Source organism: Urocampus carinirostris, chromosome 7, assembly GCF_059441175.1.
Source record: "Urocampus carinirostris isolate Australia breed hairy pipefish chromosome 7, RoL_Ucar_1.0, whole genome shotgun sequence".
NCBI lineage: Eukaryota > Metazoa > Chordata > Actinopteri > Syngnathiformes > Syngnathidae > Urocampus > Urocampus carinirostris.
Genome location: NC_142355.1, coordinates 4,624,542 through 4,696,630, shown reverse-complemented (window position 1 = coordinate 4,696,630; position 72,089 = coordinate 4,624,542). Strand labels below are relative to the sequence as shown.

Genomic DNA, 72,089 nt, shown 5'->3' with positions numbered 1-72,089 from the left:
CATGTTTTGGGAATTTGGGAGGAAACCCATACAGGCACAGGGAGAACATGCAAACTCCAAACGTGGCAGCTGCGGTTGCTGGACTTGAACTCTGAGCCTCTGCACCGTGGGGCTGGGTGCTAACCACCCATCCGCCGTGCTGAAGCTGTAGACTTCAATATATTGATTTCATTCAGTACTAAAAATATTTCTTATATAATATTTCTGATATTGTGTGTGTGTTTGGGTAAAGCTAGCTGGTACTCGAAGAGTTAATCAGGATGGCAGCAAATTGGTGGTTTACTAGTTCAATGCAAGGACGAGCAAAACTACGGCTTGCAGGTCACATGTTTGGCCGTCCAGGATCACAAACATTTACACACAATCAGGTAAGACACACTAAAAAAGACTGACTCAACACTTTTGTTTTTGCTGACTCAGTAGTTTTCACCAGAAAGACATTCTCCTCTTCCATGCCAGAACAACATTTAATTTTAACTCAGTCTTACTCTTTGGGTTTTCCGTTCTTTGGTGCCTATAACCTTGCCAAAAAGGGAAATCCCATCCAAAAATGGTTTTGTGTCTCAACACAATAACATTGGAGATGCCTAGGGCTCAGCTAAGGACCATTAATGGTTTTCTGAAGCAATGCCATAATTGAAAAGGCTTGATGTCACGAGCCAGGACAGGAAACAGTAATGAGAACCCAATCGCGTAGCGTTACTCGCAATTTATTGGGGAGAGGAGGAATGCGCGCACACTCAATCCAGGGATCAATGGTCGCAGAAGTGGATTGAAATCAGAACTATGGAGTGGGCAAAAATCAAACAGACCGGGCGGAAAATAAAACAGGCAAATTCACAGGACTTGGCATATCACACAGAGTCTAGCAGGAGTTTCGCAGACGCTCCGACACCAGGCAACTCGCAAGACCGCGTTTAAGTAGTTCGGCAGCAATCTGTCAACGTGTTTCAGCTGGTGTCAGTGGGCTGGGCCAATTGAGCGCTGTGGCAACCGTGACAGAACCTGGTGCCACACGACGGGGACCAATTGGGCGCCACGGCAACCATGACACTTGAAACTATTATGGTGTTTTCATGGGATGAAAAGTAATAAAATGGCCGCCTCATGAGATTGATAAAAACATGTAGATAATCGCTTCATTGTGTAAATTTAAATACTAATCAAACTGCCACACTCAGAGTAGTGGGAGGCCCATAAGACATACTGTCTTGTTAGGAAATCCTGTGTTGACTTCCGCTTTAAGCCTACTTTTTAGCTTTTTTTTGCAAGGAATGCAAAGCTTTACCGTACAGCTCTATCATCTGTCAGTAATGCTTCACTGACCCGGACCAGCAGTTGAGATGCTTTTAAAGGATTAATAGCGTTGCCACAAAGATGGCAACTGAGAAAAACAACAACAAACACAGTTGTTTAACCCTGATCAATGTCTGTACATTTACGACCCCAAACATTACACTTCTTTGTCACGAGGTGGACCGGACCAGAACGGAGGCAGGAGGCAGGAAGGGAGAACTCATTTGCGTTGACGATCAGAACTTTTATTTAGCAAAATAAAAGTCGTCCAAATCTCAGGGACAAAACAGAACAAAAACAGGCTTTTACTCAAAACATGAAAACACAGGTTTCCTCCGAATCAAACAAAACAGGACAGAGCAAAACAGAACAGAAAATGCAATGAACCAGCACCCGCAATGCCTACCACCCAACCTTAAGAAGCAAACGCGCAAATTAGGCGATCTGCTTCAGCTGGTGCCCAGGGGGCGGGGCCAGCCGGTCGCCATGGCGACCATGCTGACCATGACATTCTTAGCCAGAAGTAGGGGTGGGCGATTTTTAGTATCAAGCCGATCCAAGTAAATACAATGTAGTTTGATCCATAACGATTCGAGACAGATAGTTTTTGCTCAGAAATATCATGATCATTGAATAATTGATACTTTTTAGTTAGTTTATATTTTTTGATTGAACAATGCGTCTTATAGTCCCTTAAATAGGGGACCTTTCATTGCACAATATTTCGAAAATAAAGTCAGTAGTGCAAATGAAGTACAACCAAAATTGGATTGAATTTAAAAGTTATAATCTACTGTATGTATAATCTTATGACGCACGAACAACATTCTTATAGTCATAGTTAAAATGGGAAGACAGTATCTTAAAACAAAAGTATTGACTGATCCAAGTACTTGCTCAGCATCGATAATATTGATATTGTTAGGGAAAAAAACTATATTTCAAATGTAGCGTTTACCAAATAGTTCAAATTATCAAATATGAAGTTATCTGACTTCATTAACCAAACACAAACTTCATTCTCCTAACAATGCATGCTCGTTTCTTAATTTTAGGGAAAAATATTGACAAGAGACAGGCATTTTTACACGGGGGCAGATTTATTTTCTTAAAGTATTTAGCTAAGTTAAATACAGATAAATTTAGCCGAATTATTGTCAAATCAGTCTAATTAGTCTTCGTCGAGCCTCCCATTGCTCGTCTCTGCACTGCTCTCTTCTTCCGTCTTTTGTCTTTTTGACACGTCGGGGCATCAGGCACCCCCCATGGCTGGGCCAGGAACTCCCCATGTGGCAGACTCCTCACGTGGCCTCCACCTAGTCGCCACCTCCTCGCCGAAAGGCGCCGCCACTTCTAAAGGAAACTCATATCAGCTCAAAGCAATGCCAAACGTTTATCAAAACAAGGCCTAACTCCCTCGTCAGCGTCCCGCTTTCAAAATTCTCCAGCCAAAACACTCTACACATGGAACAGCGCAACCTGTCCTTTAACTTTAGACTCCTGTGAAAAATCTTCATTGCATTTAATTACTGTAATATGTAAAATCTCTTATAGTCAAATAAATAAAATTTAAAAAAATCCTTCTATATTTATACCAATCCGCCCTGCTTAGCCTGAAGTCAAAATTAGAAGGAATTAGGAAGGACCGACTCTTTTCTCCATAGTAGCCTAATTCACCGGAAAAATCGAGATACTATTTGACAGAGACTGCTTTGTGCAACCGTTTTTGTTTGCAATCTATGGCTTTCTTGTGTGGAGTTTTTTTTTTCACTGGTATCCTCCCACAGCAGCTAAATTGGTGATTTTTAAATAATTGTTAGTGGTAGTTTATGGTAGTTTATATCTGTATGGCCTGTAAATTTCTGGCAACCAGTTCAGAAGCATACTCTGCCTGCCGCCTGAAGACAGCTATAGCCTCCAGCCACCCTGCGGCCCTCATGAGATTCACTTAAAACATTCATGAAACATACTGTACATTCAAAACATTGTCACCTTCCAGCTAAATAAGTCGTTGAATTCTTCCCGTTCTTGTGTGTATTGTGTTGTTATGTTTTTTTTTTTCAATAACATATTTCGAAAATGAAAAAATAGTGTTTGCTAGTGAAACTAAAAATGTTTTACTACATCCCACGTTTTTCAGTTTTTTTTCTGTTCTTTATGAGATTGGTTTACGGCCAAATGTCACGGTTGCCATGGCGCCCAATTGGTCCCAGCCGTGTGGCGCGAGGTTCTGTCACAGTTGCCGTGGCGCCCGATTGGCCCCGCCCATGGACTCCAGCTGAAACGCGTTGACGGATTGCTCACTGGGAGTACTTAAAGGCGGTCCTTTGAGCTGTTAGTTGTCAGAGCGTCTGCAAGAATCCTGTTAAACTCTGTATGAAATGCCTAGTTCTGGGAATTTGCCTGCGTTTGATCCTGTTTTATTTTCGGCCTGATCTGTTTGATTTTGACCACTCTTTTGTTCGGATTTCGATCCACTTCCGTGCCCACTCGATCCGGGGATCGAAGGTCGCATTCCTCCTCTCCCTAATAAATTGTGAGTATGTTATGCGATTGGGTTCTCCATTCCTGTTTCCTGACCTAGTTCCTGACACCATACCATCCCACTCTGCAAACGCCTGATTTTGGAAGCTAGGCAGAGTTGGGCCTGGTTAGTATTTGGATGAGGGACCGCCTGGGAATTCCAGGTGCTGTAGATCAGTCATTTGGTGCACACTCCACTGTGATAGAGCTGACTGTACCGTCATATTCAGGTGGTGGAAATGAATTTTCCTAAGGGAACCAAATAAACCAAAAACAAAGATAACAGTATAATTTGAAATGAAATGATCTGCATTTATATAGCGCTTTTCAAGTCAATGAAGACTTCCCAAAGCGCTTTACAATGTGCTTCACATTTCCCAATAGCGGCCTTGTATTGCAGCCATGTAAGACGCTAACCTGCTTATTGGGGGTATTAGGGGTTCAGTGTCTTACCCAAGGACACTTCGACATGTAACACGGACGAGCCGGGATTCGAACTGGGATCCCTTGATCCCAAGACGAGCGCTCTACCTCCTGAGCTTCTTATTTTCCTTCCGTCTGCCATTGTCCTACTGGTTTCATTGTCATTGTCATTTCATTCCACCACCATGCCAGGTTTGTTTGTTACTGGTTTTATTTGTTACTTTGCTCATTGCCGTTTCCATTTAGAGTTTAGGTTGTTGTTTTATGTTTTTTTTTTTTTTTACATGTTATTTGTTTTTTGCTCACTTGTTCAATTTTTACACTTGTTATCAAATACCGTCATTGTTTTGTGCACCCTTACAGTGTCCTCGTTTGCCCGCGTCCCTGCGTCCTAGACGCATTATTTTGGCTGGGGACGCATCGTGTCAAATCAATGTGCGTCCCCGGGACGCAACTTTTTTGACACGAAATTGTGATTATCATTTTTAAAAAAAGATTTACCACACTCTTCGTCAGGCAGGTCCGCCATTGTTGTTTTGGTCTCGCGGTTCGAGTTTTCGTCTGCACACCGATCCCGAGTTCAAGTTGTGTAATGAAAGTCCGTCTCTCTTTAGAGAGCCGGCTTTTTCGGCTGAACTCATTAAAAGCCGACTCTCAAACGGCTCACTTGCTTTGATGCATTATATTACGAATGATTATGTTGTATAAAGAAGTTAAGAAAAAAAGGAAGTATAAAAGGAGAAAATGAAAAAAGACAGGTTTGTGGTGATCCCTTTTAATCAGTATATTACCAACAATAATTTAATGCAGAAAAGTAATTAATGATTTGAATAAGAAAATGTATTATTCTACTTAATTATATTTGCATGTATTTTTTCCTTCTACAGTGAACGTCCAAGCGACTTCATTTTTTAACTCTTTTTTATAATAAACCTCATTCATGTCGAGCAACTCAGTATCTCACAACAATAACAACTTGTTATTGGATAATGACTTGTTTACCTGACTGCCCATTTTGCACATCTGGTTAGCTGCTCCTCTTGCACTCTTTGCACTACTGTATAATACTATACATAGCTATAAATTATTTAGCATATTATCAGTACTTCAATACTCTAACTCAGTAAAACATTTATTTATATCTGTACATTCAAGGAAACTGTGCGGGTCAGATGTATCGACATTTCGTTCTGTATACACGTGTACAAGAATGACAATAAAGTATATCTGAATCTGAATATGTTCATTAACAATATATATGATATAACGAAACACATGTACAATATAACATGTTAAACTAAATAAATAAACATGTTTGAAAAAAAAAAGATTTTTTTGTATTTTGTAAGGAAAAATACGACAGTTTGTAAGGGCCTGGAGCACACTAAATTTTGGGGAGCCATAGATCTCCGTTGGGACCCCTAGATTTTTGAGCATGCGAGTCCCCGGGACCCATCACTTTTCACAGCTAATATGAACACTGCCCTTAGTTTCCAGTTCCTGCCCCCCTCACATGGGTCCATCACCCCCAAACTTAACAATATCATTCTATTTTTATAGTGCTACTTGTAGTCCTTTTTTAGATGAGGTCTTCGGTGCAAAAATGTTGACACTTATGCCCTACAGAGTAGTGTGAGGTCAGCACTGTCACAAACGTGCGCATACTTGTCAGACCGACGTTGATTTCATCTCCCCAGAGAGCATGCATGTGGTTGGAAGGGCTTTTCTTCTGCCCGCAAAGTTGTGATTAATCATTTTGTCCTATGTCCTCACGAAAAAGTGGATGTCAGAAGGATTAATTATTCTGGGATTACATAGTGCCTCCTTTGTAATGTCAAATAATCCATACTCCACTGCAGTGGCGTGTAGTGAGGTTTATGTCTGCTGAGGGAAACTCACATTTACAAATAAATGAAGAAAGAAAATCGATAAATATAAATCAATACATAGGTAAGTCTCCATTATGGACAATTGTATGCAACAAGTCAAGTCAAGTCATTTTTATTTGTATAGCCCTTAATCACAAAGAGTCTCAAAGGGCTGCACAGACTATTTTTCAGACTATTATTACATCATCCCCTGATCTAGAACCAACATGAGGGCAAGGAAAAACTCAAAAACCTCAACATGAGAAAAAAGAAGAAACCTTGAGAAGGGACCGCACATGTGGCATCCCCCTTTAAGGATTACCAGACAGTAAAGTATGTTGCAATCACAAATAATACAGAGATATTGTCCACGAAAAGTATGGGTTATTTATATGATATAGAGTAGAAGTGTGTTTTAAGCTTAGATTTAAACATTTCCACAGAGGTTGCAGATCGGATCTCAGGGGGAAGAGCATTCCACAGCACCGGTGCCCGGATGGAGAACGCTCTCGAACCAGCGGAACACTTCTTGGCTCTTGGGATCACCAGTAGACCGGTGCTTTCAGAACGAAGGCTTCGGACCGGAACATAGGGGGAAATCAAATCTGAAAGATATGAGGGAGCAAGTTCATGTATGATTTTGTATAATACCAAGAGAACCTTAAAATCACATCTTAGGCTAACAGGGCCAAAATCGGCGTGATGTGATCTGACTTTTTTGTCCTAGTTAAAAGCCTCGCTGCAGCATTTTGTACCAGCTGAAGACTCTTGATTCTGGACTTCGGAAGACCGGAGAGTAGTGCATTACAGTAAACGAGACGGGAGGTAACAAACGCGTGAATTATGATCTCCGCATCCGACTGAGACAGTATAGGACGAATTTTAGCAATGTTGCGAAGATGGAAGAAAGCAGTTTTAGTAATTTTCTTTACGTGTGTTTGAAAGGACAGATCGTGGTCAAATATGACACCTCAATTTTTAACTGTGTCACTATGTGTGATGTGACATTTGTCAATGTTCACAGCAGTTTTTGAGAATAAGTCGCGGCTTTTAGATGGACCAATAACTAACATTTTGGTCTTTTCAGAGTTAAGACGCAAGAAATTGAGTGACATCCACTCTTTTATCTCAGTGAGTCAGGCCTCCAAATTTCCACAATTTAGTGTGGCAGATTCCTCCAACGGAAGATATAGTTGAGTGTCATCCGGTAGCAGTGGAAACTAATATTATACTTGTGAATAATATCACCTCATGGAAGCATGTAAATGCTGAAAAGAAAGGGGCCAAGCACTGAACCCTGCGGAACACCACAGGTAACACTAAAGGGCTCAGATGTCATTTCGCCATATTTAACACAGTGCGTCCTATCTGAGAGGTAGGATCTGAACCATGAAAGGACGGTTCCTGAGAGACCAATCCATTTTTCCAACCGTTCTAGTAGGATATTATGGTCCACTGTGTCAAAAGCAGCACTAAAGTCCAGCAGCAGCAAAATTACTGGTTGGCTTGACCTGCTGTTAGTTTACCAATACTCAGACTTATTATAATGTTTTGGGCTGAGGTTGTGCCAAATCAGAATATATGGTCTGTCAGCATCTGCCATGCGGCAAATGAATTGCATGCCTCACCCTGCATTTGCAGATGCTCAGTAAAGTAATACAGTACATAAATACTCCTCCTTTTGACTATAAGCATTAATGAATAGGTAATCCTCCATTTAGAAAAAAAAAATCCATGCAATAAGAAAGTAATTACTGGTTGGCTTGACTTGCTGTTAACTTTCACTCATATTGAATTGTTTTATTGTCATTGATAACAATGTGGTGAAACATTTTAAGCAACAAGATTAGACATTGCACTACAAGGTAAACGTGTAACAGAGACTTTAAAGAGATTGGCCGAAGTTATGATAATAGTGCAATGAAAAAAATTGTGCATCGTGACAAAAGTGCAGTGTAACAATAGTGCAACGAAAAGCAGGGCTATTAGTCGCAAGATATGTATTTTTACGTGCTTGTTTAGGGTGGTTCTGGCCATGGAGAAGCCTGAACCTGTTTGTCCTTGTTTTAAGGGACATGTAGCGCCTACCAGTGGACAACAGGTTAAAAAGGTGGAAGAGTACTTGATAATGTTGAAGCTGGCAATGTCCTCAGGACTGGACTGAGAGCAGCCAATGATCTTCTGGGCGGTCTTGACTACTCTGTATGTTTTTTGTGTCTGATGCCATGCTCCGAGCATACCACACCGTGACAACATATGCCAGAATGCTCTCCAATATGGCTTTGTAGAAGGACACCAGCAGTTTTGGTTCCAGGGGTCGCTGCTGGGACTTCCCCACCGCATCCCTGTTGTTGACAGATCAGGTGATGTCAGTCTCTATTTGTGGTGAGTGGAGCTGGGTCTGCTTACCCTCCTGAAGTCAAGAATGACTTTGTTATATTTTGTGGTGTTCGGTATTAGTTTTTCGATGACAGCGTCCTCAGCATCAACTCCTACTCCCTGTATGCTGCCTCATCTCCATCAGAGATGTGTCACAGACCAGAACGGACACAGGACTCACTTCCGTGTCGGACGAAAACAGGCGGGAATAGTAAGTCGTTTGGCCGGGGCTGGAGATCAAGGGTGTTGTCGAGTTCGTAATCGGGGTCGTAGGCAGGAGGCAGGCAGGTAACGAGGCAAAACGGGTCAGGTAACAGGAGGCAGGCAGAACGGGCGTAATCAGGTCCAGAAACGGGTCAATAACGAAGATCAGGCAGGAAAAAGGTTTAGCAGAAGCGGAGTCGGACGGGAATGCTCACTGAGTGGAATACAATAGTTCGCAACGTTCTGACAATCACTGAAAGGAAGCCGGGGGTTTAAAAAGGCAGTGTACACCAATCAGCTGTCCGGGCTGTTGGCACCAATCAAGCCGCCGCAGGTGCTCCAAAATGGCAATCACGACAAGATAAGGCCGACCAAGGTGGTGTTATCGGCAAACTTCACAATCGTTTTCATGGAATGTGTTATTGAAAAGTCTAAGGTTTACCGGGTGAACAGTAGAGGGCTCAGCACACTTCCTTGAGGGCATCCGGTGCTCAACGTTAGGGTGCTAGAGATTTTCTCTACTCAGTCTCTCGCTTGAGAGATAAATCAATGGATAAATAGATGGAGGTTTGAAAGAATGGATACCAAATTAAATGGTGAGTGCAACTCCAGCCAAAATGTAATCAAAACCTGCAACATCCTTTGAGCTGTGTGTGACATTTAGAAAGCTTTTAAATGTGAAATTTAAGGATTATGTGCCTTAAGCAGCAACCTATATTGCATAAACTGGAGTCCATCTTGCTGTACAATTCATCCTTTAGTCAAAGAGAACAGAACCATCTGCTCACACACCCAAAGGCAGTCATTAAGACTAAGTCGAAAGGTTTGCCAACTGTAAAGCTCGATCAAACGTCGCGGCCTGACCAGTAATAACAGCCTGCCCCAAGTTACAACATTTGAAAAACATGTGAACTCGGAGCACATGCAAATATCGCACGCATACGTCAGAAATATCGGAATGGTGAAAAATGGGCTTTAGCTCACTCCTCTGTGCTGCACTGCATGGAACTAAACCTTTATTGACCAAGTACCATACAGGCCGCCTGGAGTTTGGCGATAAAAGAGTCGAAACTCATGTTATGAGCGATAACTTTGGTGCCTTTTTTGTCCCAGAACAACTAAAAAGGTTTTTGAGTCTTGCTCTCTCTGTATCCATATACTTTACTGGTTCTCTGGCGCTGACTCTGACCCTGAATCCTCTCCAGTACAGGGGATGATGGTGTTCAGCATAATATCACCTAGTGGAAGCATATAAATGCTGAAGAGAAGGGGGCCAAGCACTGAACCCTGCGGAACACCATCCTAAAAGAGAGGCATGTATTTTTTTTGAAGAAAGGTAACGAATGGAAAGGTTGGTGAATTGAAATAATAACAATAATAATGTACAAAAAATTTACAAAAATATCAGAGGATTAAAACTAGAAATGTAGAATTGGTTAATTTATCAGTGTTCTCGTTTGCCCGCGTCCCTGCGTCCTAGACGCATCATTTTTGCTGGGGACGCATAGCCTTAAATAGAGGTGCGTCCCCGGGACGCAACTTTTTTGACACAAAATTGTCATTATTACCCGATTACATTTTTTTAAAACAAAGATTTACCGCACTCCAAACTTTTCGTCAGGCAGATCCGGCAGATGTTGTTTTGGTCTCGCGGTTCGAGTTTTCGTCTGCACGCCGATCTCGAGTTGTGTAGTGAAAAGTACGTCTCTTTTTAGAGAACCGGCTTTCTCGGCTCAACTCATTAAAGAGAGCCGGCTCTCAAACGGCTCACTTGCTTTGATGCATTATATTACGAATTATGATGTTGTATAAAAAAGTTAAGAAAAAAGGAAGTAGAAAAGTAAAAAATGAAAAAAGACAGGTTTGTGGTTATCCCTTTAATCGGTATATTACCAACAATAATTTGATGCAGAAAATGAATTATTAATTTGGTGATTAAAACTGAATGAATATATAAATTCATATGATATATTTGTCACCGATTTATCATTTCAACCTCGATAACACTAAATTTTGGGGACCCATAGATCTCTGTTGGGACCCATAGATTTTTGAGCATGCGAGTCCCCGGGACCCATCACTTTTCACAGCTAAAATGAACATTGCTATAGCATGTGAATAATCTATATTTCATGTTGATAATATGTGTATTATTTGCCCTCATGTAGGTTTTAGATGGGGGGATGGTGTCATAACAGTCTGAAATAATAGTTTGCAATAGTCTTTGATTTGTGCAGCCCTTTGAGACTCTTTGTGATTGACATTTTCACCTGGTTACATGAGAGTGTTGATCAAGTAATTGCTGGATTTTCAGTGTGAAAATTGAAATAATTTCGACAATTTTTGTCCCTTAAAAGGCGACAATGAAATAAATACTGGCATACCGTAAATTCCGGACTATACAGTAGAGCGCACCTGATTATCGGGGCGGCAGTAGCTCAGGAGGTAGAGCGATCGTTTTAGGATTAAGGGATCCCAGTTCGAATCCCGGCTTGTCCGTGTTACATGCCGAAGTGTCCTTGGGTAAGACACTAAAACCCCAATACCCCCAATAAGCAGGTTAGCGCCTTACATGGCTGCACAGATCACGGCCGCTATTGGGAAATGTGAAGCACAATGTAAAGCGCTTTGGGAAGTCATTGACTTGAAAAGCGCTATATAAATGCAGATCATTTCAGATCATTTCATTTCATTATAAGCCGCACCCACCACATTTCGGGAGGAAAACTGATTTTGTACATACACAAGCCGCACCTGTATATTGGCAGCATGCGCCCACATTGATAAAACGCAATTCAAACACGAAATTAACCCATACCCGATACCGTCCAAAAAACACAGCCGGCAAAATGAACGGAAAATGATACCGGTATTTAAAATTTAATGCAGACCTGCAGAGTCCAGGTGCCCGTTGAAAGTAATCCAAGGAAAAAAGTGTATATTTCCAAAGGTAAGGGTTCGAAAAATATATATCCACTATTGTCGGCCGCGTCCACAAACACGTCTCACCTTTACTCCACTTCCCATCAGCGCGCGTTTGCCCCGCCCTTTCTTTCTCATTTGCTTGAACAAAACATATCAAAATAAGTTTCTAAAATAAATACATTACAAAAATATACAGTTGCAAATACATATTATACATGGTTACACATATTTACAAAGAAAGACGGCACACTGAGAGAGTTTTCAAAGCTATAATAATAATATTATAACTTTCATCCCAAACCGTGCCTGTGAAGGGTAGCAAAACGCTACTAGCAACACGTTCGCAACACAGTAAACAGCTCTGTTAAGAAAACATACCGTACTTGTAACGAGCACAAATAACCGTTCTCATTTTCCTCCTTATACTTGAGGTCATCAAAGTTGTCTTCCCTCAGAGTTGGAAAGAGACTTTTTCTTATAGACGTCATCTCACGCTCCCTTATTCAAAAACACGCTAGCATCACGCACGCAAAGTAAAGTTAACGTGCGGTAGCTCGGTTTCCTTCTATATCGGACTGCTCGATAGCATTTAGCATGAAAGTTGCGTAATGTGCCTTTCTCTTTGAAATTTGCATGATGAGGATATGTCTACGCTAAATTAGTTTGTGCACAAACTAAGAAGTTGCAGTCTTCCTCGGCGCATATATTCCACCGGTCTAAATCTTACCTTTTGTACTCGAGTGCCGCTGGCGGCCGTTAGAAAGATTACATAAATTGTCCGCATCACTGAATAAGCCGCAGGGTTGAAAGTTTGGGAAAAAAGTAGCAGCTTATAGTTCGGAATTTACGGTAAATGTGAGGGGCACTTGTACTCACTTGTGCACAATGCTGTTCTGTATATGTCATTAACAAGCTTGTGGATGGCGTCAAGATGATGTAGAAGTACGAGTGGCCATGAATGGGAAGAAACTGCTGGTCTGTGACCAGTCTCAGCGTAAGTGTCAGTGGCTAATGGACGCTGAGAACAAGTCATCAATTCACAAGTGGGGCAGGGGACGACACAGCGATGACCTCACAAACTTCATCTCGCCTGCTGCCTCTGTACATGTAATGTCCTGTACACTGTGAAAGTTTTGTGACTGAATGGCTAAGTTCATAGATAAATGCAGCACAATGGGCGTCCTGATTTGAAGGAATTTAACGGATAACAATGGATATACAGTAATCCCTCGGTTATCGCGGTTAATGGGGACCGAGACTACCCGCAAAAACTGAAAATCCGCGAAGTAGCGGCGCCCCATTAAAATGCTTGAAAAAACGTATACAGTATACCCCTCCGCCATTAAACCGAAGTGATCGTTGGCATGATGGCAAGGAGATATTGGGTGACTCATCCAGAACTCTTCACACTGGAACTGAATGTACCTAAACATGACCCACAAGTGTAGCCATGTCTTACATAATCAATTTACACGGAATAGGACTGCGGCGAAACCACTACGAACCATTCAGTAGGATTGTGTTAACCGCTCTCAACCACATGCAGCCATCGCAGCTTATTTCGCTTGTTAACACTACCGGTTACATATTGAAAATAAAAACGGTGAAAATGTGATATTTGATGAGTGTTTGTGAAGCGTTTTGGGAAACAACAGTTAAAAAAAATGGTCTGTGTTCATTTTAATGAAAGTGAAAGAGCTACCTTCTGATAATATCAACATACTTTAGCTAGCGGCATCAAACGGCTTTTACAACAAATACACGAAACCACACACAATTAGCCGTGTTTAGGTAGTGCAAACAACCGCTCGCTTTTGGTATAATAAAGTCAAACTTGAGATGAAATATGACAGAAGAGAATATACTTAAGTCGCGTCGACGAGTTCCTCCATGATAAACAGCACCACAGAAGAAGGGGGTGAGGTGGGAGGAGTTGAAGGAGGGGGGTGAGCGAAGCGGTAACTCACCATGACTAAGCATTGTGTCAGGGCCTCCCCCTCCCCTTCACAAGAAGAGTGTCCACACCGTGTCCTCAGTTGACATAAGCTCGCACTTGCTCAAGTCAATAAATGCTTTTATTGAGAAGGTAAGGTATATTTTTTAGACCCGCGAAGCTCTGAACCCACAAAAGTTGAACTGCGGACTAGCGAGGTTCCACTGTACATTAAAATTGGTTTTGCCACCGATCAATCTTTCTTGATTGGACAGGCTTTCTGGCTGTGACATTGTGAAGTATATTTTACACTTTTTGTGTGTTTATACTTTATATTAATTGTGTTCAATGACATTTATGTGTAGGCAATCTATTTAGTTATTCCTCTCATCTAATTAGCTACACCGCTTATCCTCAGTAGGGTCGCAGGGGTGCTGGAGCCCATCCCAGCAATCATTGATTATAAAACATACGAAGTTTAAACATAAAGATTACATGAATAATTGTACCAAACTGAATTATACGACTGACTGTCTACAGCAGTGACTTTCAACCACTGTGCCGCGGCACACTAGTGTGCCATGAGAGATCGTCAGGTGTGCCGTGAAAAATTATCTATTGTCACTTTTTAAAATTCAAAATTTTATAAAACATTTATGAATCATTTTCTGCAAATATGATGTCATTGGCAAGTGTCTGTCCTGTAAAAAGTGGGGGTATTGTAAATTATATTGTAATTAAACATACTGTTCAGTGTCATTTTATTGTCAGGACCAGAACGGAGCCAGGACCCACTTGCGTGCGTTTCTCTTAGTTTTATTGGGAAAAAGGGAAAGGATAGTACACACACGGGGAGCAGGATGCTCAGACGCGGAAGTGGTATTTCCGTGGCGAGCGATGGCGTTGTTGAGAACGGAAAAAACAGGTCAGTAGCCGGGATGGGAGAGCAAAAATCGTGGTCGTGATCAGAAAAAGGGTCGGAGCAGACAGGAACCAGAACAGGAGAGAGTCAGGCTCGAAAGGCTTGTCTAGCGTAAGCTGAGGTTCGCAGACGGACTGGCCACCGGTGACAGGAAGACGGAGGGTTTAAAAGTGACAGGTAGCCAATCAGCGTCTGAGCCAGTTGCTGCCAAAGGAGCAGGTTCAGGTGCCTTGCATCAGTAATCATGACATTTATAACATCTTTCCAATGTAAAGACATGCCCTGGCTCACAAAAGGTTGAAATACACAGCTCTTCAGTACTTTTGACCCAAAACAAAAACGAGAACAACAACAGCAACAACAAAAACAATAACGAAAACAACAACATAAACAACATAACGAAAACAACATGACAAAAACAACATGACGAAAACAACATGACGAAAACAACATGACGAAAACAACATGACGAAAACAACATGACGAAAACCACATAACGAAAGCCACATGACGAAAACCACATGACGAAAACAACATGACGAAAACAACAAAAACAACGAAAACAACAAAAACAACGATGGATGCAACAGACACAATGAAAACAACGGAAACAATGAAAACAACAACGACAACAATGACAACAACAAGGAAAACAACAAGGAAACAACAAGGAAAACAACAAGGAAAACAACAAGGAAAACAACAAGAAAAACAACAAGGAAAACCACAAGGAAAACAACAAGGAAATCAACAAGGAAAATCAACAAAAAACACAAAAATCACAAAAAAACACAAAAACCATCAAAAAAAACAAAAACACAAAAACACAAAAACAACAAAAACAACAAAAACAACAATGGATGCAACAGACACAATGAAAACAACGGAAACAATGAAAACAACAACGACAACAATGACAACAACAAGGGAAACAAGGAAACAACAAGGAAAACAACAAGGAAAACAACAAGGAAATCAACAAGGAAAATCACAAAAAAACACAAAAATCCCAAAAAACACAAAAAACACAAAAAACACCAAAAAAAACAAAAACACAAAAAACAACAAACACATCTGCTTCCTACCGCTAGAAGGCTTGAACCTCCCTGTCATGCTTTTCTATAACCTGCATGTCTGAATCCAAGCTGGAACTTCTTCAATTACAGGCTGCATTATCAACCTTTCAGCAGCCGCCGAATGAGTAAAAAAACATCTAAATGACAGAGAGAGGCTAACAGTAGTTTATCACATTCTCCGTTCTTCTTAATTGCTGGGTTCTCACAACGGACCTACACCCCCGTTCCAGAATAGCAAACAAAAGATCCTCATTACCATCACAATTAGTTTTTAACTCGATTCCTTAACATTCTCTGCTGTCTGCTGCCGGTTCTGAGATGTGAAATGAAAAAAATAAAGAAAATTGGCCTTGTGTATGAAAATCGAACAATGCCTCTTGCACATACCACCATATGGTGAGTGTAAACAGCAGCCGTCATCACAAAGTAGGTCGGCCGTGGGGGGCGGGTGGATGTCGTTTTAGTACGCTACAATTATGTGCAATTATCAGCATTTACTCCTTTTCCTATGGAGTCACATGCTCAACCAAGCTTCTTATTATTGCAGCTTAATGATAGAAAATCAAGTCCTCATCTGTCACACAACTAGAGTTGGGTCGGGTTACTTTAACTGGATTACTTTCAATTACTTTTGGATTACTCCAATACCAACTATGCTAACAAACGACAAAAGAAACGAAATATGAATAAAATGATGACTCACAACGCGTGGTAAGCTTTCTCTCCTGGCTTTGATCTCTTTGATCTCTGGTAAAACTAACATAAAATGCGACAGAAACAAAATGAAAATATATTCCGTTTGTCAGGAAACAGACCGGGAAGCAGGAAGTCGGAACTCATTTGCGTAGCCGATCTTTCACTTTAATTAGGAAATAAAAGTTGTCCAACACACAAACGGACCAAAGACAAAACAAAGCAGGTTTAACGGCAATCAAAATTGCAAACTAAGCATTACTCAGAACAAACAGGCATGAACAGGTTTTCCTCAAGATTAAGCAATGGTCTGGCAACGGGCAGTCCCAAAGGTACTCCACATGCAATCAGTTCAATGGGTCTCAGCCGGTGGCAAGGGGCGGGGCTAGCTGGATGCTATGACAACCGTGCAGGACATGACACCGTTACTCCCCAAGCCTGCACAAAATGTAGTAATTTTATTCATATTTAGTTTCTTTTGTCTTTTAGTAGCATATTTGGTATTGGAGCAATCCAAAAGTAATTGAAAGTAATCAAGTTAAAGTAACCCTACCCAACCCTGCACATAATTCATGTTGTATCATAAAAGACATTAATATATACTCACCAATGAAGAAACAGAATTTTGTTATTGTATTGAGTGGCGCAATGGATAACGTGTCTGACTACGGATCAGAAGATTGTAGGTTCGACTCCTGGCTGGCTCGTAGTTTTTTGGGCAACAGTGGCTCAGGAGGTAGAGCGCTCGTCTTTTGAAATGTTTATTTTCAGTCACTTCTGTTTTTGTGCTAGATAAGGTTATAACCTGTAGACAGCTGGGATAGATTCCAGGACAACTAGAACATTGTAGGGCCAGTGGGGCAAAGGATAACGCGTGTGACTACGGATCAGAAGATTCTAGGTCCGACTTCTGGCTGGCTCGTAGATTTTGGGGCGGCAGTGGCTCAGGAGGTAGAGCGCCCGTCTTTCAAAATGTTTATTTTCAGTCACTACTGTTTTTGTGCTGGATAAGGTTATAACCTGTAGACAGCTGGGATAGACTCCAGGCCAACTAGGACATTGTAGGGCTAGTGGCGCAATGGATAACGCGTCTGACTACGAATCAGAAGATTCTAGGTTTGACTCCTGGCTGGCTTGTAGTTTCTGGGGCGACAGTGGCTCAAGAGGTAGAGCGCTCGTCTTTTGAAATGTTTATTTTCAGTCACTTCTGTTTTTGTGCTAGATAAGGTTATAACCTGCAGACATCTGTGATAGATTCCAGGACAATCATAACATTGTGGGGCTAGTGGCGCAATGGATAATGCGTCTGGCTACAGATCCGAAGATTCTAGGTTCAACTCCTGGCTGGCTTGTAGTTTTTGGGGCAACAGTGGCTCAGGAGGTAGAGCGCTCGTCTTTTGAAATGTTTATTTACAGTCACTTCTGTTTTTGTGCTAGATAAGGTTATAACCTGCAGACAGCTGGGATAGATTCCAGGACAACTAGAACATTGTAGGGCCAGTGGCGCAATGGATAACGCGTCTGACTACGAATCTGAAGATTCTAGGTTCGACTCCTGGCTGGGTCGTGGTTTTTGGGGCGACAGTGGCTCAGAAGGTAGTGCGCTCGTCTTTGGAAATTTTTATGTTCAGTCACTACTGTTTTTGTGCTAGATAAGGTTATAACCTGTAGCAGGGATAGATTCCAGGCCAACTAGAACATTGTAGGGCCAGTGGGGCAATGGATAACACGTCTGACTACGGATCAGAAGATTCTAGGTTCGGCTCCTGGCTGCCTTGTAAATCTTGGGGCGACAGTGGCTCAGGAGGTAGTGCGCTTGTCTTTTGAAATGTTTATTTTCAGTCACTTCTGTGTTTCTGCTAGATAAGGTTATGACCTGTAGACAGCTGGGATAGATTCCAGAACGACTGGAATTATGTAGGGCCAGTGGCGCAATGGATAACGCGTCTGACTACGGATCAGAAGATTCTAGGTTCAACTCCTGGCTGGCTCGTACTTTTTGTGGCGGCAGTGGCTCAGGAGGTAGAGCGCTCGTCTTTTGAAATGTTTATTTTCAGTCACTACTGTTTTTGTGCTAGATAAGGTTATAACCTGTAGACAGCTGGGATAGATTCCAGAACCACTAGAACATTGTAGGGCCAGTGGCGCAATGGATAACGCGTCTGACTACAGATCAGAAGATTCTAGGTTGGACTCCTGGCTGCCTCGTAGTTTTTGAGGTGACAGTGGCTCAGGAGGTAGAGCGCTCGCCTTTTGAAATGTTTATGTTCAGGCACTACTGTTTTTGTGCTAGATAAGGTTATAACCTGCAGACAGCTGGGATAGATTCAAGAACCTGGAACATTGTAGGGCCAGTGGCGCAATGGATAACGCGTCTGACTACAAATCAGAAGATTCTAGGTTTGACTCCTGGCTGGCTTGCAGTTTTTGGGGCGACAGTGGCTCAGGAGGTAGAGCGCTCGTCTTTTGAAATGTTTATTTTCAGTCACTTCTGTTTTTGTGCTAGATAAGGTTATAACCTGCAGACATCTGGGATAGATTCCAGGACAACTAGAACATTGTAGGGCTAGTGGCGCAATGGATAACGTGTCTGGCTACAGATCCTTAGATTCTAAGTTCAACTCCTGGCTGGCTCGTAGTTTTTGTGGCGGCAGTGGCTCAGGAGGTAGAGCACTCGTCTTTTGAAATGTTTATTTTCAGTCACTACTGTTTTTGTACTGGATAAGGTTATAACCTGTAGCAGCCGGGATAGATTCCAGAACAACTAGAACATTGTAGGGCCAGTGGCGCAATGGATAACGCGTCTGACTACGTATTAGAAGATTCCAGGTTAGACTCCTGGCTGGCTTGTAGCTTTTGGGGCAACAGTGGCTCAGGAGATAGAGCGCTCGTCTTTTGCAATGTTTATTTTCAGTCACTTCTGTTTTTGTGCTAGATAAGGTTATAACCTGCAGACAGCTGGGATAGATTCCAGGACTACTGGAAAGCTGTAGGGCCAGTGGCGCAATGGATAACGCGTCTAACTACGTATCAGAAGACTCTAGATTCGACTCCTGGCTGGCTTGCAGTTTTTGGGGCGGCAGTGGCTCAGGAGGTAGAGCGCTCTCTTTTGAAATGTTTATTTTCAGTCTCTTCTGTTTTTGTGCTAGATAAGGTTATAACCTGCAGACAGTTGGGATAGATTCCAGGACCACTAGAAAACTGTAGGGCCAGTGGCGCAATGGATAACGCGTCTGACTACGGATCAGAAGATTCTAGGTTCAACTCCTGGCTGGCTCGTAGTTTTTGTGGCGGCAGTGGCTCAGGAGGTAGAGCTAGTCTGTTGAAATGTTTATTTTCAGTCACTTCTGTTTTTGTGCTAGATAAGGTTATAACCTGCAGACAGATGGGATAGATTCCGGGACAACTAGAACATTGTAGGGCCAGTGGCGCAATAGATAACGCGTCAGGCAACGGATCAGAAGATTCTAGGTTCAACTCCTGGCTGGCTCGTAGTTTTTGTGGTGACAGTGGCTCAGGAGGTAGAGCGCTCGTCTTGGGATCAAGAGATCGCAGTTCGAAGTGTCCTTGGGAAAGACACTGAACCCCTAATGCCCCCAATAAGAAGGTTAGCGCCTTACATGGCTGCACGGCCGCTGTTGCAAAATGTGAAGCACACTGTAAAGCGCTTTGGGAACTCTTGACTGAGACAGGTCGCTGGTTCAAGCCTCGGCCGAGTCATACTTACAACATTGGTACCCATTGCCTCCCTGCTTTGCAATCGGCATTAAGGGTTGGAATTGGGGGATTTGGTCACCTAATGACTCCCAACACAGCAGTCGGGTCTAAAATGGCGGCGCCCTGTTTGGCTGCGGCTGCATCGGCTCGCTATAGTTTAACTGTACGGGTCAGGTGTATCGACATTTCGTTCTGTGTGCATGGTTACAAAGAATGACAATAAAAGTAAATTCTATTCTATTCTTCCATTCTAACATTAGATAATAGATGAACTAATGAAATGCATCGCTCTTATTTATTTAAAACTGGTAAAGACTGCCTGATGTTCAATTTTATCACACGTGTAGGTCTGTAGGACAAAATCCATGCTAAGGTTTTTATATCCTCCTTTGAGTACTACCAGGGTTGGGTAGGGTTACTTTAACTGGATTACTTTCAATTACTTTTGGATTACTCTAATACCAAATATGCTAATAAAAGACAAAATAAACTTAATATGAATAAAATGATGACTCACAACACGTGGTAAGCTTTCTCTCCTGGCTTTGATCTCTTTGATCTCCGGCAAAACTAACATACAATGCGACCGAAACAAAATGAAAATAAATCCAAACAGCTTGCCAACATCATTTTTGCCGTTCCATGTCTTCCGTTACTCCCCAAGCCTGCACGAAATGTAGTCATTTTATTTATATTGAGTTTATTTTGTCTTTTATTCGCATATTTGGTATTGGAGTCATCCAAAAGTAATTGAAAGTAATCAAGTAAGCCTACCCAACCTTGGTACTACAACATGTATTGCAACTGAGCCTCATGAGAACAAATCCCGATAATAGTGTGACTTGAACCGTGAGCTGTAAATCCACCCTGTGACTTGCAGATAACCACCGTATCCTGCCCATAGCATGAAAAGGGATAAAAAAAACTAGAGACTTCCACTTGCAAGACCCCCATAGACGCATGCGTACATATGAGAAGTGTGGGAAACCCCTCAACGATAACAGAAACATCTGGCTCCAACATTTGGAGTGAGGGGCGACCAAAATCCCATCCCAGGTCATGACTTCCAGTAAGAAACCCGCCCAAAACTCAGAACCTTACTGCATGTATTGTATACTGTATACAAGTGGTACGTCGTCGGGGCCTGCAAGCCCTACTTTGCTGGCCTAAAAGGTATCTAGTCAAACCAGTCAAGTCATTGTTTCCGTACATGTCTGAGACACGTATTTGCTTCTTTGCAAGCTTTCGGAATGTTAAGGGGGTAAGAAGTTTGACTGAACTATCTGACTGTTTTGTCCACGTTCCCATTGTAGCGCCTTATAATCCAGTGCGCCTTATGTATGGAAAATATAGGACCAAAAACTATTTTTTTGGGGGTGCGCCCTATAACCCGGTGCGCCTTATAGTGCGGAAAATACGGTAATAAAATCCACACAAGAGCTTAAAAGAACCGTTTTAAAAGTGATATAAAATCTTTGAATTTTACCCTTTTTATACAAGGGACTAAATGCAGTGTTTTCATTTAAAATATATACGGAATGTTCTGTGAACTCCATCCGCCAGTATTGGTTTAACTTAATAACAGAAAAAAACAGCTGAATAAATATAATGTATTATTTTTAGGCCATCTTTTATTCTTTATCTCACTGAAAAATAATTTTCAGTGTTTGGCACCAAAGAACAATCTTCACTGTTTGTGTCATTTTTAATTAGACATCTAATAGTTTAGTTTTTGTTTTTCAGTTTATTGGCTCTTATTTTAATTAATCTTGAATTAATCAAACTCATTTTAACTGTTTAAAATTTTTCTCATTTTTAACTTTTTGTCGTGGGCCGGACTAGTAGATTAAAGGGAAAGAAAAAGAGAGACAAAGAAATAAGCGAAAGAGGGAGGGAAAAAGAGAGAGGGCGGGACAAAAAAGAAAAAGAGAGAGAGGGAGAGAGCGTGAGAAACAAAAGATAAAAAGTCGTGAGAGAGGGGGAAAACAAAGACAGAGGAAGAAAGAAATCCAAAGAGAAATAGAAAGACAGAAGGAGAGAAAAGAGAAAAGAAAGCGCGAAGGGTATGAAGAGAGAAAGAGAAAAGAGAGAAAAGGGAAATAGGAAGTTAAAGCAAAAGAGGTTAAAAGACAGAGAGAGAGAAAGAGACACCACTTCATACTACTTCATCGTGATTTACAATTGTGACTGTAGATTTACTTTTCACTGACACAGGTATCTTTGTTTCTATATTATGAAACTTGTCGACATTGCTCTCAGAGTTGAGTTTTGAGTAATCATCACCTTCAGGCACATGGAAAGCGGTATAGGGTCACCACGACGGAAACCGAGTAAATAACATAGTGGTTCTGAAAGGAATTTTGAGTATTTTATACCACTCTAAAAAGGTTCCTCGAACTAAAATTCTGGGTGTGTCTCGACCAATGTTCCCTGGTATTTTCCACGGGTCTGAGCGTTCACACAAAGTCGGTGAGCAACGCTTGAAACAACAGTGAGCAACGGCAATCCCAAGTGTGGCAACTGAGTCATTATCAAACATGTCCAAAACTTGACATCGAGTTACATTTTGCTGAGTCTCCCGGCAATGCAAAATTATTTTTCTCTTTTGAATGAATTGACTCATGTACTATTGCAAAGGTTGTACGGCCTACAAACGTCCTTTGTTCTTACAATTCTTTCACAAGATATCCATTTCTTTTTATTTCCTGATATATTTTGTCGCATAATATTAACATTTTTGGGGGCTTACTTAGTCGGTTGCAAGATACAGAACAGTACTTAATCACATTTTTTAGTGGAAGTATAACGTTGGCAACAAGATTCACTTGATATAATTGGAAATTATTTGAATGCAACACAAACTTTTTCTTATTTTTTCTGTGTTTTTTTCTACTTTTTTTTTTTAAATTCCTTTAAAAAAAATTCTCATTGTGTTTATTTTTTCCAAGCTGTTACTTTTCTCTTTTTGTTCTCTGTTTACTTTTTTCCTACATTTCTTTCTTTTTTTTCTGGCTTTTTTCTAAATTTTTCCTTCTTTTTTTCTCTTCCGTTTGTTTCTTTTTTTCTCAGCTTTTCACTACTTTTTCTTTTTGGTATTTTTTTCTTTTTGTTCTATTGCTGCGGCTGCATCGGCTCGCTACAACGGGTCAGGTGTATCGACATTTCGTTCTGTGTACATTGTTACAAAGAATGAGAATACAAAGGAAATTATTATTATTATTATTATTCCCCCCTGCTTTTAAGTCATTTTTTGCATAGTTTTACATAATATTTGGTCATGTTGGGATTAAAGTAGCAAAAACAACCTGAAGAGCCGTTTAGGACCCGAAAGAGCCGGTTCCTTTTAGTGAGACGAGCCAAAGGAGCCGGTTCTTGAAAAACTCTACTGACTTCACTCAACTTCGTTCTACTTCGACTCGACTTCAAAATACCGCATTTAGAACACAACGTCAGGGGAACCCGTGTATTTTTACCTTCATGCACTGTAACTTTGACTTAAGTCGCTTCTTAATTAGTAATTTTGAGCCCTCATTTTTGTGCGCCGGCTAGATTTTCTTGTGCGCAGAGAATATGCGAGCAGTGCGCAATTGCGCGCGCGCGCAGCTTAGAGGGAACACTGGTCTCGACATATGCTGCCTTGAACCTTGAGTCGACATCACAGCTGCTCACCAAAACAAGTACAGTATCTCTCTGTAATCATCAGAAACGGAAACTGAGGCGAGCAACCTTGGGGAACTTGCTTCATTTGAAGTATACACTTCCCGTTACACTTTTGACATTTTAACTTGTGAAAGTTAAGTTACCCATTTCTGCCTTTAACTTCAAGCTCGCATATACACTGTTCGTTTTCACACAAACATCTGTTTCCTGTAAAGTCGCTCTTTGCTATGGAGTGTCACCTCTGTCAGAAGACCTCCCCTTGAGTCATCCTATTGTTCAGCATGGTCTGCATATTAGTCACACGGTCAGAAATTTTGAAAAGGTCCTCAAGGACGCTTCACTTAAAAACAACGTCCGACCTCCGTCCGTTTTTTAGTCATTTCCCGTAATTCTTGGAAGTTTGAAGCATTTATAATACTAGAGTACCAGCAGAGGACCAGGGTGTTATTCTTCCAGGAAATAAACGGGGAAACCTACACCATGCAAATCAGGGATTCTATTGAGCCGATTTAACAGAAGGATGGTGGTTAAGTAGATACACTGATCCTTCACCGCTAAGAAGATTACTCTTTATCAGAAAGAATACTCGGGGTCTGCATCTAGCAGCTGACCGGGCCCCTGTAATTAAAGGAGAAGAGTGATCACACTGATCTACTATAATCAAAGAAGTGAATGAGGGAGGAACATTACTACAGCTAAGCATGTCAGCGACCACCGTGTTGGGAAAAAAATACAAATCATCTTACAATATCCTTAGTTTTGCACTATATGCAAAATATAACGTAAACACTATGTGTAGATGAGCTTTTATTGTCGCCGGCGACTTTCATGTTGGTTCCAGATCAGGGGATGGTGTAATAACAGTCTGAAAAAATAGTCTGTGTAATAACCTGTGAAGCCCTTTGAGACTCTTTGTGAGTAAGGGCTATACAAATAAAAATGACTTGATCTGACTTGACTTTAATCAGGCATGCTTAAGGACTGTACTTCCCAAATTCATTCAACACGTGGACTGAGCAATTAGGGAAAAAACACTGGACCGTGTGTACAGTAAGATCAAACATCTAGTTGGATCCGGCCATCTCTGTCTGTCCCTCACCCCCCTCATATACCACCCCCCGGAGAAAAACAAAGCCTATGCAACAAGGAAAGTACAAACATCTTCTTTGTTGCTGTATCTCTTTGTTTTCTTTATCCTCACTGTAAAATGTGGACCTGGAGTGCCACGGCCAATTTCGTTGTCGCCATCTATTCAACCCATGTTGTAACAATGACAATAAAGGTATATTCTATTCTATTCTAATATTCTATTAAAGTTACTGAATTTGACATGCATTAAAAGCTCTTCCCATGCAACCATTAAGTGAGTGCTGTTACGACAACATGAGCACTCGATGAAAACGCACAACGGAAGTTTTCCCAGCCACACGTCCCGAGAGGCATCACTTATCATGGAGCATCTTTTCGAGCGTTGGCTGCGTACTGTAAACAGATTCATGCCCAGTGGCCAGACAATAATATTTTGCTGCTTTTAAATTTATAGTGTTCTTTTTTTAAGTATGTTTTACCGATCTACATATATTGCTTATTCTAATGTCGAGTCGATAAATCCTCCCACACACAAAACCATCCTGTGGAGAATGTCACTGCTAACATTTCAGCATTTTCAAAAGTTTCTTAGCATAACATCAGCCAACTATGAGCATTAAGATGTCTTCCCCCACCAAGTGTTACCAGGGTTGGGTAGGGTTACTTTAACATGATTACTTTCAATTACTTTTGGATTACTCCAATACCAAATATGCTCATAAAAGACAAAAAAAACTAAATATGAATAAAATTACAAAATTTTGTGCAGGCTTGGGGAGTAACGGAATACATGGAACGGCAAAAATGATGATGGCAAGCTATTTGGATTTCTTTTCATTTTGTTTCTGTCGCATTTTATGTTAGTTTTGCTGGAGATCAAAGCCAGGAGAGAAAGCTTAGCACGTGTTGTGAGTCATCATTTTATTCATATTTAGTTTATTTTGTCTTTTATTAGCATATTTGGTATTGGAGTAATCCAAAATAATTGAAAGTAATCCAGTATAAGTAACCCTACCCAACCCTGCTCACAACATCGGACACTCTTGCAGGTGACCAAGCCGAGGTTGCTCACCCCTCGGCTTGCGTCCCAGTAGCAGTTTATGAATCTGCCCTTTAGAGCCACAGCCAGCTAGTGGCTTTCTCTCCGGCTTCACTGGCAGATTAAATAGCTTTTTTTGGCCACACCTAGGTCTCATCAGTTCATTATCTACTATCTATACATTTTATACCAAACAATTTTGGTTTCCTTCCTGTGCGGAGTTTGTATGTTCTCCCCGTGCTTGCGTGGGTTTCCTCCGGGCACTCCGGTTTCCTCCCACATTCCAAAAACATGCATTTTCAGGTGAATTGGCCGGTCCAAATTGTCCCTAGGTGTGAATGAGCGAGCGAGTTGTCTGTCCCTGTGTGCCCTGTGATTGGCTGGCAACCAGTTCAGGGTGTCCACTGCCCGATGATCGCTGGGATGGGCTCCAGCACCCCCGCGACCCTACTGAGGATAAGCGGTGCAGCTAAAGAGATGAGATGAGGATTTTGGTATTACGAAAACAACAGTATGTACCTGTTTTGGAAATCCATTGACAACACAATTGTTAAATATGCACACTGCTTCCTTCTTGTCCTTGTCTTGTTTTGTGGCCATCTGCTTTTTTGTTCAGTCACTATTCAAAAGAAATCAATATATTGAAATGCCAACTCAGAGGTCTAAATATAATGGAAGCCTGAGCTCTTGTTGGTGATAGGAATGAGTGGAGAGGTGTTGTGAAAGGAAAGTGTGATATTTGGACGCGTTCTAAGGGATGGGCAGGGCACTTGTATGACGCGGCAGGGGTAAACCAGTGAAAGCCGTTAGACCCTGCTGTTGAACAGAAGAGTGTGTTGTGTCACCTTGACCCGAGTTACATGGTCGCTTTCTTGTGTCCCGTTTCATCTGGAGGGACGAAAGCATGGCCAACTTGGATGCCGAGGTGCTTAACTGGTCACCGGCGGGAAACGATCCCATCAAGCTGAAGAGGTTTTATCCGCCACTGCTGGCCTGTGGGACTACGGAAGCAGCTGACAGGTATCGGCTGTCCAAGTGGAATGCGGCTTTGGTAGTCTCCGAGGTAAAAAACACGGGCGTGGGAAGAGTTTGGCAAAGCCATGGAAGGCGACTTCCGAACAGCAAGTCAGCCTAGTTTTCAGTTGGAAAGGTTTGGCATGCTCTTTCCGGGTCGGGGAAGAGATCCTGCCCCAAGTGGAAAAGTTCAAGTGTCTCGGGGTTTTGAGCGAGGGTAGAATGAAAAGGGAGACCGACAGATGGATCGATGCAGCGTCTGCTGTCATGCAGACCATGTAGCAGTCCGTTGTGGTGAAGAAGGAGCTAAGATGGGCTCAGCTCTCAATTTAATGATCAATCTACGTTCCTTCCCTCACCTATGGTCATGAACTGTGGGTCGGGACCGAAAGAACAATATCCCTGATACAAGTGGCTGAAATGAGTTTCCTCTGCAGGGTGGCTAGGCTCTCCCTCAGATATAGGGTGAGAAGCTCGGTCATCGGGAGGGACTGAGTGTAGGGTTCCTGCTCCTTCACATTGAGCCAGTTGAGGTGGCTCGAACATCTGACAAGGATGCATCGTGGACAGCTCCCTCGTGGGGGGGTTCCGGGCATGTGCCACGGGCAGGAGGCCCTTGGCTCGACCCAGGACACACTGAAGAGACTACGTCTCTAGGCTGGCCTGGGAACGCCTCGGGATCCTGTCAGATGAGCTGGATGAAGTGGGTGGGGATTGGGAGGTCTGGGCTGCTGCCTCCGGACCAGACCCTGGATAAGCAGAAGAAAATGGATGGACGGGTGGATAGTATGACTTTCTCAAAAAAAAAAAAAATCAAATTATTATATAATGGCTCTTTGGGTCAAAACGGTTCCCAACCCCTGCTCTAAAGACTACGTTATACAGTACAGTGGAACCTCGGTTTTCGAACGCCTCTCAGTTCGAACAAATCGGAGTCCGGACCAAAAATTTCGAGAAATTCTTGCTTCGTTGTTCGGTCAAAAAAACGGAGTTCGAACGCTGATAATGTGTGAGTGCGTACGCTAGGGTGCGATGCTGAGCGGCGTACGGGTGTAGATCGCTCTTTTCGTGACCAACTGTTATCGTGTGCGGACGTGCTTAGTTTTGCTTTCGCTTTTAATAAAGGTGTACGTAGTGTTTCAGCCCTAAATATGCCTCCGAAGAAAGTCAGTGCAAGCAGCAAAGTTGCTACAGGTGAAAAAAGAAAAGTAGTGCGTACAACTATTGCATTTAAGAAAGAAATAATAGCAAAATATGAAGGAGTTGTGCGAGTGTCTGATCTTGCCCGCGCCTTCTGCTGACCGCCACAAAGGTAAGAAATCTTATTCCTAATTCTTTTCTTTATCCTTTTTTTTTCCTTTTTTGTTTTTTACACGTACCGTACGAAAGATTACGATAACGCGAACGTACGATTAGCCTGGGTTAGCTTTATGTTTACGTTAAACATTCAAGGTAAACATTCAGGGTGCTGGAACAGAGCCCAACATTCAGGGTGTTGGAACAGAGCCCCCTTTCCAATGAACCGCTCACCACTTGTTGTGGAGACCCGGGTGCTAAATGACTTGTAAACGACCTGATTTTTTTTTATTTTACACGTTCATGTTAGCGTAATCTTTCGTACGGAAGATTACAATAACGCGAACGTACGATTAGCCTGGGTTAGCTTTATGTTTACGTTAAACATTCAAGGTAAACATTCTGGGTGTTGGAACGGATTAAAACGATTTACATTATTTTTAATGGGAAAAATGATTTCAGTGATCGAACAAATCGGTTATCGAACAGGGTTCTGGAACGGATTATGGTCAAGAACCGAGGTTCCAATGTACATATTTGTTTCTGCCTCCCATCCTGAAAGTCTTTTATTTTTTTTTTTATGTTAAAGTCTTTATTCCATGTTTACCTTGGAGTGCTATGGTCAATCTCGTTGCATACAATATTGAACAACGTTGATATCAACAGGGTTGGGTAGGGTTACTTTAACTGGATTACTTTCAATTACTTTTGGATGACTCCAATACCAAATATGCCAATAAAAGACAAAAGAAACTAAATATGAATAAAATGATGACTCACAACACGTGGTAAGCTGTCTCTCCTGGCTTTGATCTCCGGAAAAACTAACATAAAATGCCACAGAAAGAAAATGAAAATAAATCCAAACAGCTTGCCAACATCCTTTTTGCCGTTCCATGTATTCCGATACTCCCCAAGCCTGCACAAAATTTAGTCATTTTATTCATATTTAGTTTATTTCGCCTTTTATTAGCATATTTGGTATTGGAGTCATCCAAAAGTAATTGAAAGTAATCAAGTTAAAGTAACCCTACCCAACCCTGGATATTAAAGACAATATAGACAGTTCATCATTGTACAAATGTTAGTGAGGAGAAGGGGAGTCGCCTCTATGTGACGTCACTACACCCCGCCCACTACTCTGAAATGTACATATCGTGTGGTCCGCGGCTGAGTGTGCGTATGGGGCGTATGGGTTGGCAGTTTCCAAAAGAAGAATACAAACCTCAAAGCTAAGCTAAGCCGTTATCAAGAGATGCGGTTCTTTTGACTTTTTCCACTACTTTTTTTGTGCGGAATCAGGGAGAAAGAAGTCGTGTCGACGTTTGACTTTGTGGTAAGTGTTGTTCCGGGCACGTCTGGGTCTCGTGCAGTCCTGAGGTTGCGTTCATGTGCATTCTGTAACAAAAGCATTCGGGAGGGTGTTGTAAAACCGCTGGTTCTCCGTGTTTTTTGTTTTGGGTGTGTGTGTGATGGACGCTCTGTGTTCCGTTCGCATAGCGTGAACACCAAAGATGAAGAGAGGAAATTTGGTAGATTTTGAAAATACAAACTCTTTTGTTCTCCTTGTGTTCAGGCGCGACAGTCAGCCAACGGGACGGGGGTAGAACGTAAACGTTTTGTATAGTTAACACTTTCCAATTTATGCTTCAGTTTTCAACTTTTAGGTTTTTTTGTGTGACACTAGATGCACGGTGATCGTTTGGTTGACGTTCAAGAATATTTTATTGTAGCGTGCCTTTATTGCGTTGAATGTTTCGTGCATCAAACAATGACACGTGCAGCGGTTGCCCATGATGTCTTGACAGGTAACTGAGAATGAATTGATAAATATAGCTATTAAGACTGCCTTTCAAGGTAAGTCATGACGTAAATTGGAATTTGTGCTGTCAACAGTCACCCACTGTTGTGCAATTGTTCTGTATGTTGCAACAGGTTTGTTAAAGCGTGTGTAAATCCGTGCTGGGGTCAATCTTTAACCCAAATTCTATAAACCTCAAATTTCATGAAAAAAAATGAGAGGTGCAGGAGTTGGCGAAAGAGCAACATTCCCCAACTTTGTGGTTGGAGGACCATGTGTGACAGCAGTAGCCAGGGTGACAGCCGGTGTCCTGTCCTATGCTGAAGTTACTGGCTCTTTTCCTTGGAATGGTGGACAGATGCACTAGTCAAGTCATTTTTATTTGTATAGCCCTTAATTACAAAGTCTCAAAGGGCTTCACAGGTTATTACACAGACTATTTTTTTCAGACTATTATTACACCATCCCCTGATCTGGAACTAACATGAGGGCAAGGAAAAACCTCAACATTAGGAAAATGAGGAAACCTTGAGAAGGGACCGCACATGTGGCATCCCCCTTTCAGGATTACCAGACAGCAAAGGATGTTGCAATCACAAATAATACAGAGATATTGTCCATGAAAGGTATTGGTTAACATATGCTAGAGTAGAAAAGTGTGTTTTAAGCTTAGATTTAAACATTTCCACTGAGGTTGAAGATTGAATCTCAGGGGGGAGAGCACTCCTAAGCACCAGTGCCCGGATGGAGAACGCTCTCGAACCAGCGGAACACTTCTTGGCTCTTGGGATCACCAGAAGACCGGCGCTCTCAGTACAAAGGCTTCGGACCGGAACATAGGGGGAAATCAGATCTGAAAGATATGAGGGAGCAAGTCAGTGTCTGATTTTGTATAATACTAAGAGAACCTTGAAATCACATCTTAGGCTAACAGGGAGCCAATGCAGGTTGGCCAAAATCGGCGTGATGTGATCGGACTTTTTTGTCCTAGTTAAAAGCCTCGCTGCAGCATTTTGTACCAGCTGAAGACTCTTGATTCTGGACTTCGGGAGACCGGAGAGTAGTGCATTACAGTAATCGAGACGGGAGCTGTCCTAACAGGCACCAAATTGAAGGCACCCTTACATGTGTTACTCATTTGCAGTGGCGTTTGCGAAAGGATTTACATCTGTTTTCTGATCTTTGAACCCTCCCTCCTTTGTTCCCGTCTCTTGTTTCCCGCAAGTGTGGATGCTGTCGGGGCATTTTTTGTTGCAAACATTATAAATGGAATGCTCCTTACAGTATGGGTGCTCGAAGGAATTTCGGAGTGAATGAAATTCAGAAAGTTTCTATTCTCGACGGTCCTACATGTCCATTAGTGGTTCTGGGTCATCTCTCGGGGTGTATCATTACCAAGTTTCTGTGTGTGTTTTGACCTTGAAAACCCAAGTATTTGGGTAAGGATTTGGGTGTGTAGTCACGTTGATCGTATAATACAGTATGAAAACCGTGCTGTTTGTTTAAACATGTGTGAGTCAGCAGAATACAATGATCCTTTAGACTTCCAGTACTAGTTGAAATTGTTGAGTTGACTGTTCAGGCCTTGCTGTTGGTGCGTTTCAACAAATGCCACGCTAAATCTTTGAAAGTAAAGTCACTTGCTGCATTCAAGCACTCCGCTGCAAAGGTTTTTGCCTTCAAGACATGGCTGTTTTGCATATTTTATTGCAGTTTCCGCCATTTCCTAGGCTTATAGCTTTTTGTGTAGGACAGTGATCCCCAACCTTTTCTCTACCTCGGCCCGATTTAATGTCACATAATATTCCCGGAGCCCGAGTAATAACAGTAATGATAATAATCCTTAAATTGAGACGGACACTCTTTATAAGCAGGTCGGCGCCTTGCATTACTGCATGGCCGCTATTGGTGTGTGAGTTGTGTGTGAATGGGTGAGTGTGAAGCACATTGTAAATTGCTTTGCGAGGTCATTGACTTGAAAAGCACTATATAAATGCAGACCAATTACCATTTATGTTTTAGAACAAAATTCAACAAAACCTCTAAACTAGCTCTACAAACAAAAGCTTACTCTTCAGCACATTTTATTTTAATGCGTGACATTTGATGATTTGATCAAATCTATGAAATCATAATTTTACCAGAGACTGTGTTCCACATCAATAATATACCACTTAAAATTAGTCTCACGTCCTCACTTATTAAGAGTGGTGGAACAAATTTTGACCGTCATGCATGTCCCAAATAATGGTTTCAAAACATGCAAGCAAAGTTCTTTTGTAAAAATGTTAAAAAATAATGCAAACGATAAGGTTTTTGTCATATTTACCTCCAGTGCAGACTGCACTGAGCTAGGGAACGAAGGGAATGCCTTGCGCTGTGTTCAGAGATCCGCCCACCTTTACGGCTCACCCAATCTCTGAGTGGTTTACAGTTCTTTTTGTGGGCTTTAATGATAAAGTATCTCAACAGTGAACATACATAGTTTAATGAGCTTCCATTTAAACATTTCTTAATTACCTACCACCAAAACGGGGTACGTTTATGTGAAACCCTGACTGTGAACTGTAGTTGAAAAGCACTATTTAGATATTGGACTTCAGTGTTGCAATGGCTTTGGTTGTACCAAAATTGGCATCCATCACCTGACTTTGGAATGCCTCAGAGAAATGTGCTTCAGTCAAATTTCATCTCTAAGCCATATGTACTCATAAAAAGGGCTGTATATGGTTCGCGAGCCATAGGTAGAGTGGCTAGGATTTGGCACTCACCGGTCCGAGTTTAATTCCCTTTGCATCTAATATTGTGCTATATTTTTAACGGATAATAATTGCTCAAATATGGTTATATACTGCTATAAAACTTTGTGTTTAGTACGCACACAATCTTTCTGTTATTTTTTGTGTTAAAAATGCGTGTTTTATGCATCCATTATCTGCACCGCTTATCCTCAGTAGGGACGCGGGGGCGCTGGAGCCCATCCCAGCTATCATCGGGCAGTGGGCAGGGTACTCCCTGAACTGGTTGCCAGCCAATCGCAGGACACACAGAGACAGACAACTCACTCTCTCATTCAAACCCAGGGACAATTTGGATCGGCCAATTCACCTAACATGCATGTTTTTGGAAGGTGGGAGGAAACCAGAGTGCCCGGAGGAAACCCACGCAAGCACAGGAAGAACATGCAAACTCCACACAAGAGGTTCGGTGTTATATACAGTATAATCAAAATATAACTTTTTTTCGCAAAACTTTAATTTCTTTCTGTGCGGCCCTGTAACTAATGATCCTTGGCCCATTACTGGTCCACAGGCCGGTAGTTGGTGACTTTGTGCATGCAACCATTTTTTTACTATGAAGATATTGTAAGAAAACAATTCTACAACCGAACAAATACCTTTTGATATGTTTCATCCCGTATTTATACTTTGAAAAAATAAGATATTGAAGATAGTATTTGCAGATGGGGTAACAACTGTTTGCAAAAGAGGACCCAGTGTGTTATTTTTACAGTTAAAGATTACCAGTTGCGTCAAACATCCAAACGAGGCTAACCGTACTTAAACCCTATAAAGTTGTTTTCTCAAAGGTTCACCAGACTAATGCTCAAAAGTAACAATAAAGCACACTTGTCGTTGCAGTTACCATGTATCTATTTAAAACGACTACATGGTTCTAAAGCACATTTAACATTGAAAATAAATCTCCACCTCATGACGAAATATTGATTTTTGTCATCTGCTGTGCAACAAGTCCTTGGTGGCCGGTGCTTTTTACCATAAGCCAGTTGGGATGGGTTTCGGGTGACCTGTTCCTCCAAGCCACATAAATAACAATATTCGGGTAAAAACGTACCGTATTTTCCGCACTATAAGGCCCACCTAAAAGCCTTTATTTTTTTCAAAAGCTGACCATGCGCCTTATAATACAGTGCGCCTTATTTATGGATCAATATTAAGTCGCAAAGTCTTCCAACTAACTTGCAGCCGCCAACTCGATTTTCCCCCGAACGCCAAGTAGTCCGCGGTGTATGCTGGGATTTATTTACCGGCGTTTCATTGGCTAACCAATGTGTCAATCATCATTTGAATCGATCACTATTGGCTAAAGTTATTCGGAGGTCAAGAGGCGGATCTTTTTTTATCATTTACAGGCTGGCATTGGCCTGAACGGCAAAACAAAGCCTGCAATTGGCCGAAAAAGATGAATGCGTATAGCACGTGGCTGACGGAATACAGAAAGCATTTTTTTCTATTCTGTATTTGTAAATATTTTATTCTCCTAGATTTACTACCCTCACGGATATAAGAGGACATTGGCTGCACATTATTATGAACACAACGACTTCGGTGAGCTACTCCGGCTATATATTATCCCTGTATCTTGTTTCAGACTGAACTCGATGTTTCTGTGATAAGCGGTGCAGATAATGGATGGAATGGAGTGTCTATTTTTAAATTAAACTCAATTCCAAGTGTTTATTGTCATATGCACAGTAAAGTTGCGAGCGAAAAAGAAAATAGAAACTAAGGAATTGTTGGCATTTCTTGAATCCCAAGACTTTGACCTTCCGAATGATGGAACGATGCATTTGAGTGACATCGTACGGACACCGCATCCGCACGTGTTCTCGACACGTATTTGCGTCTTTGCAAGCTTTCGGAATGTTAAGGGGGTAATAAGTTTGACTGAACTATCTGACTGTTTTGTCGACGTTCCCATTGTAGCGCCTCATAATCTGGTACACCTTATGTATGGAAAATATAGGACCAAAAACTATTTTTCCGGGGTGCGCCCTATAACCCGGTGCGCCGTATAGTGCGGAAAATACGGTACTCTATAGTATTCCCTTTCAAAATGAAATGTCCATCCTTTTAAATTATAAATAATTAAATTAATGAATTTTTGGAAGTCCATCAATTACTAATTTACCATTAATGAGAATAACCAATTTGTTTGAAAATGTCATCGCTAGCTTGTGTGAAAGTGGTCTTCCTATTAAGTAAATTTGAAATCAAAGACCGACATGGCCTACTTTGCCAAAAATGAATGTTTTATGTTGTCTCGAGTGATTAAGAACAGATGTGCTTTTTATTTTGGTCGTTTAGTGCCATAGAGTATACTGTATCGGATTAACATTATGCTGCATGCTTTTATTAATATCTTCTGATGTTTTTGTGTTTTGGCCTTCTGCTGTCTTTATGAGCTGTTGATCCTATGAATGAACTATTTGGAATCCAAGGTACATGTGGCTGGCTCAATAGGACAAAAGCTCAGTTTACATCGACCTCCGGGCTTTAGATTATAATATCACGATTCAGGTATTGACTTTCCAGTGCGGTTGTGCCATGTAGAAGCCAGTCATGCAGTCTGTATATTTGCACGGCACGTATGTTGATTTACTCATAAATGAGATAAGATAAACATTCAATATTCAAACAAAGGCACAGACCTATGAGACACTTCATACAAAGAACCCTATTGATTGGGCTTTGCAATCACAAGCCTTCAATCATGATATTGGTCCATTAGCGTGCGTAGCAAGTTTTTAGAAGCCCTTGAGGACTGATGTCACTGGCCAAGCTCCGTCAAGTCATTTTTATTTGTATAGCCCTTAATCTCAAAGAGTCTCAAAGGGCTTCACAGGTTATTACACATAAGCAGTTTAGGTTATTCATATGCTATAGAGTAGAAAAGAGTTTTAAGCTTAGATTTAAACATTTCCACTGAGGTTGCAGATCGGATCTCGGGGAAGAGCATTCCACGACACCGGTGCTCGGATGGAAAATGCTCTCGAACCTGCGGAACACTTCTTGGCTCTTGGGATCACCAGAAGACCGACGTTCTCAGAACGAAGGCTTCTGGTCGGAACATAGGGGGAAATCAGATCTGAAAGATATGAGGGGGAAAGTCCATGTATGATTTTGTATACTAATAAGAGAACTTTGAAATCACATCTTAGGCTAACAGGGAGCCAATGCAGGTTAGCCAAAATTGGGGTGATGTGATCGGACATTTTGTCCTAGTTGAAAGCCTCGCTGCTGCATTTTGTACCAGCTGAAGACTCTTGAGTCTGGTCAACGGAATACCGGAGATTAGTGCATTACAGTCATCGAGACGGGAGGTAACAAACGCGTGAATTATAATCTCCGCATCCGACTGAGACAGTATAGGACGAATTTTAGCAATGTTACGAAGATGGAAGAAAGCGGTTCTAGTAATTTTCTGTGTGACGTGGCATTTGTCAATGTTTACAGCAGTTTTAGAGAATAAGTCGCGGCATTTAGATGGACCAATAACTAACATTTCGGTCTTTTAAAGTAAAAGATGATTGAGCGTTTTTCCTTCTGCAGATTTGATTAAACTGTTAGTTATCTGGTATCAAGATTTACTGTATATTTCTTGTTCAAACACAGCCTTCTTGCAGCCCAAAGTCGCATTCAGTATAGTGTTCACCTGTACAAGATTGTTGCGCAATCGTCAAGTTTGCTAAGTTAAACATTCACATCATGGCATTTTCAACATCATGGATCAAGGAGAACAATGAGTGCATGCGCTCTCGTATGGATTGTTGGGGATCACCCGGTTGCCCAAGGTAACAGTTGTTTTTGGTTTTTCCCAGCCAGCATGTAAACAAAGGAGAACCTCCCAAATCCTCCGCTGTGTGCGCTGGTGCAGCCAATGAGATGGTAGATCCCCGCCGGGCTTAGCCAGTACAAATCCAGGAGGGAGGCGGGACGCCCCCTACCAGTTTATAGGAGGGGGAAACACTCTAGTAGTGCACAAAGGTTTCAATGTGGAAGTGGAGCAGATTAACAAAGACTTGTTTTTTTCCCATCAAACCCAAGTTGACAGTGCACAGCCGGATGCAACTTGATTCATGCTTTTGGGGTACAGCGGGAACTTGGGTAGCCATTACAATTTGCTCAGATTTCCACCCATGGAACTGTATTTAATCCCCTTGTAAAACCTTTTAGAGGCTGCAGAGTTAACCACCGTGTAAGGCTAAAGTAGGGCTATGCGTTATGGCCTTTTGAAGTCCCTGTGAAACTAAAAACGATGTCTTCTAAATTCGTCTCAGTGTAAAGAACAGTTTCATAGAGATTAATCTAACTGATTAACATGTGAGTAAACAAACTCCATTAAAACTACAGTGGAACCTCGGTTCTCAACCATAATCCGTTCCAGAACCCTGTTCGAAAACCGATTTGTTCGATCACCGAAATCATTTTTCCCATTAAAAATAATGTAAATCTTTTAATCCGTTCCAACACCCTGAATGTTTACCTTGAATGTTTAACGTAAACATAAAGCTAACTCGGGCTAATCGTACTTCCGCGTTATCGTAATCTTCCGTACGAAAGATTACGCTAACATGAACGTGTAAAAATAAAAAAATCAGGTCGTCTGCAAGTCATTTAGCACCCGGGCCTCCACAACAAGTGGTGAGCGGTTCATTGGAATGGGGGCTCCGTTCCAACACCCTCAATGTTGGGCTCCGTTCCAACACCCTGAATGTTTAACGTAAACTTAAAGCTAACCCAGGCTAATCGTATGTTCGCATTATCGTAATCTTATGAATAGGATTTCTTACCTTTGTGGTGGTCAGCAGACCTCCTTCATATTTTGCTATTATTTCTTTCTGAAATGCAATAGTTGTACGCATTACTTTTCTTTTTTCACCTGTAGCAACTTTGCGCTTGCACTGACTTTCTCCGGAGGCATAATAAGGGGCTAAAACACCCGTACGCCGCTCAGCATCGCACTCTAGCGTACGCACTCATGCATTACCGGCGTTCGAACTCCGATTTTTTTGACCGAACAGCGAAGCAAGAATTTCTAAATTTTTGGTCGGACACCGATTTGTTCGAACGGAGAGGCGTTCGAAAACCGAGGTTCCACTGTATCTCTGAATATATTTCATGATGCATCCGAACTTGAAGCGTCTGTTACGATTTCATAGTAGCGTCCTTGAAGTTAATGTAAGAGGTCAAACACAGTAGTTACTTCTCCAGGAAAGAAACATTTTGAGCATTTTTTATAATCTGACTGTAGCGTTTGCCAGAAGGAAATGTATGAGACAAAATCAAAACAGGATGAGCACAGTCCTTGATGACTATTGAGGCAGAGGGAGTTGACTATTTACAGAAGTTAAATGATCCTCTATGCAGTGTTAATTTTATCTCTGAAAAGTGATGGGTCCCGGGGACTCGCATGCTCAAAAATCTATGGGTTTCAACAGAGATCTATGGGTCCCCAAAATTTTTTGTTATCAAAATTGTAAATTGGCGACAAATATATAATATAAATCTATATATTCATTCAGGTTCAATCATCACAGTTAATTTGTAATACAAAGCAGTTATCACTATAATCAGATTTTTCAGTTTATATAATCTTCGTGGTTTGCTGTCCAGCCACAGTTGTAATGCCTTCTCAAGGTCCAATCCATTATCATCATCCTCATAGCGTTACCAGGAATATAATTTAGTCCATTTTGTCAGAAAAGTCCTTTCCTTGCTAGAAGTATTCTTTTGTTTATTTTCTTACGTCGAATCGTTCGCTTCAACACATGTGTTTTCCTTGCCTCCACGATCTTCCGAAGAATTTCTCCGCCGTTTTTTCGTGCCGCAATTATTGCCGTTGTTATCACTTTCTGCATTATGTTTCGACTTATTACTGACACTGAAGAATTTACCAATTTTGCGTTGATTTTCACCTTCCCTCGGCGACAACCACCACAACAATGACGTAATCTCGTAGCAACGAGATCTCGTTTGCCGAGATCGGCGTGCAGACGAAAACTCGAACCGCGAGACCAAAACAACAATGGCGGATCTGCCTGACGAAAAGTTTGGAGTGCGGTAAATCTTTGTTAAAAATAAAAGTAATCGGGTAATAATGACAATTTTGTGTTGAAAAAGTTGCGTCCCGGGGACGCACGTTGATTGGACACTATGCGTCCCCAGCAAAATTGATGCGTCCAGGACGCAGGGACACGGGCAAACGAGAACACCGTCTATGGTCCTAAAGAACTGCAGTCTTGTTTGTTGTTGATGTGTCCTTCCTCCTTCCATATACTGCATCTATATCTAACTTCGGCAGAGCTTGCTCATGAGTTGCAGCAGTGTTGGAGGGCATAGACATTGAAAATAATCAGCACCGTGGCTCTCAACCACCAGGATTTCAATGGTCTCTATCCGTCAGCTTCAATGGAGTTTTGTATAATGCGTTTCAGAGGAAACTCAAAGCAATGCATTATAGGATAATTACAGACGACTATATGTGCGCACATGTGAGCCACCTGTTTCCAGCAGACCTCAATGCGTGCATGTTAGAAGGAACATGTGTCACTCTCAGCTGTGAGGCAGAAGAGAAGTATGGTATAGAGACATTTGTATTGACAGGTGTCTCCTCTGACCCCCCTACCTCTACTCTGGTCATGTGTTGAAAATTTGCCCTGCGTAAGCATTCGGACGTGAACCTTTTGAGAGAAAGTGCGTGCCTGTTGCTTGTAGGTGCTCCTGTCAGTCAGGAGCAGCCATGGACGTGACTGTATACGCGTATAGTTTTGTGACAATCACTTAGCAGGTTCATCACATTCCTACAGCGTGAGTTGCCGCGTCATCCCCGCTTTTTAAATCGGACCATTCATTTTGTAAGCTGCTTCAGGCTCTCTGTGCGGGTTGTGTACGTGATGTTCACGAGTGTGGAAAAAAAAACTCTGGCAGGCTGGAGCATGAGCCAACAGGACTAATTTGGATCATAGCTGGATGGTAGTTCTTTAAGCCATATGTACTCATAAAAAGGTCTATATATGGCTCGTGAGCCATAAGTTCCCGGTTGGTCTAGTGGCTAGGTTTGGCACCGCTGCGATCCAAATTCCCCCTTGTGTAATTCTTTGCTTGACTTTATATCCGAGAACAATATTTTTGAATCCATGCAATCAGGATTCAGGGCTAAGCACTCTACTGAGACAGCCCTGATTAAGGTAACCAATGATCTTCTACTGGCAATTGACTTCGGCGCTTCATCACTCTTGCTGCTGCTGGAGCTTAGTGCTGTCTTTGACAATATGGACCATAATATCTTACTAGAACAGTTGGGAAAATGGATTGGTCTCTCAGGAACAGTCGTCTTATGTTTTAGATCCTACCTCACAGATAGGACGCACTGTGTTAAATATGGTGAAATGACATCTGAGCCCTTTAGTGTTACCTGTGGTGTTCCGCAGGGTTCAGTACTTGGCCCCCCTTCCATTAGTTTATATTATTCGCAAGTATAATATCAGTTTCCATTGCTAAGCAGATGACACTCAACTATATCTTCTGATGGAGGAATCTGCCACACTAAACTGGAAATTTGGAGGCCTGCCTGACTGAGATAAAAGAATGGATGTCACTCAACTTCATGCGGCTTAACTCTGAAAAGACCGAAATGTTAGTTATTGGTCCATCTAAATGCTGTGACTTGTTCTCAAAAACTGCTCTGAACATTGACAAATGTAATATCGCCCAGTGTGACTCAGTCAAAAAATTAGGTGTTATTTCTGACCCTGATCAGTCCTTTCAAACACACGTAAAGAATATTACTAGAACAGCTTTTTTCCATCTTCGAAACTAAAATTCGCCCTAAAATTCACCCTATCATGTCTCAGTCAGATGCGGTGATTATAATTCACGCGTTTGTTACTTCCCGTCTCGATTACTGTAATGCACTACTCTCCGCTCTCACGAAGTCCAAAATCCGTATTGTGGTTTACTTATCGCAGTTTTGCTACTCCGCGGACTTTCATCATGCAATATTGTGTTCTGCATTTGATTGGCTAAAACAGAGGAAGATGCTTTCTATAGCCAACTAAGTTGGACTTTTTGACTCGCTAAACTTGCTTTAGAGCCACATGCGGGTCTTTGGTGCTTTGTAGTGGCTCCCTGGCGATTTTTGTAGAACATAACCAAAAACTATATCCAGTTTTCCATAACATCCAAAAGATGGCAACAAAGTATCATGTAAACGTGATTGTTTCCTTAATCCAGACAGTTGGGCAAAAAACCCAGGATTATTTTTAAAATTATAGTTGGACAGCACAGAAGTTTTTTGTTAATAAACGCACTGTATTTTTTTTTTTTTTTTTTTAGTGAATAAACACTATTTTGGAACGTCACCCCTCCAAAAAATGTGAGATTACTGCCCTAGAACCTTTTTAGGGGTGACAATAATGCAACAACCACTAGTTTTCACTTGGTGTAAGATCAGGCGATGGTGTAATTGTAATCCTGTGCAGTCCTTTGAGACGATTTTGTGATGAAGGGCTATACAAATAAATGTGACTTGACTTGAATGTGACTGTAGAACAAACATTTATTCAAATAACTCATTAGGAACCAATTTTCAAGTTCATTTTCTAACTATACTCTGATGATAGTTCGTCTTGTACCTCTACATTCCCAAACAATGCCCAAACACAGGGTAGTACCTCGGTTTTCGAACGCCTCTCAGTTCGAACAAATCGGAGTCCGACCAAAAATTTCGAGAAATTCTTGCTTCGCTGTTTGGTCAAAAAATCGGAGTTCGAACGCCGGTAATGCTTGAGTGCGTACGCTAAGGTGCGATGCTGAGCGGCGTACAGGTGTTTTAGCCCATTATTATGCCTCCGAAGAAAGTCAGTGCAAGCAGCAAAGTTGCTACGGGTGAAAAAAGAAAAGTAGTGCGTACAACTATTGCATTTAAGAAATAAATAATAGCCAAATATGAAGGAGGTGTGCGAGCGCCTTCCGCTGACCACCACAAAGGTAAGAAATCCTATTCATAAGATTACGATAACGCAAACGTACGATTAGCCTGGGTTAGCTTTAAGTTTACGTTAAACATTCAGGGTGTTGGAACGGAGCCCAACATAGAGGGTGTTGTAACGGAGCCCCCTTTCCAATGAACCGCTCACCACTTGTTGTGGAGACCCAGGTGCTAAATGACTTGTAAACGACCTGATTTTTTTATTTTTACACGTTCATGTTAGCGTAATCTTTCGTACGGAAGATTACGATAACGCAAACGTACGATTATCCTGGGTTAGCATATGTTTACGTTGAACATTCAGGTAAACATTCAGGGTGTTGGAACGGAGCCCAACTTTCAGGGTGTTGGAACGGAGCCCCCCATCCAATGAACCGCTCACCACTTGTTGCTAAAGACTTGTAAACAACCTGATTTTTTTATCTTTACACGTTCATGTTAGCGTAATCTTTCGTACGGAAGATTACGATAACGCAAACGTACGATTATCCTGGGTTAGCATATGTTTACGTTGAACATTCAGGTAAACATTCAGGGTTTTGGAACGAAGCCCAACATTGAGGGTGTTGGAACGGAGCCCCCTTTCCAATGAACCGCTCAGCACTTGTTGTGGAGACCCGGGTGCTAAATGACTTGTAAACGACCTGATTTTTTCATTTTTACACGTTCATGTTAGCGTTATCTTTCGTACGGAAGAATACGATAATGCGGACCTACGATTAGCCTGGTTTAGCTTTATGATTACGTTAAACGTTCAAGGTAAACGTTCAGGGTGTTGGAACGGATTAAAACGATTTACATTATTTTTAATGGGAAAAATGATTTCAAATCGGTTTTCGAACAGGGTTCTGGAACAGATTATGGTCGAGAACCGAGGTTCCACTCTATACAATATTTGGCAATTTCAATTCAACCCAACGCACATTGATGATCTATGAATTGTAGACAAGCACAGCTGCTTGAAGACTCATCCGAGGCAGGAATTAAGAAACATATAGCAAATACCAGTTGACAGAAAACTACATTAGAATTCACCGCTGCATTTCTATTTGTTTTGCTCCACACATCTTCAAGGTGATGATCATATGATGTGTCACACAGCACCAGAAGCAGTATTTTAAAAAAAAAATCTGATTACAGTAAAGCATGTTTCTTTTTTTCCTCGATTACTCAGCAGACCACAGCTATGATTCATTCTGGCCAAGATACAACTCCCAAAAATACAATCCTTGTGCCCCATGGTAAGCCTAAAAACGACCACTAGATTGGCCAGTGCCATGAGGTGCAAAAGATTATTTTAATATCACATACCAAGTTTACAAGCCTTGCCTTCTCAGCCCCTATCCTGGCCTTGTGTGCTCGCTTGGTGTCTCATCTTTATGTTTTATGACCTTGGTTGTAAATTCCCATAACCTAGTGTCTCCCTGGTGACATCACACTATGGGAGAAGAGGGGGCTGTCCCATCGGGGTCTCACTGCACAGGAAGTGCAACGTGATCAAAACAAACTACTCTTTCACCGTCTACTCAGCACAATAGGTTAAGTTAGCACAATAAAAATTGTTAAGATCTTAACAGCACATTCAAAAGATTCAGATTCAGATATACTTTATTGTCATTCTAGTACACGCGTATACGGAACGAAATGTCGATACATCTGACCCGCACAGTTTTCTTGAATGTACAGATATAAATAAATGTTGTACTGAGTTGGATAGATTAGTACTTCAATACTCTATCTGGTGAAAGGATAGTGAGATTGTGGACGCGTTAGTAAGGATGGACTGGGCACCCGTATGATGCGGCAGGGGTAAACCAGTGAAAACTGTTGGGCCCTGCTGTTGAACAAAAGAGTGTGAAGTATTAATAATATGCTAAATAATTTTAGCTATGTATAGTATTATGCAGTAGTGCAAAGAGTGCAAGAGGAGCAGCTAACCAGATGTGCAAAATGGGCAGTCAGGTAAACAAGTCAATATACAATAACAATAACACTGGAGTACGATGCAGAGAACAGATGTGCAAAGGATTGGCTAGGTATAAGAGAACTGACATTCCCCGTATTTCAACAAGCTAATGCCTGTAACGAAGGTCTTGAATGTCGACAACCTATACGAGTTCACCTAAATCAACTTTGGTTGTAAACATATTGATTTAAATCCAATGGTCTTTGTTTTGGTTGTGCTAATCAATAGAATTACCTATTCTAAAAATAATTTTCTAGCATTTTTTGCCTTGCATTGCCTTTCGACGACTTCTCGAAAGTGTCGTCAAGTCATGTTTATTTGTATAGCTCTAAATCACAAGAAGTCTGAAAGGGTTGTACAAACTACAGACCAATACAGACTATTATTACACCATCCCGTTCTAATTTTGACTGTAATTTGTCATATATTCTATCGTCTATTAGTAAAAACTGAGTATGCATGTTCTCCCTGTGTGGGCAATACGGTTTTCGCTCACATTCCAGAAACGCGCATGTCGAGTTAATTTTCAAGTCCAAATTGTCCCTAGGTGTGAATGAATGAGTGTCTGTCTGTCTCTCTGTGCAATGCGATTAGCTGGCATCCAGTTCAGGGTGTCCCCTGCCCATGGGCTCCTGCACCTTCGCAACCCTACTCAGGATAAGCGGTGCAGATATTGGATGAATGAGTCTTACCTAAAAGGAGCAGACATGATTGTCTGCCATCTTGCTGCTACGGGTACCCAGAAAAACCAAAAACCTCATGAAAGATTGAGGAAAATGTATTAAACCAAATTAATGCTCTTTCGTTGCTTTGTAATTATCCTTGTGCTTTGTATCACTTGTTTTTTAGTCACGCTACACAATAAAGCGACATCTGATGGTCGATTAGCACAAACCGTCTCTTTGGGTTATACAGTGGAACTTCGGTTCTCGACCATAATCTGTTCCAGAACCCTGTTCGAAAACCGATTTGTTCAATCACCGAAATCGTTTTTCCCATTAAAAGTAATCATTTTAATCCGCTCCAACACCCTGAAGGTTTACCATGAACGTAAACATGAAGCTAACCCAGGCTAATCGTACGTTCGGGTTAGCGTAATCTTCCGTACGAAAGATTACGCTAACATGAACGTGTAAAAATAAAAAAAGGATAAAGAAAAGAATAATGAATAGGATTTCTTACCTTTGTGGTGGACGGTGGGGATAGAAAAATCATCAAAAGTTTTTCAACCTCTTCCGAAACTTACGGCAGTTGCTTGCTAACTTCCTTAGCCGCATCACTCGATTTCACAGCCTCCTTTTTCTTTAGTATCGTACTGATCGCAGATTTAGCCATGCTGTATTCACTAGCAAGATCAGACACTCGCCCACCTCCTTCATATATAGCTATTATGTCTTTCTTAAAGGCAATAGTTGTACTAACAACTTGTCTTTTTTCACCTGTCCTGCTCGCACCGACCTTCTTCGGAGGCATAATTAGGGGCTAAAACACCCGTACGCCGCTCAGCATCGCACCCTAGCGTACCGGCGTTCGAACTCCGAACTTTTGACCGAACAGCGAAGCAAGAATTTCTCTAAATTTTTGGTCGAACACCAATTTGTTCGAACTGAGAGGCTTTCGAAAACCGAGGTTCCACTGTACTTTTAAATAAAATATTGAAAATAAATGAACCGGAGAGGATAAAATAAAGCCACAACTTTTTCTTAAAGTCAGCTGTTTTTGTTTTGTATGTCGCGCTCACTTTTAAAAACTGAATTTTATTATTAATGTCCATCCCTGCTTCACTGGATGTTTTTTCCTTATCTCATTAGCTAAATCTGTGTTTACACACATTAGCACTAGTTTATTTCCTGAATGCGAGCGAAGTGCCATTGTTTGTGACTTTCTCCAAGTAGGGCCTTTTGTGATTTATCTACGTAGTCAAAGTGCTGAGCGTATACTCGCTTACAGCCGGTACGTGGCCTGCACAGGAAGTGAACTCCTTCTTACTGCGAGCACTCACTCCACACACAATTCTTTTCGTTACGCTTTCTCTCTCGCTCACGTGCAATCAAGCTCTTATCTTCCCCGTTCGCCTTTACAGCTGTCTGTTATTAGCCTTTCTATTTATCCGTCTGCTTTAATTAGGGCCTCTCCAGTTTACGGCTAAATGGCGGTTTCATTAACAGACAAGCGGCTGGGCGCGTACAGGATTTGTCCGAGCTGTAACTTGTGCATGGTTGCATGTACACAAGAGCAAGAAACGAGGGTTGCGGGGCTTGCTCAAGGGTATGGATGTGGCCATTTCCTCAGAGGAGTGAACTTCCCATCTGTGAGTAGATTAAACCAAGATCTGGATCTTGGGAGGGTGCGCAAGATAATTCAGATGTGACAAATTCATTATCTTTGTGACTGCCTGTTGTCAATATTTGTCCCGTTAAACAGTTTTGGGCTTTAATCCAAAGGCTGGGAATTATGGTTTCCCATTAACCTTCAAGGAAAAACACAAGCAGCAGGATGTCAGCCTGCAAACATGTGACCCTTATTTATGAAAGAAACGAACCTAGCATCAATATGACAGAATTAGTGTGGTCACTTATTATTATTATCAAAATTTTGGGCAAGGATAGTAATAGGATGGTGAAGATGACCACCGGCTGCTCGACCTCAATGTTATCTTCGAGGACATCGGTTGGCATCCTCTGACGTGTATTTTTGTTTCTATCGAATCACAGGCAGATCTGCGTATCATCGATTGCTATTATGTTACAATTTCCCTTCACTGGTGAGCAGTGCTCCATTTAAGCTGTGCACGTGCGCAAGAAAGCGCTCAAGAAAATCTAGCCAGCGCACAAAAATGAGGGCTCAAAATTACTAATTAATAAGCGACGTAGAACGAATTTAAGTAAAGTTAGTAGACTTTGTCGAGAACCGGCTTCTTCGGCTTGGCTCACTAAAAGGAACCGGCTCTTCAGGTTGTTTTTGCTTCTTTAATCCCAACATGACCAAATATTATGTAAAGTTATGCACAAAATGACTTAAAGGAATGGGGGAATAGAACAAAAAAGAAAAAAATACCAAAAAGAAAAAGTAGTGAAAAGCTGAGAAAAAAAGAAACAAAAGGAAGAGAAAAAAAGGAACAATTTAGAAAAAAGCCAGAAAAAAAGAAAAGAAAGATGTAGGAAAAAAGTAAATAGAGAACAAAAAGAAAAAAGTAACAGCTTGGAACATTTTTTAAAGGAACTGTGGACCTTTTTTCACCAATTAGAAGAAAAACACGGAAAAAAGAAGAAAAAGTTTGTGTTATATTCAAATAATTTCCAATTATATCAAGTGAATCTTGTTGCCAACATTGTACTTCCACTAAAAAATGTGATTAAGTACAGTTCTGTATCTTACAACTGACTAAATAAGCCCCCAAAAATGTTAATATTATGCGAGAAAATATGTCAGGAAATAAAAAAAATGGAGATCTTGTGAAAGAATTGTAAGAACAAGCGACGTTTGTAAGCCGTACAACCTTTGCAATAGTACATGAGTCAATTCATTCAAAAGAGAAAAATCATTTTGCATTGCCGGAAACTCAGCAAAATGTATCTTGATGTCAAGTTTTGGACATGTTTGATAATTAATTATCTTGCCACACTTGGGATTATGGTTGCTCACTGTTGTTTCAAGCGTTGCTCACCGACTTTGTGTGAACGCTCAGACCCCTGGAAAATTACAGGGAACATTGCTGGTGAGTAGTCCGTAGGATACATAGGGGGTCCCTGGAGAATATATGACACCTGTTTATATCACTTATGACTTCAGTTTTAGATGAATATTCAATATTAACGTGCAAGGCTTGTTTTATTTAGATGTATTTTTCATATATTTACTTGTAGGGAAATCCGTCAAAATGTGAGGTTTTTGATTAGAAAATGGTAAACTGTGATAACATTTGGCACAATCTCCTCCTGGCAACCATTCTTTCCTGTCGTCCATAAATTTATTTAAATTTGTTTCCTGAAACGTTCATGCATACCAGGTGAAATTGAGACGTTTGGTCTCTTGATAAGGCATTTTCTATTTAGTCCTGAGTTTGTTGATTTATCATATGTGAAACAGTTGGTGCAAAGAAGGAGTGAAGTAAGCTGTGGAAATGTGTCTGAAGCCAACTCCCTTTTCCACTTTCCGGTGACTGTCTGACCAATTTTCCTTTCAACCCCACTCTTATTTAATGCCTGAATGCTTTTCATTTAGAATCCCTATAAATGCTTTTTTCCCTTAGACCAGCTAGCAAGCTTCTTTTTGGAAGGCTTGTTGCATTTTCTGTCTTACTCTGTGTGTTGCCTGGGGATGAGTGTATGTGTGCCGGTTCCCAAGAGCAATAAACAAAAGTCTTGTAACGGGATTCCCGGAACAACAGTGAGTCTTGTCCCAAAGCAGCACAGTGGGGGAACACGAAGGCACATAAAGGTGAAAGCAAAAAATACTTAGTCTGGACACGATCAGTCCAGTGGAAAGGCCGTCTTGTAAAACCACTTAGAAAGACTTTAACAGGTTCGGAATATATTGTAAAAGAAAAAATTGCCGCAGTAACACCAGCAAAATGATGTCAAAGTGGACTTTTGGTTGAGGCAGAAGTTGAAAACATATTACATCCACTAAGTGTCGTTACAAGGGTAAAAATCTAGACATGGCCCAGATAGGAACCAAAGACAACCTTGAAACATTGCACATATTCTTTCAAAAGAAAGGGCCTTACTCTTTAGTTTTGGGTTTGAAGTGAACCCCTAAAAATCCTGCCCAGATGTGTCATGTTCTGGAGAATAAATCAATATGAGAAAAAAAACAAAACGCCTATAAACAGGGTTTTTACAGGTGCTTAAAATCCTTGAATATGCTTGAAATTTAATGTTGTGTTTTCAAGGGTTGAAAGTGCTTGTAAATGCTTGAAATTGTCGCCTTGATTCACAAAGTCTGCTTAAAAACGCTGCCGCCACTGCTCCCTGGTGGCTCCGCTTTGCAGTTGCATTTCTTCCCTCATGGTTAATGGCAGCTGGCATTAGTTAGTAGGGCATTGTCCTATGAAGCATCATCGCTTCTTAAGGATCAGGTGCATGCTACACCTAAACGTGGCAGTCTTAAATGTGTATTAGTGCAAAGATTATGTTTCAGTTCTGGACATTTATTATAGGCAATGCACCAAATAAAGGTAGTAATTCCCAGTGGTAAATTGTAATGGGAAGAACTTACTGTATTTTCATGCCCATAAGCAGTGTTCATTTTACCTCTGAAGAGTGATGGGTCCCGGGGACTCGCATGCTCAAAAATCTATGGGTCCCCAAAATTTAGTGTGCTCCATGCCCTTACAAACTGTCGTATTGTCCCTTACAAAATACAAAAAAACATTTATTTTTTTTCAAACATGTTTATTTGTGTAGTTTAACATGTTATATTGTACATATGTTTCCTCATATCATATATATTGTTAATGAACATTTTGTTGTGAGACACTGAGTTGCTCGACATGAATGAGGTTTATTATTAAATTAAATTCACCCAAGATTTTTTCATTTAATGTTACTGGAGAAAGTCAAAAAATATGGCTTTGAAATTCCTTAAAATGTAGTAAAATTTGGCAATGGAAAAGTGGACTAAAGCTGAATGAAACTATGGACAGAAACCTTTCCAAAATAAATCGAGTTTTTCACATTTTTGGTCTAAATTCTGACCTGAAAGTCAAAGGATCGCTCTAAATTTTTGACTTTCTACCAAAAGGACAAGAAGGCCAAAGGCTAATACGACTGTTAATAAATTGTTCCTTAAGCAAACATTTAACAGTGTTCGGGCTTTCTTAGTACAGTGTGATTATTTGAAGTGGTAAAGATCGAGCAATTCAAAAAGAGAGAAATTACTATCTTTTCAAGTTCTAGCGTGTCCTTAGATAGACGGAGAGATAGATAGATAGATAGAAAGATACTTTATTCATCCCTGCAGGGAAATTCACATTTCCAGCAGCATCCCTTCGCTGAGAACAATACAATAATAAAGCAAAAGGAATACAATGTACAAATACCCAATGTGACGTGCTAATACCCACTGTAGCGTGTTCTATAGAGTATTTAAATAGTGCTACATAAAATACACACTGCAATAAAAATACGGTAATATGCAATATAGGGGGTGTGGTTTAATGTGGGCCTTTACTCCGCCGGGAGGAGTTAAAGAGCCTCATGGCATGAGGAAGAAAAGATCTCTTCAGTCTGTCCGTGGTACAAGGCAGTGACAGCAGTCTGTCGCTGAAGCTGCTCTTCTGTCTGGATATAATGCTGTGTAGTGGATGCGATGAATTGTCCATGATTGACCGCAGCTTTTCCAGTGCTCGTCTCTCAGCTACTGTTGTCAGGCTGTCGAGCTCTGTGCCCACAACAGAGCTCGCTTTCCTCGCCAGTTTATTGAGACGAGAGGCATCCTTCTTCATGACGCTGCCTCCCCAACACGCTGCATAGAAGAGGGCGCTTGCCACTACTGTCTCATAGAATATTTTCTGGAGCTTTTTGCAGATGTTGAAGGAGGCCAGCCTTCTGAGGAAGTAAAGTCGTTTAAAAGTAAAGACATTTGTGAGGTCAAAATCAAGACCGAGCATGAGGAAAATTGACTAGAGTCTCTGATCCCTGGTCAAACTATACTAAGAATAAAAACTTGTGGGAAATTACCTTGTATAAACAGAACTACATTCAGCCAGTATTTGAATCACTTGAATTTCATTGGTAAAAAAGAACGCTTACTAGACAAGTTTTAGAGAACTCGTAGGATGTTAGTGCTTTGACATGAATCCCAAGGATGACCACCGAAGCAACCCCTTTCCGTGCTAAGAATTAAATGAATGGAAGCTTTCCATCTGAAAGGGTTTTACTCAAAAGAGTTGGCCTCTTTCCCAGTGGCTCGATGTCCCAGGCTTTTAGTGTCAAGACTATTGCCATTAGATAAGGTGACTCAACTGCACTCGAAGGTGAGCGACATTTTCATGCATAAGTAACATCATCGAACTAAACGTGGTCTGTCTTGTAAAAAATGTCCGCTAAAATGATTAACTATGGGTATTTGGGAGATTTTATAAAAAACGCTAAACAAGGCAGAACATTGTTTAGAATTTGTTGCGGTCAGGGTTGGGTAGGGTTACTTTAACTTGATTACTTTCAATTACTTTTGGATTACTCCAATGCCAAAAATGCTAATAAAAGACTAAATATGAATAAAATGATGACTCACAACACGTGGTAAGCTTTCTCTCCTGGCTTTGATCTCTTTGATCTCCGGCAAAACTAACATAAAATGCGACAGAAACAAAATGAAAATAAATCCAAATAGCTTGCCAACATCATTTTTGCTGTTCCGTGTATTCCGTTGCTCCCCAAGCCTGCACAAAATTTAGTGATTTTATCCATATTTTGTTTCTTTTGTCTTTTATTAGCATATTTGGTATTGGAGTCATCCAAAAGTAATTGAAAGTAATCCAGTTAAAGTAACCCTACCCAACCCTAGTTGCGGTCAACAGTATTTTTCATGTCAAAACAACAAGATTTTTGGGGAGAAATTTGGCTTTTTCTTAGCTAGTGATATTCAGTGAGTAAAACAGTCCAATCATGTAAAAATGTAACTGTCCTGCACACATATTAACGTAAGTAAGTTAGTAATTTATTTTTTGTTTTTTTAATATCTGCCCTCTGCATTTAGCTTTGGTCCTGACCAGTGTTCCCTCTAAGCTGCGCGCGTGCGCAATTGCGCACTGCTCGCACATGTTCGGCGCACAAGAAAATTTTAGCCAGCGCACAAAAATGAGGGCTCAAAATTACTAATTAAGAAGCGACGTAAGTCAAAGTTAAAGTGCATGAAGGTAAAAATACACGGGTTCCCCTGACGTTGTGTCCTAAATGCGGTACTTTGAAGTCAATGTTGAACGAAGTTGAAAAGTAAAGTCAGTAGAGTTTGTCGGGAACCGGCTTCTTCGGCTCTGCTCACTAAAAAGAACCGGCTCTTTCAGGTCCTAAACGGCTCTTCAGGTTGTTTTTGCGTTTTTAATCCCAACATGACCAAATATTATGTAAAAATATGCAAAAATGACTTAAAGGAATGGGGGAATGGAACAAAAAAGAAAAAAATACCAACATGAAAAAGTAGTGAAAAGCTGAGAAACAAAAGAAACAAAAAGAAGGAAAAATTTAGAGAAAAAAAGAAAGGAAAGAAATGTAGGAAAAAATTAAATAGAGAACAAAAAGAAAAAATCAACAGCTCGGAAAAAAATAAACACAATGAGATTTTTTTAAAAGGAATTTTAAAAAAAGTATAAAAAAAGAAAAAGTTTGTGTTGCATTCAAATAATTTCCAATTATAGCAAGTGAATTTTGTTGCCAACATAGTACTTCCGCTAAAAAATGTGATTAAGTACAGTTCTGTATCTTGCAACCGATTAAATAAGCCCCCAAAAATGTTAATATAATGCGACAAAATATATCGGGAACCAAAAAGAAATGGATATCTTGTGAAAGAATTTTAAGAACAAACAACGTTTGTAAGCCGTACAACCTTTGCAATAGTACATGAGTCAATTCATTCAAAAGAGAAAAACAATTTTGCATTGCCGTAAACTCAGCAAAATGTAACTTGATGTCAAGTTTTGGACATGTTTGATAATGAATTATCTTGCCACACTTGGGATTATGGTTGCTATGGTTACTTGGGGTATTTAATGTTGTACCTTGTGTAAAAAGTTTGAGGCCCTCTTTTTTTATGTTTTATTAACAGATGGTACGCTATATATCTTGTTTAACACTAAATGAAACCAGAAGCGACGGTAAATAGTTTATTGAAAGACGGAGGGGAGAATTAATGCCTAGCTCCAATTTGAGGTTGCAAGACCCCTTTGAACCCACTATGTCACTTCCCTTCAGCCCGGGGCCGCGCAGGAAGTCCGAGCGCATGTGTTAAGCAAACTGACATTTTGACAACACTGCCAGCCTTTTAGAGCCGCAGCCCCCCGCTAGTGGCACTGACAAAAAACATCTTTGATGTGCACAGCATGCCTGGGCTCGCATGCATGGCGATACCCCCTACTCCCAAAACCCAGCTGAACCCCCTCTTTTACAGCCCCAAGCTCATGTATGCACATACCTAGATTGTAGCTCTGCAGCCTTTTCGATGTGAAGTGAGAATCTTTAACCACAACTGGAAAACATGACCATCAAAAACCAGTAGTGAACAGGGTTGGGTAGGGTTACTTTAACTGGATTACTTTCAATAACTTTTGGATTACTCCAATACCAAATATGCTAATAAAAGACAAAAGAAATTAAATATGAATAAAATGATGACTCACAACACGTGGTAAGCTTTCTCTCCTGGCTTTGATCTCTTTGATCTCCGGCAAAACTAACATTAAATGCGACAGAAACAAAATGAAAATAAATCCAAACAGTTTCATAGGAGCTACAAATCCTCTATATGGAAGCTCATTAGACAATGTATGTTAACCGTTGAGACATTTTGTGATGATAACCCACAGAACAATCTCTAAACACCCCTAAATTACAGCCAAGCACATAGAGCAAATTGATGAATGAATGAGCGTACACACAGCACACGCCTTCCCTTCTTTATTTACCTCAACCATCGGCGTCTGCACCAAAGGTAAATAGCCTACGTTGGTATCCTTGTTTGCACTATTTTGTGACATTTTTAAAATAACTTTGCTCGCGTGTTGTTTTAAAGCTATTACTTAAGACAAAAAAGACAATCTAAATGAGCCTCAACACTTAACTGTGGGAGGGAAACCAATTTACGATGGTATATATATACTGTATATATATATATATATGGAACACAGGTTTAGGCATTATTATTATTGCATAGATTTGATCAAATCATCAAATGTCGCACAGTGAAATAAATTGTGCTGATGAATTAGCTTTTATCAAAAGTGCAGGTTTTGGCAGTTTAGTTAAATTTTGTCTTAAAATGTATGGTGTGGCTCTCCCCCACAAAAAAAATTAAGTATTTTTGCTTTTGTAGCTCTTTTTGTCAAAAAGTTTCCTGACACCTGATGTATAGCATTGCTGGTGTCCAGGGTTAGGTAGGGTTACTTTAACTGGATTACTTTCAATTATTTTTGGATTACTCCAATACCAAATATGCAAATAAGACAAAAGAAACTAAATATGAATAAAATGATGACTCACAACATGTGGTAAGCTTTCTCTCCTGGCTTTGATCTCTGGCAAAACTAACATAAAATGCGACAGAAACAAAATGAAAATAAATCCAAACAGCTTGCCAACATCATTTTTGCCGTTCCATGTATTCAGTTACTCCCCATGCCTGCACAAAATTTTGTGATTTTATTCATATTTAGTTTTTTTTTGTCTTTTATTAGCATATTTGGTATTGGACTAATACAAAAGTAATTGGAAGTAACCAAGTTAAAGTAACCCTACCGAACCCTGGTTAATTTACCTAGGCACTCCTTTGCACATCTGTTCTCCTCTGCACTATCGTACTCCAGTGTTATTGTTATTGTATAGTGACATGTTTACCTGACTTCCCATTTTGCACATCTGGTTAGCTGCTCCTCTTGCACTTGGTACTCCCCAAGCCTACACAAAGTTTATTCATTTTCTTCATATTTAGTTTCTTTTGTCTTTTATTAGCATATTTGGTATTGGAGTCATCCAAAAGTAATTGAAAGTAATCCAGTTAAAGTAACCCGACCCGACCCTGGTTGCAGTCCTGGGGACAGGGTTGGGTCGGGTTACTTTAACGGGATTACTTTCAATTACTTTTGGATGACTCCAATACCAAATATGCTAATAAAAGACAAAAGAAACTTCATATGAATAAAATGATGACTCACAACACGTGGTAAGCTTTCTCTCCTGGCTTTGATCTCTGGCAAAACTAACATAAAATGCGACAGAAACAAAATGAAAATAAATCCCAACAGCTTGCCAACATCATCTTTGCCGTTCCATGTATTCCGTTACTCCCCAAGCCTGCACACAATTTAGTAATTTGATTCATATTTAGTTTCTTTTGTCTTTTATTAGCATATTTGGTATTGGAGTCATCCAAAAGTAATTGAAAGTAACCCTACCCAACCCTGCTGGTGTCGTGCCGAACTCTTTAGAAAATTTTGGAAAATGTAATCTCAATTACACTATGTTTTCATCAAGCAGCAGGAACATCCTTGTGTGCTACGTCTCCTCTTCGAAACTACCAATCGGGAGGCATCGTTTTAGCTAACTTTGTTATGTAACACTCCCATCATTGTCTGTTGCATATACAAGGATGTCGTCCCTTAGCGGTGCTTTGTTGCAATTACACAAACTCGAAAGCGTGGTTTTTAGATATTCAGGAATCAATCATACCTTAAAGTTTTAATGCCCAGAAAAGAGGAAAAAAATGAATGGAGAAGACGATAATATATGATAAAGAAGCTTGCATATTCACAGAAGTGGGCAGGAGCAGAAGTACAGTGGGCGGCAGCAAGCATGCTTGTGTGTGTATGTGTGTAAAGAAAGCTATAAAAGTGACTGACTCTGCTTTGATGCTGACTGCTGTGCATGTAGAACAGAGCAAAAACTCGAGTTTAAATATTTGAAATAAGAAATACTAACAACAGAGGTCATGGCGACAATGTTCAGATACCCAGTCTTTCCTCATCTGCAGGGTGAGTTGATTTTTTTTGCTCTAATTTAGTCTGAACTTTTCTCCCTTTTTATTTTTTTATGATTATTTTTATTTCATTTTTTTTACATTTTTAAGTCACTTTGTTCCATTGTTATGGCATGTGCTCATGTTTTAATTCCAAGGACCTGATGTGGAAGGTGGATATGACCTGGCATGCTATAGATAGATCGATAGATAGATAGATAGATACTTTATTCATCCCCGCAGGGAAATTCACATTTCCAGCAGCATCCCTGTGCTGAGAAACAATACAATAATAAAGCAAAAAGAATACAATACACAAATACCCAATGTGACGTGCTAATACCCACTGTAGCGTGTTCTATAGAGTATCTAGATAGTGCTACACAGAATACATATTGCAATAAAATTCGGTAATGTGCAATGTAGGGGGTGTGGTTTAATGTGGGCCCTTACTCTGCCGGGTGGAGTTAAAGAGCCTCATGGCATGAGGAAGAAAAGATCTCTTCAGTCTGTCCGTGGTACAAGACAGTGACAATATAGTCCATATTCGAAACTTATCTGATGGAAAGTTTGAGATTGTTGCAAAGTTAACAAATGTATTTAAAAGGTTTATACCCTTAAACAGGATTACTTTTTTTGTATGCTTCCGTGTTGTTTTTTGAACAAAATGCTCTTAATCACAGCCATCCCTTCCTTTTTTTTAAATGAGACGTTTTTTTTTTTTTCAAATATAACTAATTAGTTTAAAATAAATATTAACTGATGTAAATATGATAAAATGAGTGTATGTATTATTCAAAAATTTAAAAAAATGACGCATTACTATTTCTTTAGAAAAAAAATATTGCCTAAAATTACACTTTGTTGTGGGCTGTTATCTTTTTTCTATATCTGGTGTTCTAAACAGTGCCTACATTTGTTGTTTTTGGCTATACATTGCATGCACTTCTGGGAACTATGCTTCTTCAGCGTCAAACTATTATCCACCGGACTTGCAAACATTGTTGTCAGTAATGCAAATGTGGAGAAAATGAAACAATAAGTGGGAGCATGCGTTTGTCGATTTGCATGTGGCTTGTTCGTCATCGACACTCTTGGCTCTGATTATGTAAGAAGTCCATCAGCATCATCAGTCATAATCCAGAGCATGACTACATGAAAATAACCCAAGGGAAAATTTACATTGGAGATATTATGTAAACCGAATGATGTAATCATTCAAAAATGGCTATTAGATAGATAGATAGATACTTTATTCATCCCCGCAGGGAAATTCACACTTCCAGCAGCATCCCTGAGCTGAGAACAGTACAATAATAAAGCCAAAAGAATACAATACACAAATACCCAATGTGACGTGTTAATACCCAATGTAGCGTGTTATATAGAGTATCTAGATAGTGCTACACAGAATACACACTGCAATGAAAATACGGTAATATGCAATGTGGGGGGTGTGGTTTAATGTGGGCCTCTACTCGGCCGGGTGGAGTTAAAGAGCCTCATGGCATGAGGAAGAAAAGATCTCCTCAGTCTGTCCGTGGTACAAGACTTTGACAGCAGTCTGTCGCTGAAGCTGCTCTTCTGTCTGGAGATAATGCTGTGTAGTGGATGTGATGAATTGTCCATGATTGACCGCAGCTTTTCCAGTGCCCGTCCCTCAGCTACTGTTGTCAGGCTGTCCAGCTTTGTGCCCACAACAGGGTGATTCTAAAGTTTTGGGTATATTTTGACATTGAATATCTTTGGAACTATTAGGGATATAAAAACGACATCTGGTGAATTCAGAAGGTTTGTAGTCTCAATTTTTACATGAAATGTTCAAAGATGTTCAATGTCACGCGAAAAATCAAAACAGATTCAAATTCTTGCCAAATGCATCCCAGCGAATGGTTGCAACAGTCTCTGTCATTCATGCTTTCAGTTCATCCACGTCTCTTAAAATAGGGGGCACATAGACCAATCGTTTCACGAATCCCCACAAAAAGAAATAGTATGGTGTGAAATCCGGGTTTCCAGGACTTGAGATGGTGATCATTCTCTGCCCGGACCGTCCAATCCATCTGTCTGGCAGTATTGTGTTCAGAAACTGTCGAACCCTGAGGCTCCAGTGTGGTGGCGTGGATGAGGATTAACCAGATGTGTTTTTAAATCCTTAATAGTATCCGAGATATTAAATGTCAACATGGCCGGTCAAAATTGTCCTAGGTGTGAATAAGTGAGCGAATTGTCTGTCCCTGTGTGCCCAGCGACTGGTTGGCAACCAGTTCAGGGTGTCCCCTGCCCACTGCCCGAAGATGGCTGGGATGGGCTCCAGCACCCCCGCGACCCTACTGAGGATAAGCGGTGCAGATAATGGATGGATGGATGGATGTGCCCTAGGCTTTTGGAACACTTCGTATTAGAATTATGAGGAAATTCCCACTTAGTTTAAAATGCCCCATCTCATACTGGTGGTCTTCATTTTGTGTCCGTGTTCGTATTCATGTGACCCTGGTCTATCGCTCTTTCCAGGGAGGAGTGTCATGGCTGAGCCCGATTATCTGGAGGGAGACTGCGATCAGCTCATCAAGCCCAAAAAGTTGATCAACCCCGTCAAGAATTCCCGCAACCACCAGGAACTTCACAGAGAGCTGCTTATGAACCAAAAGAGGTCAGTAAACGAGTTAGATGCTGATTGTTAAAGGGACATTATGTATTTTTAGCGCCTCCTACGGTAAAATAACTTGACTCATAAAAAAATAACCACATAAACTATCATATAAACTGGGTTGGGTAGGGTTACTTTAACTGGATTACTTTCAATTACTTTTGGATTATTCCAATACCAAATATGCTAATAAAAGACAAAAGAAACTAAATATGAATACAATTATGATTCACAACACGTGGTAAGCTTTCTCTCCTGGCTTTGATCTCTTTGATCTCCGGCAAAACTAACATAAAATGCGACAGAAACAAAATGAAAATAAATCCAAACAGCTTGCCTACATCATTTTTGCCATTCCATGTATTCCGTTACTCCCCAGGCCTGCACAAAATGTAGTCATTTTATTCGTATTTAGTTTCTTTTGTCTTTTATTAGCATATTTGGTATTGGAGTAATCCAAAAGTAATTGAAAGTAATCCAGTTAAAGTAACCCTACCCACCACTACATATAAACTTGCATTTTCTAAATACTCATAGCTCAAGAAATTTGTATTAATTTTTTCAAAAGCATGAGCCTTACCTAGGGGGAAGCTGACATAATCTTTAATTTTCGCTTGGCTAAAAATGTGAATACAAATAATGCGGTTGGTCACTTTGAGTCTTCGGAGTTTCTATTATTTCTTGTCCTTTTTAGCACTTGTTTTCTTTGTTGCGTTAAACAGTGCTGAGACATCTAGTGGTCAAATAATAAAGATCAATTATGAAAACAGGCATGTCAAACTCTGTTCTGTCTAATCTCAGGCAGGCCGGATCAGTAAAAGAATAGATAGATAGATAGTTTATTCATCCCCGCAGGGAAATTCACATTTCCAGCAGCATCCCTGCGCTGGAGGACAAAACAATAATAAAGCAAAAGGAATTAAATCTACAAATACCCAATGTGACGTGCTAATACCCACTGTAGCGTGTTCTATAGAGGATCTAGATAGTGCTACATAAAATACACACTGTAATAAAAATATGGTAATATGCAATGTGGGGGTGTGGTTTAATGTAGGCTTTTATTCCCCCGGGTGGAGTTAAAGAGCCTCATGGCATAAGGAAGAAATGATCTCCTCAGTCTGTCCGTGGAACAAGACTGTGACAGCAGTCTGTCACTGAAACTCCTCTTGTGTCTGGAGATAATGCTGTGTAGTGGATGTGATGAATTGTCCATGATTGGCCGCAGCTTTTCCAGTGCCCGTCTCTCAGCTACTGTTGTCAGGCTGTCCAGCTCTGTGCCCACAATAGGGTGATTGTAAAGTTTTGGGTATATATCTCACGTAGCCACCTTGCACATGTTACCTTAGTCTGCCCCCTTCTGATGGAGGCTGAGGTAATGTAATTATCCTGAGATGTCCTTGGAGGGGTGGGGCTGAGTGTGCCATCCTGGAGGACAGGGTTATGTAGGGTTACTTTAACTTGATTACTTTCAATTACAAGCAAGAAGTATTGAAATTTGTACCAACTCGGTGGCCTTGGGGGTATGGCGCCCGCCACGAGACTGGGAGGTTGTGGTTCAAGCCTCGGCCGAGTCATACCTAAGACTTAAACATTGCCTCCCTGCTTGGCGTTCAGCATTAGGGGTTGGAATTTGGGGGTTTGGTCACCTAACGACTCCCAACACCTCAGTTGGGTTGAGCGAGGGGGCTGGGAATCCCCTCCTCTGAATCAATCTCCCCAAAAGAGTCAGAAATGACTCTAGCCACCTCCCACTAGGGGGATATGGCTGTGGTATATGATATATATATATATATATATATATATATATATATATATATATATATATATTTTGGATGACTCCAATACCAAATATGCTAATAAAAGACAAAAGAAACTAAATATGAATACAATTACTAAATTTTGTGCAGGCTTGGGGAGTAACTGAATACATGGAACGGCAAAAATGATGTTGGCCAGCTGTTTGAATTTATTTTCATTTTGTTTCTGTCGCATTTTATGTTAGTTTTGCCGGAGATCAAAGAGATCAAAGCCAGGAGAGAAAGCTTACCACGTGTTGTAAGTCATCATTTTATTCATATTTAGTTTCTTTTGTCTTTTATGAGCATATTTGGTATTGGAGTAATCCAAAAGTAATTGAAAGTAATCCAGTTAAAGTAACCCTACCCAACCCTGCTGGTGGATGTCTTCAGTGCAGTGTTTGACCTCCAAAATAAGTGTTATGTAAAGCCCATCTTCATCGCAGCGCTTACATAAAAGCCGAGTTTCATGATGACGTCAGAGATGCGTTATGCAAAAGGTTCTCATGGATTGGCGGCACGGCGCCAAGAGGGTCGAGTGGCCAGCGTGACGAGATCATCCCATCCACGTTCGTGCCTTTTTCCCCCCTGCGGGACAGAGCGGCTGGCATCTTTGTGGCAGGGCTATAAATAGCAAGGGATGTTACATCACAGGAACGTGTTATGAAGAAGTCGCAGTGTGGTGACTCGACTAGGTAATTTGGGAGCAAGCGAGAAGTATTTTAATGTGATAGACGAAACAGGGATGGGGGCAATGTTCCCTGTAATTTTCCACGGGTCTGAGCATTCACACAAAGTCGGTGAGCAACGCTTGAAACAACAGTGAGCAACAGCAATCCCAAGTGTGGCAACGAAGTCATTAGTAGTATGATACACAACTGTATTTAATCCCATTTCTTAGTGGGAGTACAATGTTGGCAACAAGATTGACTTGGTATTATTGGAAATTATTTTAATGCAACACAAACTTTTTCTTTTTTTTTCCATTTTTTCAAAATTCCTTTAAAAAAATTCCTAGCTGTTACTTTTTTCTTTTTGTTCTCTATTTACTTTTTTTCCTTTGTTTCTTTTTTTCTGGCTTTTTTCTGAATTTTTCCTTTTTTTTCCCCTTCTTCCTTTTGTTTTTCAGCTTTTCACTACTTTTTCATTTTGGTATTTTTTTCTTTTTTGTTATATTCCTCCTTCCTTTAAGTCATTTTGTGCTTAGTTTTACATAATATTTGGTCATATAGGGATGAAAGAAGCAAAAACAACCTGAAGAGCCATTTAGGACCCGAAAAAGCCGGTTCCTTTTAGTGAGCCGAGCCAAAGATGCCGGTTCTCGAAAAACTCTACTGACTTTACGCCACTTCGTTCTACTTCGACCTTGACTTCAAAATACCGCATTTAGAACACAACGTCAGGGGAACCCGTGTATTTTTAAGACGGACACATACAATAATAAAGAAAATAAAAGGTAAACAAAAACACACACAAAATTTTGGGGCCCATGGCCAACCCAATTGCCCAAACACCCAAACAAGTTAGGCACATCGGCACCTAAGTTGGTCATGCTTTCATCCCTCCAGATGAAACGGAACACAAGAAAGCGGTCATGTCACTCGGGTCAGGGTGACACAACACACTCTTCTGTTCAACAGTAGGGCCCGACAGCTTTCACTGGTTTACCCCTGCCGCATCATACAGGTGCCCTGCCCATCCCTTAGAACGCGCCCAAACATCCCACTATCCTTTCAACACATCTCCACTCATTCCTATCACCAACAATAGCTCTAGCTGTCACTAGATTTAGACCTTTTTCCTGCAGTGCACTCATAACACCATCCATCCACGTCACTCGCGGCCTTCCTCTTGGTCTCCTTCCATTGACTTCTGCTCTGTAGATCCTCTTCAACATTCGCTTCTCATCCATCCTCTCCATGTGTCCGAATCAACAGAGTACTCTCTTATCCACACGCTTGCTCAGTTCCACTCCTTCTCCAGGTCTGTCCCTCACAATTTCATTTCTCAATCCATCCAATCTTGTCACTGCTAACATACTCCTCAAACACTTCATCTCAAAAACATTGAATTTCCTTCTCAAATCTGCGTTTAGGCTCCAAGTCTCTGCACCATACACACAGTCGGCACAATCACACTTCCATACAGTCCCCTCTTAACATCCATACTCTTACTCTTGTTGCTCATCACTCTCCTCAGAACACCCAAAACCTTGCTTCCTTGATTATAAAAAAACAAACCAACAAAGAAACGAAAAACGGCGTGAGAGAAGCCCAGCCTGACTAAATGATTGACATTTCAGCCCGGGCCCGAGATCTTACCTCTAATTCAGATTCAGATATACTTTATTGTCATTCTTGTACACGTGTATACAGAACGAAATGTCGATACATCTGACCCGCAGTTTCCTTAAATGTACAGATATAAATCAATGTTGTACTGAGTTAGAGTATTGAAGTACTAATAATATACGAAATAATTATAACTATGAGTCTTATACACAGGGTTGGGTAGGGTTACTTTAACTGGATTACTTTCAATTACTTTTGGATGACTCCAATGCCAAATATGCTAATAAAAGACAAAAGAAACTAAATATGAATAAAATGAGTAAATTTTGTGCAGGCTTGGGGAGTAACTGAATACATGGAACATCAAAAATGATGTTGGCAAGCTGTTTGGATTTATTTTCATTTTGTTTCTGTCGCATTTTATGTTCGTTTTGCCGGAGATCAAAGATATCAAAGCCAGGAGAGAAAGCTTACCACGTGTTGTGTGTCATCCTTTTATTCATGTTTAGTTTATTTTGTCTTTTATTAGAGTAATCCAAAAGTAATTGAAAGTAATCACGTTAAAGTAACCCTACCCAACCCTGATTATACAGTAGTGCAAAGAGTGCAAGAGGAGCAGCTAACCAGATGTGCAAAATGGGCAGTCAGGTAAACAAGTCACTATACAATAACAATAACACTTGGAGTACGATAGTGCAGAGGAGAACAGACGACAGACTGCTGTCGTCGTCGTCGTCGTCGTCGAGTCACTCAAGGCACCTAAGGTAATCCTTAGTAACGCTAGACTCGCTCGTGGGAGGCTCCTAGTTCTCCGAAGGAGAGGGGGCCGCGACTGTCCTGTGCCGCCAGGCCTGACGGGGTGTGACCCAAGCAAACGAAGCATACGAAGCCTCTGAAGTCCTTAGCACGTTCGGACAGGCCGGTGCATGATTTATGGAAGCCCCGTGGGCAAGTAGTACAGGGGATTGGGGTGTGGTCGCAGCGAATGGTTCGAAAGCACCACCGGCATTCGGACTGGGGCCAGGGTTGCTCTCGAAGTCGCCCGCCCTAAGAAGAACAGAGAGAGGAGAGTAGAAGAAGGAGAAAGGGAGGGACAGAGTACAACGCAAAAGGGGGGAAAAGAGAGTGAGAAAGGTGGGAAGAGAGTAGGAAAGAGAGGGATAGAGAAAATGAGAGACGAGAGTGTAAAGGGGGAAGAGAGAAAAGGAGAGACAAAGAAAGAGAGAGGGCCAAGAAAGAAAGAGAGAGCGAGTCTGAGTGGATTGAGTTGGATTTGTAAGGCTCCCCCGGGAGAGAGCCCTTCGCAGGACACCACGGGAAGGTTCCTAGTCTTTGTCCTGCACAGACTGCTGTCGCTGTCACTGTCTTGTACCACGGACAGACTGAAGAGATCTTTTCTTCCTCATGCCATGAGGCTCTTTAAATCCACCCGCCAGAGTAAAGGCCCACATTAAACCACACCCCCTACATTGCATATTACCGTACTTTTATTCCAGCGTGTATTTCATGTAGCACTATTTAAATACTCTATACAACACGCTACAGTGGGTATTAGTACGTCACATTGGGTATTTGTAGATTGTATTCCTTTTGCTTTATTATTGTATTGTTCTCAGCGAAGGGATGCTGCTGGAAATGTGAATTTCCCTGCAGGGATGAATAAACTATCTATCTATGTGCAAAGGAGTGGCTAGGTATAAGAGAACTGCCAGTAGTGCAAGGACAAAAAAAAAGGTATGTAGGAGTGGAGAATAGAATGTGAGGGTTTTTTTTTGTTTTTGTTCTGTTTTCATATTTTTTCATACCATAGTTTAGTCACGACTACGAGGGCGACGGCGGGTTGACTGTAGGTGCTGCGGATGCATAGAGCGTTGCATGAAAAGGCACGTTATGTAATCAAGATTACAAAACAGTCTTAGACGAGGGCCTTTCTCCGCCTGCGTTCTCCCTCGGCCGCTCGCGCGGACATGCACAAAAAAAGCCGAGCAATTTTGAGAACATTCCTATGTGTTTTCGAACAAGCGTTGTAGGGCGTCCACCGTGCGAGACGACCGAGCCAAAAGGGTTTATGAATTATAAAAACATTTGGCTACACACTGGGGAGGAGAGTGGTCTAAGCGGCTTTTAGAAGGCACTGTTATTATTTTGTGACCTTGATCTACTCGAAAGACAAGATGGAAACTGTTGTTTTTTTAGCTGAATAGAGAGAACATTTTAGAGTGCGCTTTAGATTAAAGGTGAGTTGCGTCATTTAAGGCATTGGAGGTAGAATCTCATCTCGTTTCATTAGCTGCACCGCTTATCCTCAGTAGGGTCGCGGGGGTGCTGGAGCCCATCCCAGCAATCATCGAGCAGTGGGCAGGGGACACCCTGAACTGGTTGCCTGCCAATCGCAGGGCACACAGGGACAGACAACCCGCTCGCTCGTTCACACCTAGGGACAATTTGGACCGGCTAATTCACCTGAAATGCATGTCTTTGGAATGTGGGATATTTTCTCTATTTAGTATGTGTTAACAATGCCTGAGTTCAATGAGCCTTTATTAAAATTGTCTACTGTGCCTATCTGCTTTTAGCTAAGGTCTTTCGGCTGCGGAGCATATTGGGAACTGGGAAGAGGGTGGGGTGGTACAGTTGACAGTTTATTTTCCCTTACAAAATACAAAAAAAATCTTACACCATATATTTTTTTTCAAACGTGTTTATGTAGTTTAACATGTTATATTGTACATGTGTTTCGTGATATCATATATATTGTAAATTAACATTTTGTTCTGAGATACTGAGTTGCTCATGAATGAGGTTTGTTATTAAAAAAAAGTTCATAAATGAAGTCGCTTGGACGTTCACTGTAGAAGGAAAAAATACATGCAAATATAATTAAGTAGGATAATATATTTTCTCTTTCAAATTATGAATTCATTTTCTGCATTAAATTATTGTTGGTAATATACTGATTAAAGGGAAAACCACAAACCCATCTTTTTTCATTTTCTCCTTTTATAATTTCTTAACTTCTTTATACAACAATAATGATTCGTAATATAATGCATCAAAGCAAGTGAGCCGCTTAAGAGCCGGCTCTCTTGAATGAGTTGAGCCGAAAAAGCCGGTTCTCTAAAAAGAGACGGACTTCCTTTCACTACACAAATACCACCGAATGATGCATGATGGGAAATCCCCAGGCGGCAGACGCATGCGCACAGTAGCATCAACCCGCTTTTCGTTTGCAACGGAAAAAAACGATACCGAGATAGAGGCTACTGCGGCGAACTGGTTTGACTTGATTGATTTGCCGTTTCATGATAGTAGGTGTATACCGAATGGTACCGATAATGGACAAATTTGCGTTCTTCCGTCCAGATTTTTTGTACGTCGTACACGTCTTAAAATGCATAATAAACGTACTTTGTACGGCAAAAACGTACAGGTTGACAGGTATGAGTTTATTTAGCTGTTTTTTGTGTAAGTGAGAAAAGGACTGTAACTAATATAAGTATGTTTAAGGCTTGTATAAGTAACCTCTATTGTTTTGTACTTAAAAATAAACAAAGTTGAATTTGACTTACTTTTGGAAGCTGGGCTTCAAGAGGTCCTCGTCCGTGGTAGAGAGTGGACGGGAAAAAAAGCGATCAAACCATTTTCTCAACAGCATCAAGCTTCCATATTCCACTTTACTTTCAAATGAAACGACTCGCCTATTCTTTACACCAACCATATTTAATGGATGCACAAGGTATTAAACAATAAAAATGTCAAAGTATAGTATGTTTCACACGAACTAGGAAGAGGAAGCCGGATTTCTTCTTCAGGGTGGATGCTGGGTTAGCTCTCACGGCGCCACACGCTGGTAGCGACGGAAAGAAGCACTACAGTATTGTCCTGTACTCTAAAAAAAGGTGTACTCAATACTAATTCTAACTTGCAGCAATGTCCAGATATTTTTCGACATCCCTAAAAATGTTTTCGTATCTACCGTATATCGTAACTCGAATGTTCCTAAGTAGAGGAGCGTCTGAAAATATTTAATATGATAGCGTTGTCCAGGAAGTGAATCACAATGATGTGTGTGTGAATCTTTTCCATGCAAGGCTTTACTGCTTCATGGTGCTTCATTTTGCCCTGGTCAATACGGATTCTTGCGTAGATTAATGGTTACAAAGCACTTTTAACCAGACACTGTGTTTAAATGCGCTTTACAGGGTGTCATATTTACACACAATGATTTAATTTCCTAGATTTATTTTTCATATTGTTTTTGTTTTTTGGTTCAGACAGGAGCAGGGTTGTCCTCCAGTTTAGACACTGACATTTTTCCGAGTATCCCCTGGGAAGTGAATCATTGGATTGGGACAGGACAGGATAAAGAGAGTTTACTGGGGCAGATGTCAGAGATCGACATTATTAAGACTATTTGGTGGCTATATTTGCACAGATAAAATGCATGTATATAGTTTAATTCTACATGATGATAGCAGAAAAAACTTACGTCCGTCCTGGATGAAGTCCAAACAGAGAGAGAGGGAGTGGTTTATTTTGCGTCAGAGAAATCAGTACGCACAAGAACATAACTTCAAAATAAAAGAATACAAGATTGATAAACGTACAAGAGATATAATTACACTCATTGTTGAAACGTTACTTTATGTGTGTGTGTGTATGAGAAACATTGTTTTTATATGTAGTAATTAAAAACAAGCTAATTACTTTGAGACAGAAATTCAATCGATTTACATTGAAAACCTGACACAGACTAAAGTAGAGTTATACTGTTTTCTGTTGTTTTTTGTTTTTTACTGCGGTCCAAGGCAAAACCAGAGTAAGATACGTCATACCCATATTATGCTTTTCTCTGATTATTGTGGCTTCCTCCCACATTCCAAAAACATTTTTGGTTCATTGAAGTTACCTTGGTGGCAAGATTAGTGAGAGTAGTGCATTGGGATTGCTCCTTTGTGTGCAAGCCTTTCTAAATGTTGTCCGATTGTGACATCACAAGCTAGCTAATTTGCAAAATCGAGGCACATCCTGATTTTTGTCCATTCGTGCATTGGCAGTTAGGCCAAGTCAAAAGACATTATCTTCAACCAACGGCCGAACCACATGAAAACATGATCATGTTTGAGACAAGAGATAAGCAGCGTCGCCTTGTTAGAAGCAAAGATTAGCACAGTATTATCAGTTTTTGCTTTTGATAAGAGGTGTGTCTTCTGTTTAGAGGAGTCTTTGATGCTGCTTTGCGAGTAAGCAGTGGCCAGTTAGTTTTTTCTTTTAAACCTGAATGCTGTATTTCAGAACTCTGTGCTGCCAAATACCGTATTTTCCGCACTATAAGGCGCACCGGGTTATAGGCCGCACCCCCCAAAAATAGTTTTTGGTCCTATATTTTCCATACATAGGGCGCACCGGATTATAAGGCGCTACAATAGGATTGTCGACAAAACAGTCAGATAGTTCAGTCAAACTTATAACTTATTATTACTTAACATTCCGAAAGCTTGCAAAGAAGCAAATACGTGTCTCAGACATGTACGGAAACAGTGTCTGTATGATGTCACCAATCACTCAAATGCATCGTTCCAAATATCATTCAGAAAGTTAAAGTCTTGGGATTCAAGAAATGCCAAGCATTTCTTAGTTTCCATTTTATTTTTTGCTGGCCACTGTGTGGACAGCTAAGTAAGAATTTGATTGTGCAGGGAAACGGGGTTCTTTTCTGTGCATATGACAATAAACACTTTGAATTGAATTTAGTTTGAAAATAGACTCATCACAGAAACATCAAGACCGTTCTAAAACAAGATACCGGGAAAATATAAAGCCGCATAGCTCACCTAAGTTCTCTTGCAGCCATCACGTTCAATAATGATACGTAACCATGGTCTTCTTACAACCGTGAGTGTAGTAAATCCAGGAGAGTAAAATATTTACAAATACAGAATAGTAAAAATTGTTTTCTCGATGCCGTAGTGCAACCCAACGTGTGATTCACATTCATCTTTTTCAGCCAATCGCAGGCTTTGTTCCGCCCCTTTAACCTATGCGAGCCTGTAAATGATAAAAAGGATCCGCCCCCTTTACCTCCGAATAACTTTCACCAATAGTGACTGATTCAAATGATGATTGACACATTGGTTAGGAAATGAAACGCCGGTATATAAATCCCAGCATACACCGCGGACGACTTCGCCTTCGGGGGAAAATCTAGTCGGCGGCTGCTTGCTTTAGTTGCAAGACTTTGCGACTTAATATTGATCCATATATAAGGCGCACTGTATTATAAGACGCATGGTCAGCTTTTGAAACAAAGAAAGGCTTTTAGGTGCGCCTTGTAGTGAGGAAAATATGGTAAAATGCAATACAACTGTAGTGAGTATCCTTGGCAATATTTTAAATGTCATCTTAAGGGCTTTAACATAATATTTCACCATTTTTGACTGAGTCTGTATGAGTCTGAGTGATTAGATGTCTCCACCAGCTTGCTTGAGACTTGCAACCCTTGAGCAATTGGAAAAGTAGTGACAAGTAGTATTTGATTACGTCCCTTTTTCCCCCTGTGGTCAGTTCTAGTGTCGTCCACAGACGGAAAAACAATTGGTGCCATTGGCTTTAAAACAAAATGTGACTTCATACTATGGCACTAAGAGGAAAAACAAGGTGGAATGAGGTCACGCTATTCTGCTGCAACTTCATGAGATTGATAGATGCTTTTTCTTTCGTACCAACGTTATCACGACAACCCTGTATGTAACATCCCACATGCCGACATTTCTTGTGTAAATACCATGTAAATTATAACTATAGCCTTATCCCCCTTGTCTTATAACATTATCTTCTCTGTTCCTTTATCTTCTTGCTCATACCTCACTATGAATGTGTAAAACTGGAGTGTCATGCCCAATTTCGTTGTCACAATATGTTAGCCCATTTGTAACAATGACAATAAAGGTATATTCTATTCTATTCTATTCTATAAGCTGGTAACAAGCTGTTTTTATTGTTTTGTGTGTGTGTGTGAACAGGGGGCTGGCTCCTCAGAATAAACCCGAACTCCAGAAGGTTCTGGAGAAGAGAAAGCGGGAGCAAGTTCTCAAGGCTCAGAAGGAGGAGCAGGAAGCGCATAAGAAGAGGAGCGACTTGGAGATAGAACTTATGAAAAGACAACAGAAACTAGAGCAGGTAACAGCTGCAGTGCATCCAGATATTTAAAAAAAAAAATAGAGATTTGTTGATTTTTGGTTGTAGGCAATGTTCCCTCTAAGCTGAGCTGCGCGCGTGCGCAATCGCGTACTGCCCGCACATTCTCAGCGCACAAGAAAATCTATCCAGCGCAATGTTCCCTCTAAGCTGCGTGTACTACCCAGAGCTATTCTGCCCACAAGAAAATCTAGCCAGCTTACAAAAATCAGGGCTTGAAATTGCTAATTAAGAAGCGAATTAAGTCAAAGTTACAGTGCATGAAGGTAAAAATACACCGGTTCCTTTGACGTTGTGGTCTAAATGCGGTATTTGGAAGTCAAGGTGAAAGTAGAACGAAGTTGAGTAAAGTCAGTAGAATTTTTCGAGAACCGGCTTCTTCAGCTCGGCTCACTAAAAAGAACCGGCTCTTTCTGGTCCCAAACGGCTCTTCAGGTTGTCTTTGCTTCTTTCATCCCTACACGACCAAATATTATGTAAAATTGTGCACAAAATGACTTAAAGGAAGGGGGGAATACAACAAAAAATGAAAAAGTAGTGAAAAGCTGAGAAAAAAAAGAAACAAAAGCAAGAGAGAAAAGAAGGAAAAATTCTGAAAAAAGCTGGAAAAAAGAAAAGAAAAAAGTAAATGGAGAACAAAAAGAAAAAAGTAACAGTCAGGGAAAAAAAACACAATGAGTTTTTTTTAAAGGAATTTAAAAAAAATAGAAAAAAAACTGGGAAAAAGAAGAAAAAGTTGTGTTGCATTCAAATTGTATTGTCATTCTGTGTAACAATGTACACAGAACGAAATGTCGATTGCATCTGACCCGATGCAGCCGCAGCCAAGAGAGGGCGCCGCCGACCACTTTTTAAGTCTTAGGAATGACTCGGCCGGGGCGCGAACCCGAACCTCCCAGTCTCAAAGCGGGCGCCTTACCATCTAGGCTACTGAGCTCAGATGCAATCGACATTTCGTTCTGTGTACATTGTTACACAGAATGACAATACAAGGAAATTATTATTATTATTATTATTATTAAATAATTTCCAATTATACCAAGTCAATCTTGTTGCCAACATTGTACTTCCACTAAAAATGTTATTAAAAACAGTTCTGTATCGTGCAACCGACTAAATAAGCCCCCAAAAATGTTAGTGTTATGTGACAAAATTTACCAGGGAAAAAAAGAAATGAAAATCTTGTGAAAGAATTGTAAAAACAAATGACGTTTGTAGGCCCTATAACATGAATCAATTCATTCAAAAAGTGAAAAATAATGTTGCATTGCCGTAATCTCGGCAAACTGTAACATGATGTCAAGTTTTGGACATGTTTGATAATGACCTAGTTGCCACACTTGGGATTGCTGTTGCCCACTGTTGTTTCAAGCGTTGCTCATTGACTTTGTGTGAACGCTCAGACCCTTGGAAAATTACAGGGAACATTGGTTTTAATGACCGATCAATTCTACACATCCCTCTATGCAGCTCGAGCTGGAGCAACAGAAGGACGAGGAGGAGCAGGAGAACACTCCCGAGTTTGTCAAAATGAAAAGCAATCTCCGCCGGACCAAGCAAGAAATGGAGAGCGAGGAGAGAAGTACCTAGACGTCAACAGATCGTGTGTGTGCACGGGGGTGCGGCGACCTGAAAAGGGTCCGACATGAACTTCCTGGCTCCCCTCACACCCTGGCAGTTCCTATCCTGCAGCGAGATAGACTTTTATAGACTAAAGACCCTCCTCTCGCCTGGCTGCCAAAACCCCCCGAACTTTACCAACATACACACGCAAACATGCAGGATTTTCTTCCCTATTTCTTTTTTTTTTTTACTAATCATCTCCACACATCACGCTGTCGTGTCACATTGTTTTGTTTTTTGACTTTCTGGGGGTTTGTCTTCTCACCTATGAGAAGGAAAAGTGGACACTGGATGGACTCTACAAGCTGTGTAATTGTGAAAAAAGGCCAAGCAAAATGTGCTCTTCTTATTTATGTTTCTAGAATTTTCGGCGGAGGTGGGGTGGGGGAGTGGGGTGCAAGGGGACATCTGATTATTCTTTGTGTATGTTTAGATCGTTTGACAGGATACGGTTTATTTTAGATGACCATTTTGAAGCCAGAACGAGACAAAGGGAGTTTGATTTTGTTGTTTGACATGCCACTTTCGCAGCTAATGCAATTTCGAGCAATAGAACGCCCCCGTCGGCGCGAGAGTAAAGATATCTATATTCTGTTGTTTTTGTATTAATAAAATGTTAAACACTTTGTTAAAGGTTTTTAGTGTGACCCAGGGAGTAAAATGTTTTTCTTTGCAATTGAGTTGTGTTTACTGTTTTGCTCTACCTACTCCATCTTCATCTCATCTCGTTAGCTGCACCGCTTATCCTCAGTAGGGTCACGGTTGTGCTGGAGCCCATCCCAGCGATCATCGGGCAGTGGACACCCTGAACTGGTTGCCAGCCAATCACAGGGCACACAGGGACAGACAACTCACTCGCTCATTCACACCTAGGGACAATTTGGACTGGCAGGGGACACCCTTAACTGGTTGCCAGCCAATCGCAGAGCACACAGGGACAGACAACTCGCTCGCTCTTTCACACCTAGGGACAATTTGGACTGGCAGGGGACACCCTGAACTGGTTGCCAGCCAATCGCAGGGCACACAGGGACAGACAACTCACTCGCTCATTCACACCTAGGGACAATTTGGACTGGCAGGGGACACCCTGAACTGGTTGCCAGCCAATCACAGGGCACACGGGGACAGACAACTCACTCGCTCATTCACTCCTAGGGACAATTTGGACCAGCCAATGCATGTTTTTGGAACGTGGGAGGAAACCCACGCAAGAACGGGGAGAACATACAAACTCCG

At 40.9% G+C, this 72,089-nt stretch overlaps 1 protein-coding gene and 4 non-coding genes across 6 annotated transcripts; all 5 read left to right on the top strand.

Moving 5' to 3' along the window:
- Nucleotides 1–17,736: 17,736 nt before the first annotated feature.
- Nucleotides 17,737–17,809, top strand: trnar-acg (transfer RNA arginine (anticodon ACG)). The gene has a single exon. It is a non-coding gene; the product is annotated as a tRNA-Arg (tRNA).
- Nucleotides 17,810–18,162: 353 nt separating this feature from the next.
- Nucleotides 18,163–18,235, top strand: trnar-acg (transfer RNA arginine (anticodon ACG)). Its single transcript has one exon. It is a non-coding gene; the product is annotated as a tRNA-Arg (tRNA).
- A 355-nt stretch (nucleotides 18,236–18,590) lies between these two features.
- Nucleotides 18,591–18,663, top strand: trnac-aca (transfer RNA cysteine (anticodon ACA)). The gene has a single exon. It is a non-coding gene; the product is annotated as a tRNA-Cys (tRNA).
- A 785-nt stretch (nucleotides 18,664–19,448) lies between these two features.
- trnar-acg (transfer RNA arginine (anticodon ACG)) lies at nucleotides 19,449–19,521 on the top strand. Its single transcript has one exon. It is a non-coding gene; the product is annotated as a tRNA-Arg (tRNA).
- A 9,693-nt stretch (nucleotides 19,522–29,214) lies between these two features.
- LOC148362152 (protein FAM107B-like) lies at nucleotides 29,215–71,526 on the top strand. Of its 2 annotated transcripts, none has more exons than XM_088339575.1 (4): nucleotides 29,215–29,393; nucleotides 57,805–57,943; nucleotides 69,053–69,209; nucleotides 70,698–71,526. In XM_088339575.1, the coding sequence occupies exons 2-4, from the start codon at nucleotides 57,816–57,818 to the stop codon at nucleotides 70,815–70,817; spliced, it is 405 nt and encodes a 134-aa protein (XP_088195701.1). In that variant the 5' UTR covers nucleotides 29,215–29,393; nucleotides 57,805–57,815; the 3' UTR covers nucleotides 70,818–71,526. The 2 variants fall into 2 exon arrangements, with proteins under 2 accessions (XP_088195701.1, XP_088195700.1); XM_088339574.1 differs by lacking the exon at nucleotides 29,215–29,393 and adding an exon at nucleotides 55,140–55,306.
- Nucleotides 71,527–72,089: the final 563 nt, after the last annotated feature.

Excerpts from the sequence above, each read along its gene's own strand:
- LOC148362152 (XM_088339574.1), top strand. The coding sequence starts at position 55,264 with ATGGCGACAATGTTCAGATACCCAGTCTTTCCTCATCTGCAGG. Across the intron at positions 55,307-57,804 it reads AGTCTTTCCTCATCTGCAGG|GGAGGAGTGTCATGGCTGAG; the intron begins GTGAGTTGATTT and ends CGCTCTTTCCAG. Across the intron at positions 69,210-70,697 it reads GACAACAGAAACTAGAGCAG|CTCGAGCTGGAGCAACAGAA; the intron begins GTAACAGCTGCA and ends CCCTCTATGCAG.